The 72,089-nt window shown below is 38.6% G+C and overlaps 1 protein-coding gene across 3 annotated transcripts; it reads left to right on the plus strand.

Annotated features, from left to right (window-relative positions):
- The first annotated feature begins 27,801 nt into the window (after nucleotides 1-27,801).
- LOC124140816 lies at nucleotides 27,802-51,034 on the plus strand. Of its 3 annotated transcripts, none has more exons than XM_046508608.2 (2): nucleotides 27,802-28,225; nucleotides 44,384-51,034. In XM_046508608.2, exon 2 carries the CDS (start codon nucleotides 44,427-44,429, stop codon nucleotides 46,044-46,046), a length of 1,620 nt encoding a protein of 539 aa, XP_046364564.1. In that variant the 5' UTR covers nucleotides 27,802-28,225; nucleotides 44,384-44,426; the 3' UTR covers nucleotides 46,047-51,034. The 3 variants fall into 3 exon arrangements, with proteins under 3 accessions (XP_046364564.1, XP_046364557.1, XP_046364549.1); XM_046508601.2 differs by lacking the exon at nucleotides 27,802-28,225 and adding an exon at nucleotides 28,441-28,771; XM_046508593.2 differs by lacking the exon at nucleotides 27,802-28,225 and adding an exon at nucleotides 28,780-28,916.
- Nucleotides 51,035-72,089: the final 21,055 nt, after the last annotated feature.

Raw genomic sequence — 72,089 nt, forward strand, 5'->3', positions numbered from 1 at the left:
CTTAATCAGAAAAACTCTTCCTGAAAATATCTAAAAATAAAGCTTTTTTTCGCATTTTAGCCTTGTATATAGTGGGAAGAGTACAATGACTTCTTGACACGTTAACCTTGTGATATAGTACAATGAACAGGTAATTTTATTATTTTATTTGATTATTAAAATGGCTTTGTCGCATTTATTTGCCTGAACGTTTAGTGTTGTTAGGAGACTAAAACAAGTTTTAAAATGAACAAAATGTAATTATCATGTATCTGATCACTTCTCATTGCTTTCTACACAGTTTCTAAATGTGTACCTCGTTTCTTAAATTATGTAAATCCCTTGGGACAAAAACGGCCCGGATCATACCTTGACCTTTGCTTTTAGTGCAGAATTCTTATGATTATGTATATATTTTTACGTTTTACCACTTTCATTTACCTAAGTATATTACTGCACAGTGAATATAGGATTTGATATGAAAAATGATTTATTGAATCCAAATGTGTATCGTAAAAAATACCAAAAACCAAGAACCGATAGAAATGATTGCTACTCATAGTTTCATGGTATGTCAATAGTTTCACAAAGACAAAAAGACACTGTTTGCAATTCAATTCTTTGCAGTTTTTACGTGTAAATTTGTACAAATTGATATGTTGTCATCACGACATAATGCATAATGCATAAGAACATAACGCACTATTTCTTCAGTCTGTGTTGTAACTTGGCTAATTAGTATATTGTACGAGATATTGATGATGGCGCTGTTCTGAATGGGTTACTTTGCTGCAGACCAATGGACATGAAACAGGGAATTTGAATGTTGCCAATTAAGGGACGAAATAATTAAGGCGCATAAGAAACCTTGGGGCTACTATTCCCTCTCCGCGTTTCTTAGCACGTAACACTTGAGATGTTAACTAAGTTCCATCTTCTAATGAATGAAGTCGAAAGAAATTCCATGCTCGTCCTCATGTGTCATTAACAGACATGATTTCTGAACTTGCACGCCTCATCGTGACCTGTCTGTAGATAAAAGTTGTTCAAGTGTAAATAGATCGTATGGGTATAGGACATTAGATCAGCATTAGATCAGATGGGTTGTAACTAAAGAGATAATCTGTATCATAATCTGGTTTCCATTTCAAAGTTATGTCTAGACGTTGTTATTTCTGAATTGTTAGAACTTGCCAAGTGATCTCTATGTTATCAGGGTGCTTACTGCTTGTTTGGTGTTGATAGAAGGTGAGCAGTAACCCTTACAATTATTTTCAGAATAAAATAACTTTCCATCAACTCTACTATGCAAACGTTTATTGGCGCGTCTTGCAATTATGATGCATAATGTTACGGTAAAAGAATGACAATTTTGATTTTTCCGGCATAATTCAAAATGTGATCTATTCTTGTGGTCGTTGCCTTTCATATAAATTAGAGCAATGACCATAATCATAAGACATCTAAGGTAGGACAATTACTGCCACGTGTTGCTTACCTTGGAATGAATAGCATGCTATGGCGTAGACTTTTTGGGAGGTCAGAACAATATCAAATAAATGAAATAAAATAAAAACGATAAAACCATTTCCATAATCATACGAAAATAAATTCCTTTGTACGATTCCGACTATTTCATGAGCATATGTTTATGAATCACTATCCAATAGTTATGGTACTAGGTGTTTGCGAAAAGGTGAGCGTATCCTGTCCCACTGGTGGCACCAGTCATCGTAATGCATCGTATAAGGCGACAGTTTTGTGTTCTTAAAGTTATATAAGGTATATGAAATCATAATTTATGTCTAATGCTGTAACCAGGTAGTGATATATTACTGTACAAATCACTTTCGTACTAAATACGAAATATCTTGCTTTAAAAGATCCCGATTTCAACTCACCAAATATACTGAACCGCAAAAGAAACGTTAACCCAATTGACATTGCATGAAAAGTTGTCATTTAAATATCTGGGTAATTTTTGGTCAAAGTTTCTTAAATTTAACATTACCTTCTCCGGAACAAACGAAATTTAATGATTAAAAAAACAAAGCAGGTAACAATAAAACCGATCGCCCAAACGCAGCACAGCAACGGCCATGGTAACCCGATGGACGTGAGTTCCGTGCAAATTTAAATGCACATGCGTTCCCCCATTTCTTGCCCTACAAACATCCAGATCGGATAACATCCATTCGTTATTGAATTGCTACCACATGCCAAGACTGACAAGAAATCAGCGACACCAAGCCCTTGGACGGCTGCAAGCTGGACAAACCGCCTGGCAAGTAGCCAATGCATTTCAAGTCCACATTGGGACCATATACAGGCTCCAGCTACGGTACCAGGCCACCAACACTACAGATGACCGACAACGTAGTGGAAGACCAAGGGTCACTACCCGACGTCAGGATCGTCAGATTGTGTGACAGCATCTTCAAGATCGCTTGTTACTGCTGCGGAAACTGCTCTACAGACCATGGGGACACACCAGCCACACATTAGTGCGGACACCGTGCGTCGACGATTGACGAGCAGACACCTCCACTGTCACAGGCCACACCGAGGATCCATTCTGACACCACGTCATCGCCGGGATCGTCTTCAGTGGGCAACACAACACCAACATTGACACCACCAGCAGTGGAGAAGAGTCTTCTTCTCAGACGAGAGCCGTTACTGTATCTCCACAGCAGATGGCTGTGAGAGAGTCTGGCGACACCGTGGAGAACGTTATTCGGATGCTTGTGTTGTTGAGAGAGACTCGTGGGGTGGTCCGAGCATAATGGTGTGGGATGGAATTGGTCTCGCACAGAGGGTCGGCCCTGTGGTCTTCCAGAACATCGGTCCAGGGAGAGGCAATGGTGTCACAGCAGCTCGGTACATTGATCAAGTCTTGAGACCACACGCCATACCTTATTTGGCACGTCGCAGCAACCACGAATTTCAGCATGATAACGCCCGTGCCCACACTGTGATTGCAACAATAGACTTACTCAAGCAGAATGGCATCAGAACCATACAGTGACCTGCCCTCAGTCCCGATTTAAATCCCATTGAGCACCTGTGGGACGAGATTCAAAGACGGCTGAATTACGTCCCATCAAGGCCGACAACTGCTGCTGAACTGCGTCAGGGGTTCCTCAGAGTGTGGGCCCAAGTGCCTATGGCCTTCATCCATTCCATGTATCGACGTTGCACGGCAGTCATCAATGCACATGGCGGACACACGAGATACTGACTTGAGATGTCATGTTCTCTGAGATTAGTGTTGTGTTTCACTTTAAGAACATTTGACACTTTAATTTCAACCTTGATGATCAGTTTTGCCAAGTTTCGTCTTTTAATATGCCTCAAAGTATGTTTACAGTGTTTGGACAAATAAGGTTGCTCATATAGCTATCCATGGTGACGTTTCTTTTGAGGTTCAGTATATATGTAACATAAGACTGTGGTTTTCATTGCGTGTTGAAGGCAATTATATTTCTGTCTGATACAATAACATACTCTTCCACAACAGCTGGAAATTGATCCATCGCTGAAAATATATTAGGCAACACGTGCAAGACTACATTATCAACACGCGTTAATCGATTTGAAAGTGAGACAAGCGTATGCTAATGATTTATGATCTCAGATTATAAGTAGTTGATCCTTGCTAATCTACCGATTACAGCTGGACTACCAATATCATCTGCACCTAATATTATCAGTAAATGCTTCCCATTATGAAAATATGCAAAATGACAATTATGTTAAATCTAACGAAATATGTTAAACCTAACGAAAAACCAGTTTCAGAGAATCCACCAGTAACACGTGCTAATGATTCTGTCAATGTTGATTAATAGTTAAATATGATTTGTGTTAATCCTCAGCTGACACGTGCTGTAGGTTGTAATGCCAAAATGTCAACTTCAGTATACAAATGTCATAAATGCATCACATTTTGGACATAAAAAAATCGAAAACAATTGAACCTTGAGAAAACAGTTTCAAACAAAACATTAGCAACACTCGTTACTCGATTTGAAAATAATGACGGATGCAGGTGTTGTGGATTATGTCGACCTCAAAAGGATAATATTTGACTTCTACTAATCTGCAGTGTCAAGTATACACCAACCAAGTGTCAGTCCTAAACTGCAGAGATCGATGTGCAATGCAGCAAAATGAAAAATAGTCGAACCTTGAGTAATATAGTCAGACATTTTCAAAACAATATCATAAACATATATGGAAATAATTTATGCGTAAATAATATATCCATAATATCATGTAGGTTAAGTTCCTAAACCATGTTTTATCTTCCAAGGCTTGTGAAGCAAATTCTAATACTTGGTTAGGTTATGTATATTGGGCAAGGAGATATGTGATTAAACTATTACAGACACTCGCTTTTAACTGCGTGACATTACCCGCTCCTATGAACCGACGTGTATAGGCAGGCAGGTTTGGGTGACCTTTGAACGAAGTGAGTTTCACTTTCAATTCAAATACGATTGATTTTCAACAAGTTCAAAATAGAATTAATTTGGGAGGTGGGAATTAATAAGGTGGGTGTATATTGTTTTCTTCAAATGTAACCATTGGGATCGTCTGTATGGGAATTTCACAAAATATTGTGATACACTTGTTACAGTGATGCAAAATTTCTAAATACAGTCAACTACGGTTAAACGATCACGCTTATAACAAACTGACCGATATAACGAATTTTCTTTTAGTCCCGGGGGCGGTCGGGTAGCCTAGTGGTTAAAAGCGTTCGCTCGTCACGCCGAAGAACCGGGTTCGATTCCCGACATGGGTACAATGTGTGAAGCCCATTTCTGGTGTCCCCCGCCGTGATATTGCTGGAATATTGCTAAAAGCGGCGTAAAATCAAACTCACTCACTCACTCACTCACTCTTTTAGTCCCGGCCATTTGTTGTATGTATGTTGTATATATGCTTATACCCAACTACGGTTATATCGAACTAAAATTAGTAGTCCCTTTGAGTTCGTTGTAACCGTAGTTTACTGTACACCTATAGGAGTAAATGTGTATGTCAACACTCATTAGGGTCTGACTGGGTATTATGATCTCTATACAACCACAATGAATCAATAATCATTAGAATTTACTACACGGTTTAGATGGCATACTGGTGACTATCGGACAACAGAGTATAGAAAGTTATTGCCATAGAAATCAAGATAAGGTCAAAGAAAACACATACGACTCACAACTACCGGTTGTGTCACAGTGTAGAGATAATACATGAGGCGGACACAACACTTTGAACTGATTTCACAAAATACGAGAATCTATCTGCACATATGGCAATGATAAACTAAGAACAGGTCCAGAATGTGAGAGTGATGAATTTTCACAGTAATCATTATCGACAGATGGACACAGAAATAATTATTGAATGAATACTGGACAGAATGGTATAATACATATACTTTATTAGCACTAACATTTTGTTAAAAAATATGATATTCATATTCTATTATTGGACACGCTAGAAACGATACATAATTTCATCTGAGGCCCAGGACACTCTGTAATGCAATAACATTTTATAAATAGTGTTTCGTATAATTTGCTGAATACAATGTATATTTCGTGTCGTAATGCTTGAGTAATATTTCAAAGATTTTGAAAATCAAGAAATGAAATATATAAACATTGCGTATCGCATCACCATTAGTCATGAAACGCAAATTCCGGGCGACTAGTGTAAGGTACGGCCAGACATTTACATAGGACATTAATCCTGTAACAATTCGGGGCAAGGGTGGACCATTCGTCAAAGCCGCCGCATTTCACTGTGCAGAGTTGCGTCTCAAACCAATGCTCGTGGGTTTGAATCCCGGTTCGCCCCGATTGTGTTTCGAGGTTTGTCATAAACGTGTTCGTGGGTTTCACCAAAGTGGTAAACGTCTAAGACTTGCATCACTTCGGGCCACATTTAGCTGACACGCCTTGATATAACTGGAATACTGTTCAAATCGGCGTTAAACCCAACTCACTCACTCTCTATCTACCTCACCGGAACAATTAATCCGAACCATTCCACTGGGAACGGTCCCGTCCGGTTTAACGAGGTTTCTCTGTATGTAATATAATTTCACACGAACGCATACATAATAGTCGGCATCTTATTGTGCACTAGTGTAACATGTTTTAATATTCTACACGCGTGCACAAATAGATGTCGATGCATGTACATATTTTTTATCTTTAATGTAAACTCTCTTGAATGAAATTTAGCATTATCAGATGAAAAGGGAACCACCAGAGGTAAATCAATTCTTATCTTGGAATGGATAGGATGATATGGCGTAGATTTGTTTGGAGATCAGATCAATAGGAAATCTATAAATTAAAAGAAAAGCGTCAAAACCATTTCCATAATCATACGAAATTTCCTTTGTACGATTCCGACTAAATCATAAGCATGTGTTTTGGAATCACGATACCGAAGTGATGAGAAAAGGTGACGTAAACTGTCACACCGGTGGCACCAGTCACAAACTTTTCGATACTGTTACCGATTAATGTAAATTGAAATTAGCAACAATATTATCTTTGATATTAATTCAACAGATGTAACAATGAACTCAACATGTTGCAAGTAAAGTCGTTTAATAGTACGAAACGAACAACGTGTCTGTGACAAGTATCTAAATTTCAAATTACTTTGAGGTTACAATTTCAACGATATAAGGATTTGGCAATGATATTCTGTAATTCATACGGGTACCTGAGAGAGAGAGAGAGAGAGAGAGAGAGAGAGAGAGAGAGAGAGAGAGAGAGAGAGAGAGAGAGAGAGAGAGAGAGAGAGAGAGAGGAGGGTTGTAATAATCACTTCAAAATATTCGATAGTCGTGTTTCAACTCGCAAACAGATGTTACCGATCGCAATTTAAGAGTGTTTGATATGTACGGATCTACAGCTTACAGGACTCGTGGCTGTAATACCTATATTTCATATCCATCAGAAATCGACATTCGAATGTATTAAAACAAATTTCTCTCTCGCCGTCATTTATATATATTTGGGAAATGGAGGCTTCCTTTTTATTTTTGTTTTTAATGAGTTCAGGTGCTGTGTTAACCCCAATTTTAAATTTCCAAACTTACATCTGGTTGTTTTACATTAAACTTAACCCAACTCACTCACACAAGGGGTGTTAACTTAGTACATGCAATGAAAGGTTAACGTTCGCGCATCTCCTCCACACTGATGGACGCACCGGCATGACCGATGTTATTGACCAGTCTTCAGTTCAAACCAGTAACCAGATTCCTGTCAAGTTTTATATAGCATTGATATATAATGCAGAGTCACATTGCACTGGATCCGATATATCCTAAACACGCAAAAAACAGTTTTTCATAATATAATACAATTTGTATAAACTATTTTTCTATCTGTTTACAAAAGCTTTAAATTTTTAAAACTCCAAATTCAATACTTTGTGTCTGTGGATGAAGATTTGGATTACAAACATCACACGTCACTGATGAAACTTGCTTATTCATCATGATACTGCTAATTCTTTACAAGGAGATGCACATTTCATTTCCCAGGCTGAGAGGGTACCTCAGAAACGTTATTGCTCGTTTATGACAATGAAAAAAACCATGTGTATTCGTGACTTTGGTTCTTATTAGTGTCGTAAATTTCCTGAAAAGAGGTCATTCGGACGTGCAAACTGATGTTCAGTGGTCCATTGATAAAGTTTTCACAGCTCCTTTGACCTTATTGCCAAATGGATCTGTTTTAGTGGGTAATCTAGACTGGTTATTCGCTTGCATTGACAGTATATATTTCCTGAAATTGGGACAAAATACTACAGGATATTGATGCCATTTTCAAAATTTAAATTGTGCTTCATTCCGTCACCCTATAACATATTTTATACCTTGAAATGTGCAATTTGTTTATCATATAAGGTAATACCTGCAGTTTGTGTAAACCTTTTTTGAAAATAATTCTACAGTTTCTATAGAAACCAATAAAAGATCGTTTTGTAGGGTTACTTTAACTTTTTATCAATGGGTCGTTTCTGTGATGTTTGGGCTATTCATGTGACCGATAATATATACCTAAAGTACTAATGTCACATGCCTAGATGTATAAAACGATAACGATATCCATGTTTGTGGGATTAAATAAATGTTTCATTTCCATGAAACGCATCATGTACAATATCAAGCTGTCACGCCTTTATCTAACTGACATAAAGCCTCCTAAAACATGGAGCACGGGTGGCCCAGTCATCTAAGGCGCCGCAAATCTCTGTACAGAGTTGCATTCCTTGTGCACGCCAGAAACCTATGGATGTGCGTTCGAATCCCGGTTCGCTTCGATTATGTTTCTGGGACTGTCAGGACCATAATCATGGTAAATGTTGTAAATAGTGGTAAATGTTGGAGGCCTGGTCATAACTTATATGACACGCCATGATAAAGCTGGAATATTATACAGAAATGACTCACTCACTCACTCACTCACTCACTCACTCACTCACTCACTCACTCACTCACTCACTCACTCACATAACTTGCTGACCTCGTCATCAGATCTTTAGCGTTTAGACTTTTACCGTCTGTGATGTGCTCGTAATTTACATTTCGTGTTTCAAGGGTTAGAGCTATCAAGTGTACATCCATGTGAAATTCCATGTGTGTAGACAAGCACTGTGTCAGTGAGTGATTATGATTTTACGCCGCTTTTAGCAATTTTCCAGCAATGTCAAGGCGGGGGACACCAGGAATGGGCTTCACACAATTTACCCATATGGAGAATTGAACGCGGGTCTTCGGCGTGACGAGCGAACGCTTTAACCACTATGCTATCCCACAGCTCCCTTGATCCTTCTGTACATTAAAGCCACTCTACCATTATTCGTATGTGTCTTACAATTACTTGTCATTGACATGCAAGTATACATCTTACATCTATCCGTTATATTTAACATTGGACAGGCAGTGTGTGCCTTACACACTCTTACAAGCAGTATGTGAGTCATCAGACTGTGTCTGATACGTAATTGACACTGACATGCGGGTTCAGTATGTCTATTACACACATTTGACAGACACTCAGTATTTACACATATTTGACATCCACTCATGATCTTATGAACTTATACTTGACTGAAATTCATTATGTTTTACACATATTTGACAGACACCCATGATTGTCTTACACATATTTGACAGATACTCAGTATAGGTCCCACATATATTTGACAGACACCCATGATTGTCTTACACATATTTGACAGATTCTCAGTATAGTTCCTACATATATTTGACAGACACCCATGAATGTCTTACACATATTTGACAGATACTCAGTATAGGTCCCACATATATTTGACAGACACCCATGATTGTCTTACACATATTTGACAGATTCTCAGTATAGTTCCCACATATATTTGACAGACACCCATGATTGTCTTACACATATTTGACAGATACTCAGTATAGTTCCTACATATATTTGACAGACACCCATGAATGTCTTACACATATTTGACAGTCACCCAGTGTGTGTCCTAGACATATTTGACAGACGCCCAGTGTGTGTCCTAGACATATTTGACAGACGCCCAGTGTGTGTCCTAGACATATTTGACAGCCACCCAGTGTGTGTCCTAGACATATTTGACAGACGCCCAGTGTGTATCCTAGACATATTTGACAGCCACCCAGTGTGTGTCCTAGACATATTTGACAGCCGCCCAGTGTGTGTCCTAGACATATTTGACAGCCACCCAGTGTGTGTCCTAGACATATTTGACAGACGCCCAGTGTGTGTCCTAGACATATTTGACAGCCACCCAGTGTGTGTCCTAGACATATTTGACAGACGCCCAGTGTGTGTCCTAGACATATTTGACAGACAATCAGTAAACGTGCAGCACATTTTCGGCAGGCAAGCAGTATGTGTCCCACGCGTATTCGTCACGGGCAGGCAAGGTTACAAATATTTCAAAAATATAACATGTTGTGCATTCAGTAAGCGATGTATATTATTTTGTTGTCTGAGCGTGACGGTCAGAGGTCCAGGGTGTTCATTACTTCAATACACATTCACCCACTTTGTTGTATTCATCGATACAATTGAAGTTGTGTTTACGTAGGTACTTCAACTTTAAATTCACACGTATCTTATATATACGTACCGATATATCTTAATAGTGTTTCTATACATATGCAGCTATGAATGATTAATAGAATTTATAATGAAATGATCCTTTTTCCAATCACACTCCCTCAATATCAATTGTATTAGCTTAAATGTTACGTTTCTGATATCATTATATTCGCGATATATTTTCCCACTTCGTGGAATTGTCCTGCGCATTTGTTGCACCAGCAGTTAGCGTAATGTGAATGCAGAACGCTACGAAGATAAGCTGTCAGTGCTTCACAGATAATTAGTGTACATTATCATGAAATTGTGACCTAAGTAATTTTTAATTAATTTACTTTTTTAATGCTTCGTATTAAATCTTGGCATATTTGTACTAAGAGCATAGTCCCCCTTTTTTAAACGAAATAAGAACATTGTTTTGTTTCGCATGTCTAGCGACTCTATTCCTGCATTAAGGAGACTAGTCCATGTCAGTATCGATAGATCACATTAACTCTATTTTCACTGAGCGCTGATTCGTGCAGATAGCTGGTTTAAAACGAAATGTAACACGTAATGATAGGCCGCTCTAGATTACGAAGCTTGTGTATAATATGGGATCGTTCGTCCCAATGAGGTCAGTCTTAGTTCTGTTAGGGTATCTGTAGCTGGATATCTTTAGCTTTCTTAAAGGATATGACTGATTAATATTAATCCTGAAGTGTGATTTGGTGCATAGTGGTTCAACTCCGCTTTGTATTTCACTTCTAGTTCCTATTGATAAAACTGAAAAAAAGGATTCATACATGTAGGTCACAGCCTTTCATCCCTTTTTAGGAATCCACGAGCTTGTATGGAGGTTACAAAATAAACGGCATAACCGGGACGACTCTTGGCTTAAGACCCATGTTCACCAGACCATCTAAACTAAGAGATGTAACTCTCACAGTGAATTGCGGTGACTCAAAACGCGTGACCGCCTCCGTGGTCTAGTGGTAGAGCGTCCTCCCTTCGATCCCCGGCCGCGTCATACCAAAAGAAATTAAAAGAGCGTACTTGTTGTTACCTTGTCTGGCGCCAATTGTTAACTCATGCTTTGTTGTCAGTTTGTTTGAAGGGTCATTCCGCTTTGGACCTGTGGGAGGTCAGGTGAGGTGAAATTGGGTTTAATGTCGCGTCCAAGATTATTGCACTTATATAGCGACGTTGGACCTGTGTGAAAGTAGGAAGCCATTTTTAGGTCTGTAAACCTTTCATTATGTATATAGGGAATATTCTTCAAACTGTATCTATAAAACCATGTATCTATAGTGGTATGTATCCAGATATATTTGTGTTTCTATGGTGATTAATTGTATGATTTACTAAAACATCGATCCTAATGCAGTTTTATTCATCATCGGTCCAAAATGAACCCAGCAAAGCGCATTTGACTGTTTGTAGTTTTACGTTTCAGTGTAGGATCTAACAACGTTATCGAGCAAGTGAAGCCTGACCCTATTTCACGCACTTTGTGTACATACAGGCTTCTCCACTCCACTGTCGCCACACCCAATCTATTCAGCTGTATAAACTCTACCTCATACTTGTGTATATGCTTCTCATCCACACTCTGTACTTCACTTGCTTGATAATGGCGTTAGAACCTACACGGAAACGTCGCTTCTAATTGTAATAAAGCTGGTCGTCCACGTATCCACTTAGACATTGTCAGCATAACGAACCGCCGTTCAGGTAAGATGTGTAGGTGTGTTGATATGAAAGTCTTGTCAAAACGATTTTTGTTAGATTGGATTCATACCTGAGAATTACTGGACTCATGGGGGCTAATATAAAAAATACAATATAGAGCAAAACCCCGTGATTCTGGACGATACCGTTCACAGTGCAGTGGCCCGTAGTAATGTCTTCATGGATTTGGGGCTGTGAGGTAGCCTTGTGGTTAAAGCGCTCGCTCGTCACGCCGAAGGCCCGGGTTCGATACACCACATGGGTGTAATGTGTGAAGCCGTTTTCTGCTGATATTTTCGTGATATTGATGGAATATTGCTAAAAGCGGCGTAAAACCTTACTCGCTCACGCTTCGTGGATGATTCGTTTGTACGTAGTATCTATTAAGCCTTATCACATTTATAGATGTTAACCACCGTAATTGCCCGGAATGCAGATTCGTCCAGACTAACGGGGTTGCTGTAGCTCAAGAGTCCGGTTGTGATACATTAGATTTTTTAATACATTACATAATCAGTGTATTGATGGCATATACCTTTTGGCCTTGCATACTGTAAGACACATAAACGGGCTTCACCTGCTCCGAGAATTGTATACGGGATTTGTCGAATGTTTAACAACCATCGAAATAGTGGCTAAAAGCGTTGAAATAAAACTGAACCTCGCTCAAGCAACGTCATATTGTTTGGACTAACCGGACGACAAGTATAAATGAATGAAAAACTTTTACCAGGATTGTAATACTAGTATTATATATTATTAAAAATAGGAGTATTATCAAAACGTAAATACTTGCTTGTCTTTGCTTGTTTTACAAAGACGAAACCCTAGACGAAAAAATGCACAAGCAAACGTAATATTTATCGACATTTGAAACAGACGCTATCGGTAACATTTTTTCTTCGCCTACAAAAAACAAGTTCTGAAACACAATATATGACGTCAATCATTGCCATGACAACCAAAACACCTGTTAAAACAGGGATGGAAATATATTAGAACTGCACCAAAGACGTTTTTGGTCAAAATATTAATTAAACCGAATATATAGTGAATACTATATTCAAATGACCATTTCTGATGCAACTTTTTCAAATGTTTGACTGAGATAAAATTATATTTATTAACTGATATTCATACGCTGAGAAAAGTTAGCTTTGTTTTGGGTTGCTAGTCCCCTTAGAAACTATTGGAAACAAATAGACTACGGTCCATATTCATACCTCTTTGTGAATTTCTGAATATATGATAGCATTAAAACGAATATACCTGCACGTACGTGTCTAATATATCAAGATAATGCACGTTAATATTTCATCATTTTGAAAATTGTTTTACACAAATCCTTCACTATCCTTGACTAAAAGCCTTTGTCGGAGTATACGGTCATAAACGATCGGATCCTGTTGAATAGGAAATGGGGCGGTGTGGTAAACTAGGTTAAAGAGTTCGCCCTTCACGCCGAAGACCCGGGTTCGATTCTCTACATTGGTACAATGTGTGAACCCCATTTCTGGTGTCCCTGTCGTGATTTTGCTGGAATATTGCTAAAAGCGGCGTAAAAATATACTCACTCACTCACGTGATAAAAAGTAAAGCTAAACCAAATTGTACATGTGATAAAACATGACAGAACCCGTTTTATTGTCTGTAATGTCCCAGCCATTTTGTCCAAAACATGTATCAAAATTGTACCTGGTTATTTTTGCCACTTGTCATGACCAGGTATCTATGGCAATACTGTTAATTATTCGTCAATAATGTTCCCATGCTAGTATTGTTAATAATGTTGGTCGACTATCATTGGAAATTACGATTCACGGTTATCATTGACAATCATGTAAATTCCGAACAGTGCTGTGTTGCACAAAGACAAAATATTCAATCAAAGGTGGATATTCCTTAATCTAAAAATGTTTTTTCCGGGATTGTTGCACGCAAACCGGGAATGCACTAGGAGGTATGATGTAGGCGTCGATGACGCGTGCAACGTGTGATATACTTCTGACAACTGTCAGCGTGACAAAGAAGCGTGACGTGCTTTGACAATGACGTTTAAACTTAAGAGGAGGTCGATGGTCGAAAAAAAAACCACTTCAATTTTTCAAACTTTTTGTCTAAACATATGTTCACTTGGTTTAAAAAAAATAAAAAATTCATGATGTACCAGATCCTGAATAATTATTTTTCAACATGTTATCGTGGTGTATTTAATATCATGTGTTGAGGCATGCATGAAAACAAATTTGTGATATATTATTGCTAAATGTTTTTTTTCTGTCTCGACAGGTAACACACAACTCTCAATTTTCTGAGTTTTACGGTCCGCGGATCAATAAACAAATGAATGAAAACACGCCTCGTGATTATTTGTTTAATAACATTTATTGTCACCTGACCACCCTTCAGTGAAGAGAAATGAAACTTGTTTATGTTCGGAACACATCTATTTTGTATGTGATGTGAAAATCAACATAACCTGAAGATTCATCAGCTTTGAACATATAATATTACCAACTGATTGTAGAGGTGTACATCGGTAATGTAGCAGGACTGGGTCCGATGCCCACAGACCACAGATACTACGGTGTTCGTCAATGGCCAATATTTATTAGCAGAAATTGTGAATGTGATTTTAAAAGAAAAACCACCCTTGGAATTTGATCTAAGGTTCCCCCAAAACGATCCTTGTGAATAAAACACGTGAATATTTATATATGTCTTTATCCGTGGAGAGGTATATGTGGAGTGACCACAGTCCTTAGGTGTCCAGCATACAGCATGGCTGAGTACCCAAGCTGGCCATATAGACAAAAGGGATGAGTAGAGAGAAGGCTGGGGCTATTGTATTAGTTCACAGGGTGTGACAGTCACAAACAAACCATGCAGTAAGCATGCTTAGTAAGAGTGATGTGACTGATGGTTTAGTGTTTAAAGTAGGCTGAGCAATAAAATAAAATGACTACAACTGCATTTTACTATGTACATGAAATATACTTAAAAGTTAAAATACAAGAAATATGTAAAAATATGTAACTGCCACAGTAATATATACCTTCACATTTATGTTGATATGAACATGTACCCTTCTACGTTGACATCTGTATACATTCTAACCATTTTCTATAATCTGTGTCATATTTCTGTGTTTTTCCCCAAGCAATTTCCCGGAAGTGCATTGTTACAAATGCGCTACACGTCAATTTCTATGTCAATAACTTGCCATTGGCAGTAAATACTGACAAGAGGAAAGTACATCTAAAGAAATGCTACCTTTGTCATTTGCACAAATACCTCAAAGATGGTCAGTAGCCGTGATCAATAATTCAACATTAATTGGTCGTTTCTCAGACTGCCTACCGCCGACTTTCACAATCCCGCGTTCGTCAAGCGGAGATGAACTAGAAATAACACGGGAGGACCTTTATTCGTGGCTCACCGTTTGACCACGGTGTTGAAATAGACACGCTGCTTGCAGCTGACCGTCGGTCAGTTAAGGTCATGGGAGAGTGGGCCCGTGTATTAAACACGAAAGCTGTTACCTCCCTTGTCGTGATGATTTCTGGTCATGCGCAATCGGTTACCGCCTGTAGGCGCAATCGCCAAGGTTAGCGCGGGTCATTTCGGGATACCCTTTGCTTGTATTAGCCGGCAGCTGGTATCACGTGACTGGTCATTATTGACAGGAAAACGTTTTTGCCTCAGGTGGTCGGCTGTTTGTCTGCCTCGGTAGCGCATGTTGCATTTTTGCGAGCACATTCTTTCCCCAGTTGCAGCATTCGAACAACTCTTCGGAGGCTTAAACGTTACTCTTTCAAAAACAACAACCCCGTCTAATTAGCACGAACTGGAGGAGACGTACGTCTACGTATATCTAGCAAAACAGGATTGCAATTAAGAATGGAACAACTAAATTGCAACAGGTTCGAGATCGACAGAAATTGTTCCCCATCGCACCATGAACATGCCGCTAAGACAGATCATGTTCTGTCTGCAGGCGACTTATTGGAACAATTCCCGGTGTTATATTTCCTTAATAAAGGTGGTTTTTATTAGCCTGGGACTGGCGGTTTCCAGACATGATTGTCTGTACATCTGTCATAGACAAAATTGACATTTGCAATGTAAAAGGAGTGTATAATAATATGTTTTCTGGATCCCCAAATGATGAGTGTTTTGTTCATTGAGTAGACTTCATGATCAAAAATGCAATATATAGTTCGATATAGCTTGTGGTCTGTTATTTCCATGTTCACTTTTCCATTTCTTGGTGTTTGGTCTCAACCACTCGGTTGTCATGACAAAGCCAATTTGTATTAACTATCATAGAACCTCTGTAAAAGTATCAAGACTGTCATCGGACTCAGGAACGTCTCTGCTTCTTGATATATGTAGGAATGTCTCTATTACTCCATATAAAGGTTTTCAAGCCGCCCCAAATCACACATATTTGATAGACAGTCATTATGTGTCTTACACATATTTGACAGACACACATTATGTTTCTTAGACACATGTAACAGACACTCAGTATATGCCCTAAACATACGCAGTATGTGAATCATATATAATTCACGAGACTGAAAGTGTGTCTTACACATATTTGACAGACAATCAGTATGTGTCTTACACATATTTGACAGACAATCAGTATATGTCTTACACATATTTGACAGACAATCAGTACATGTCTTACACATATTTGACAGACAATCAGTATAGGTCTTACACATATTTGACAGACAATCAGTACATGTCTTACACATATTTGACAGACAATCAGTACATGTCTTACACATATTTGACAGACAATCAGTATATGTCTTACACATATTTGACAGACAATCAGTATGTGTCTTACACATATTTGACAGACAATCAGTATAGGTCTTACACATATTTGACAGACAATCAGTACATGTCTTACACATATTTGACAGACAATCAGTATGTGTCTTACACATATTTGACAGACAATCAGTATAGGTCTTACACATATTTGACAGACAATCAGTACATGTCTTACACATATTTGACAGACAATCAGTACATGTCTTACACATATTTGACAGACAATCAGTATAGGTCTTACACATATTTGACAGACAATCAGTATGTGTCTTACACATATTTGACAGACAATCAGTATGTGTCTTACACATATTTGACAGACAATCAGTATGTGTCTTACACATATTTGACAGACAATCAGTATGTGTCTTACACATATTTGACAAACACTCAGTATGTGGGAAGACCATGATGTAATATATCCGAAATGCAATGAAAGAAGCGGGAACAAAACCATTACAGAAAATTGCTACAACAAGTAACTTATCTCAATGAGGAACATTGGCGTTAGTTTATAAGATAGCAGGTTTATTTAGGGTATCATTTATTTATTTAGGGTCTCTTAATAGCTCCGTTGTAATTATAAGTTTAAAATATTACCTGCGTTTACAAAACAGGCAAATATACTCATCCTGGGATTGATACTTATATGTTTATGAGTTTAAAACATATCGCATTCAAGAATGAAATGAAAATAAATAAATAATAAGTATTGGTTAATGTAATAGTTAATTTCAAGCTTATCTCATCCACTCCCAGGAAAAAATATCGGCTGCAGGAGCAAAAATGCATTGACTTATAATAGAAAAAATATCTTGTGTATATTTTGTGTAAACATTAAAAAGGTATCACACCTCTACTTCACACGTCATTCAGAGTACGTTCCAGTTTGTGAGGCAACTGAAAGCACCAATGTCCTATGTCTAGGATTTACATTGTTCGGACTGGTCATGGCAATCTTGTAGCTGCCCAGACATACTAAGGTATGGTCGGTAGAAAATGTGTAGTTATCTGCTATCAACAGACTGCTACTGTAAAATTTTATTAAATCGCCAAAAAAAAATGTTCTCGATCCCGATCTATTCTAAAGACCCTAATGATCCGATAGTTAGACATTAATATTGAAATCGTAGAACTTAACAATATGCCATGCACTGAAATGTAGACAAGGACAAACTCAGACATACGATATTGTGACATTTTGAAAATATGTTTTAGCTACATCTAGATAAGGAAGTTTATAAAAGTTTCACAGCGAGAGCTGAAGATCAATTTGTCTCCTTACACTTCCAGATAATGGGAATAATAATTCTCTATGAGAGTTATTGTTTCAACGATTATTTCAGTGACCTATTATTTTTCTGCCTATTTGTGCTAAGTTTACAAAGATCGACAACTGAGCCTGTCTACTGTGTTTGAAAGCGTGTGTCCTATTACTATAATAGCCAGCGAAATAACAGCAATATGTCCACCACTATCTATTCACATCAATGTATAACGAGTCAATTGCCCGTCGTTATAGTGCTGTGTATTTGTAAATGAAAGAACGTACACACGAAGAGTATGGACTCATTACAGTAAACTACGGTTATAACGAACACGCTTATAACGAACTTACGGATATAACGAACTTACTTTTTTGGTCCCGACTATTTGCTGTAGTAATGCTGTATATGTGCTTATAACGAACTACGGTTATAACGAACTAAAATTAGTAGTCCCTTTGAGTTCGTTATAACCGTACTTTACTGTATTTCATTCTTATATAACTCATTGCCAGGGATTGTTTAGACACACAGAGTTTGATAAAGATTTATTGGTACTGCAGTTCGTAAAGAATAAAAATATTATGTTCTGAAAAGTGTTTGCAAAAATACCTTGATGTCATCAGATACCTTCCCCAGTATGAATTCGTAATATTAACTTCATTTCGACTTCTATTTAAACGTTTTGAAGTATAAAATAAGCATTGGGTCAGTGATGTTAATGTTATTACGAATATTTTCTAAATTGATAGATCATTCATAAATTAATAAACAATTGCAATCGATCAAATGCAGTATAGGGAACAATATATACCATATTGAAAACAATGTTAAAATATTGTTTCGAGATGATGCAGTTTTATGTTAAATGGACGTAATAGAGTAGAGATATGCGTTTATAAATCATGTATCATTTAGAGATTAACATCTTTTAATGGGCTATTGTCTTGAGAATTACAATCTGAATAAGCAATGGTATTTCATAACATGTACATAGTTGTGATTTTAGAGAGTGAGTAAGTGAGTGAGTGAGTATGGTTTTACGCCGTTTTTAGCAATATTCCAGCAATATTACGGCGGGGGACACCAGAAATGGGCTTCACACATTGTACCCATGTCGGGAATCGAACCCGGGTCTTCGGCGTGACGAGCGAACGCTTTGACCACTGGGCTACCCGACCGCCCTAGATATATATGTAATTGCGTATGATATCTTTCATCATGGGTCATAACCAAGATGTGTTATTGTTAGCAATTGTCGTTTGAGTGTCTAGACTGAATAAAACAATCATTCATATGATATTTGAAAGTATGACTTGAAAAGAATCATCAACAAATGTCTACTGCAAAGGCAATACAAGGCACATTGTTTGCAAAGAGCTTTCATGTATGATTAATGCGAGTGTATCATGACAAACGCGTGTCATATGTGGACAAAACGACATAGCATAAATATGAAATATGATATCGAGTTTTCTTAGGTTGGACGGCCCCTGGGCATCATGATTAGTTTAAAGCTGACGTATTTGAAGTGGATAAAAACTATTAAAGGAAAGACAAACCTATCAATTTTGGAAAAGGTTATATTGATTTCTGTTTGTGGTGTCTGGGTGGACAATGTTTGACATTTTATCACAGGAGACCATTAGGAATGACAATTAATTGTTAATAGGAGCTCTATAATATTTGCCACATGCATTTGGTTTTACACGTTTGTGAGTTGGTGGTGTTTCTTCGGCGAATTCACTTTTCAATAGCATAGTAAATGTTTTGGTATGTTCAAGTGACAAAGCTGACACAATTGCTTGACAACGGAAAAGGAGCGGCACCGAAACGTCGCGTTGTCAGTAAATAAAGTTGTTATTCATAAATTGTGTCTACTTTGTCATCCGTCAACTTCCAAGTAATGCCTCTCAAACAATTTATGTTCAAGTGGTTGATGTCGTTTTATTTCCGGAAAGCAATTGTTCAATTTAAATGCATTTATAATATGAATACTTCTTGGTAAACTAAAAATATTAAATATACAATCATGCGGATTCTATAGAAATTGTTGTTTGTCTTGTCCACATAACAATACTTTGAAGAATCGGTGACAATAGTTAATGTTAAAATCATGACATCTCGAACCGACAGAATGGGTAAGCAAAGAATAGATTCATAGTATGCATGTCCAATGCCATTTCAACAAAATTATGGTGACTTTCAGTTTATAATTCTTCTCAACACGACAGAGACATCATGCATATTTGATATAATTTCTTATATTTCAGTTTTATTCAGTGATTCGAAGCAACGGTGGCTCGCCTGCTACCCTGGAACTCAAAGCATTTAGGTTCGCATAAGTATCGGCGATTATCTCAGTGTTGAATGTGTTTTTGAATGGCTATTGACATACATCATTCAACTCACATGGGGCTTTCCAGTTTACATTACCTTTTAAACACAGTAACAGACAACATTATTCAAGATTACCATATTATACAGCCTAATACACTTGCATGTTCGTGATGACATCCTTTATATCAGTACTGAATACTTTTTGCATCAACATTCTTGGAACAACAGAGCAGGAACGACTCCGTCGTTTTTGTAATACAATGAAATAGATCTGAAATCAGATAAGATTCCTTTTGCATCAACATTCTAGATCTGACAAATGAAAAACATCAGTTTATTTTAAACAGTCATTTTATACAATGATATGAGACAGCAATATTAAACTGGTCTCATTTCAAGGTCATAAATCTTGTGTTGCTCAGGAAAGACTCCGTCGCTTGTAAATATAATGAAATAAAACTGAAATCAGATAAGGTTTCCATGGTTACAGGGTGTTTTTGTCAGTTTCTTTGAGTTTGCCACGTGACTAATTTCGTTGAAATAACCAGGCTGCTTGGACGATTTAGGGTGGCAGCCAGTAAACTATTGGGAATACAAACGAAATATCCTAAAACCTGTCATCGAGGTCAGAGCTGCAGACCCGCCAGTGTGTAATAAAACACTTCTTCTCTGAGGCGGCTGACCGCAGTGATGAATGCTTGACCCAAGCATGACCTTGTGCTGGGGTTTATTTTTTATGGCGGATGAGCATGATCATGTTTCAGGGCGGATGAGATGCGCAGGTGGGGGCCGGACAAACAACATACATCTGCATCTCGGATGCTTCGCGCTACAATCACCGACAATGAACTACGTAGAAATGGTGACAAGAGTCGAGAGAAAATACAGACCATGCATCTGCCCTTCTTAATGGTCATGACCTTACAGCTATTACGGGTTGTCGAGCTGTTTGCTGTGACACAGTGTATAGACAGGATGCTACGTCTCGGGAACATTGTCTCTCGATCAAAAGTCAACGCTTGATGTATCCTATTTGTATTGATCGTGTCAAAAAAAAATTGCATCACATTCTAAAACACAAGCAGTTTCACATCTTGCACATTAACGTTCTCAGGACATGTTAGCTACGATGTATTAATTTCTAATTCATCTTGCCGCATATATTCATGTCTATGACGATTTGGCAACTGTAATCAGATGCTTAGTTGAGAGGAAAGGGTCGTTGTGAGGACGGGTACCAGAGGGAACGGTCTTGTATGCAGCGGTTACCCAGCTGATAGAAGCAAGTGAGTGAATTTGGTGTTTCAATTATATCATTGCAAGCCAGCTTGATGTGGGAAGAAAGTGATGTAAGTCTAATCAGTTTACCATTTTGTTCAGTTCCACGAACAATGGTTAATGTTGACATAGAACCATAAACAGGGCGAATATTAGATTCGAACCCATGACTATAGTTATTTTGGCACACGTAAGTTACTTAAATGTTAAATGTAAATTACGCACTCATAGACCGCTGGGCCACCCGTGCCTAAATTAAAATATTTCAAAGTAATTGATAATGACGATTGGATTCATGAACGAGTTATGGAGACACGGCCACACAGACGGACAGAAGCCGTTTCAAAATCTCCCCTTTGTCGGGCATAATGAAAGGATACCCTCATTTCCAGGACAGTATCAACTCTATGTATCATACCCGAGCAAAGATGTATAATACTTGATAGAAACCAACGTCGAGGGGTCATGATCAGCACTGTTTCTGCCTATTGTCTTAAACCAAAGGTGCAACGGGAGATTCTGCAGCGTACGTTTCATTACATGCGGGTGGTCTGCTGGAAACGCTGGTACAACAATGTATTAGTTGGGTATCCCCTGTAGTTAACGTCCTCACATACAACTTTGTGCAGCAATATGTTGTTATATTCCTTATGAATGTCCATTACACGAAGCAGGAAGAGATTATTAATTTTGCATATGCAGAATAAATGAACACGTAATGGCAGTTGAAAAGATCCAAACATAAGAGTCCGAGGTTAATCTATACTTAAAGGTTTAGGACATTTGAATTTCGCCCTCTTTTTCAATACTTATTTATGGTCAAGGTATCCTTTGAAGGAGCATATCTGCGGACTCTGGTACACTTTAAAATTTCTAAATGCGGATCAGGGAATATAGACATCGGCTGTCGTGGATAAGAAGGCGACGAGTCCTCTCTGGAAATTAACCGGGTTAATAAATAGGTATTTTAGGTAAAAAATGGTTGTTTTGTGCTTAGTGTCATTAGCGTTGATCTAAGAGAAAGGACACATAAATAATTCATGCTTTGCCAGACACGAATCTACACGTTTCCGTCCACTCTTTATTTTCCAATGAGGCTATGAGCTGATCATATATTCACTTCATCATCTACAGGTGGAAGGGCACTGACGTCCGTCCAACAAAGTACAGCACGCTGAAACTCCCTTTCACTCTATAAGTAAATTATTTTAATAAAAGACTTAATGTATTCAAACTCCCATTCGACCTGATCCTGTCTATCACAACATTGGTCCATCCGTTTTACAACCATAATAAAGACAATTGTGAGGGAGTGAGACTGGTTATACGCTAGGCAGTATTTCAGTTATATGATGGCGTGTTGTAGTTACATTGGCGTGAAAGAATGGGTAAGTTGGGTTTAACGCCGATTTGAACAGTATTAAGTTATATCGCGGCGTGTCAGTTACATATGGGAGAAGGGCCCTAAGTGGTGCAGGTCTCAGACGTTTACCACTTTGGTGAAACCCACGAGTACGGGTATGCTGCTGACAAACCTAGAAACATAATCGGGATGAAACGGGATTCGAACTCACTACCATAGGTTTCTGGGCGTGCACAAGGAGCGCAACTCTATACAGCGAATTGCGGCGCCTTAGATGACTGGGTCACACGTGACCCATGTTTAACTAGGCTTTATGTCTGTTAGATGACGGCGTGACAGCTTGATATTGTACGTGATGCGTTTCATAGAAATTAAACACTTATCTAATCCCACAAACATGGATATCGTTATCGTCTGTATGTGTTCATGTGAACTTAATACCGCAGGTTTAGTCGACTGGGCCACCCGTGCCTCCACTTGATATTGGTGGGATTCTATGGTGATGTTGGTTGCGGATGTTGACGTGCGAAGTCGGGGTTGGTGCTGATCATATTAAGTGATAACTGTGAAATATATGTGATTCGATCAAACGATCACGCTGAAACGATTACGCAGGGAAATGTCGTCACGAGGACCAGTCGACCGGCGTTGAACATGTGAACAACATATTACTTCGCTTAATCACAGAACACTTGTTTGTTACACTTTGGCAATTGATTGTACGTTGCCACTGCAAACACGCCCTTGCGTCAGAGTCAGTGTCTCTGTGAATATAAATTGAAAATAGTGATGAAGAAAATTCAGTTTATATCTGAGGTTGCAAGTACAGAGAACACTATGGCAAAGCGGACGTAAGTTACTCTAACTATTTTATGTTATCTTCGGGGCTTCATATCAATGTTACCATGCATTTATTAAATTAAATATATTTTACTCTTTAGATAAGCTGTACATTGTGTCAATTTTGAATCCATTCTTATGTTGTCTGCCGAGTCATTCTTATGTGGTGGGTACATTTTCATGTTGAGTGCCAATTTCAAGTCATTCTTATGTGGTGGATACATTCTTAAGTAGTGTGCCAATTTCGAGTCATTCTTATGTAGTGGGTACGTTCTTATGTAGTGTGCCAATTTCGAGTCATTCTTATGCAGTGGGTATATTCTTAAGTAGTGTGCCGATTTCGAATCATTCTTAATTAGAATGTGGTGGGTACATTCTTAAGTAGTGTGCCAATTTCCAGTCATTCTTATCTAGTGGGTACATTCTTATGTAGTGTGCCAGTTTCGAATCATTCTTATGTGGTGGGTACATTCTTATATAGTGTGCCAATTTCGAATCATTCTTATGTGGTGAGTACAAATTTACAAAAGGTGAGGTATTACGCATTTATGTCTTGTTAGATTAAAGATACGTATTGTTAGATAAAAGAGGTAAAATGATTACCTGTGGGGATATCAATGTTGTGGGTCTTTCTTTAAACTCAGTAGATGTATGGACATTTCAAATAGAAATAACATTATTTCGACCAGAGTTGATACAGATTACCTTCCGTGAAGATAAATACCGTTTATCATTTATTATCTTTGTCATCTTATCTAGTTCAAAGTTTAATTCAATGTTGACTATTCATTTCTTGTGTTCACATACAGCAAGGCAGTTCTTTAGCCGCTAATAGCATACAGTTTGTAGTCAGGGTCTTCGTTTTATCAGATAGCATAAATTATTTGCCGAACATTATCTAGATATATTGATAAGAAATAAACATTCACTTAATCAGACCAAAACACTGAGGCAAAATGTCACGTAACTCAAATATTATCAAAGAGGAAAGGGGCAGCGGGGTAGCCTAGTGGTTAAAACTTTCGCTCTTCACGTTGATTCGATTCCCCACATGGGTGCACTGTGTGAAGCCCATTTCACCGCCGTGATATTGCTGGAATATTGCAAAAAGCGGCTTAAAACCGTACTCACTCACTTAAACGATGAACGTATGGCGATCATACAAGGAATCCCGTTTAAGTATTTTATTAAACATATGAATTAGATTGCAAAAGAACAAAAGTTATCTAAGCTCCGGGAGGCTGGTTTGTGTTAACACATTCTCCCCGGTATATATCATCCATTTAGATCCCATTACATATCCTGCTCATTTTATCATAAACCAGCATAAGTGAATTATATGGACAACAGACATGGACTAAATTATGAATAAAAACACACAATTAATGTTTTCAATTAAACTCTTCTTCCCATTATTTGAGGATATTTACACAGGACAATTTCTGCAGAGGACGGCAATTCTGTTTATTATAACGGGCATATATATGAAATAACGTACACATCTGCATTACAACTCTATACGTGTACTCCATAACTTTGCAGTGTAACGTGATGCAATTCCGTGTATTAGCATAAGCTGTTGAATGAGTTGCTTTTGTTATTTAACAATAATTATGATTTGCACGTTAGGTACAATGTCAGATATATTTGGGCATCCACAGACAGTGTATTAGCACAAGCTGTTGAATGAGTTGCTTTTGTTATTTAACAATAATTATGATTTGCACGTTAGGTACAATGTCAGATATATTTTGGCATCCACAGACAGTGTATTAGAATAAGCTGTTGAATGAGTTGCTTTTGTTATTTAACAATAATTATGATTTGCACGTTAGGTACAATGTCAGATATATTTGGGCATCCACAGACAGTGTATTAGCATAAGCTGTTGAATGAGTTGCTTTTGTTATTTAACAATAATTATGATTTGCACGTTAGGTACAATGTCAGATATATTTGGGCATCCACAGACAGTGTATTAGCATAAGCTGTTGAATGAGTTGCTTTTGTTATTTAACAATAATTATGATTTGCACGTTAGGTACAATGTCAGATATATTTGGGCATCCACAGACAACGTATTAGCATAAGCTGTTGAATGAGTTGCTTTTGTTATTTAACAATAATTATGATTTGCACGTTAGGTACAATGTCAGATATATTTGGGCATCCACAGACAGTGTATTAGCATAAGCTGTTGAATGAGTTGCTTTTGTTATTTAACAATAATTATGATTTGCACGTTAGGTACAATGTCAGATATATTTGGGCATCCACAGACAGTGTATTAGCATAAGCTGTTGAATGAGTTGCTTTTGTTATTTAACAATAATTATGATTTGCACGTTAGGTACAATGTCAGATATATTTGGGCATCCACAGACAGTTACGTCATCTCGTATGGAGATTATCAAGTCAATATACAACTAACATGCCGACACATGTATTATCATTGCCGCATAATATGCGATACGACTCGTCAATACAAGGCGCGCACTAACCATCACATAAGCAAATAATTCCATACAATTATTCTGGTTAGATATCCGATATATTCCGTTGCACAAACATTCATATGCCTGTGGCAGTGTATTCACGGTATGTCGCTTCTTGGTACGAAGTAATTTTTGTTGTTGCTGATAGTATGCTATTCGGACTATGAACATATCATAGTAGGAGTATTTATTCTGACCAACAGTTAGGAATGTTAGACATACAGATTTGTGACTGTAACCAATTCAACGAAGGAAACGGTGACTGTCATATCTCATATGACCAAGGGCACATAGTGATACCCCGCGTGCCCACGACCTTGATGTAAACAAGCTCACGTCAGGATATGAAAATTCAAACAGGCGGCCAAAACAAATATTCCGAATAAACAAACCTCAAAACAGCCGTGAATTACACTACGCTCAATGTGTAAAATCGTTACCCCATTTGGCCTCTTTCCCTACGACAAACACACATACTGTTTCCATTCAACCGCTGTATGTTCATTGGTGTATTAACTGTGATATTTCTTAAGGTAGATATCCTTCTTTACCCATCCATATTCGCCGTGCGTTACCCATAGTAACAGGTCAATTGCCTCTTAACGAATAAACTCAATGGGTTTTAGAGCGTAAACAAAATTTTCCTGGCCAAGAGAAGTACAGCGTTCTCATGAAGTGCATTGAAGAGGAAATACGACTGAAGCAATCTCGGAGTCTTCTAGAAGCAGTCGAGCTTTACACAGCTTGAGAAGCTCTCGTGACTCAACCTCGATCAATGTAGTTGGACACAACATGGCAGTTCAACGCGGCAGTTTCACGCATGCTCACACGAGTGATGACGTCACGAGGTCAATGGTAAAATCCACCTCGACCTCTGTTGACCGAATTGTTGCAGTGCTATCGCAACGTGCACCATGTATCTATGCCGAGAAGCAAAACAAAGAGTCTTGGGATTTATGTGGGCGTGTTTCGTTAACGATTGTTATTTTATTGGGATCGTTACATATTATCTACGCATCATATATCGAGAAGTGGAAAAAAGTATATCATTGCGTCACCAAGGCAATATTTTTTCAAACAAATAAATGCATTGTGACGAGCTCCATGTATTGTACTTGATGTGAAAAAAGCACAACCATTGATTCTTTTGTTTGAAGTCACAGCTGGCATGAATGTTAATTTATTTGTAAAAACATTTAGACATCAAAGATAATTTTTAATACATATTTTTTTCATTTTTGAAATTATTGCAAAAATAAAATTGCTTTCCAGAGTTGCATCTTTATTAATAAAGTACATGTTATTATGAATTATCAGTGCGCGTCATCACAATTCACAAACTACGTAATTTTGTAACCATCTGTTTAAGTTACATATTCCGTGTTACCGTTAGTCACATAACAAACTATATTAAGAGAAATGATTGATCAGTTACTTGCAAGAGCTGACCCTATTTAGTCCCGGTAACCTTGTTATCGTGGCTTCATGTGCAGTATTACTATGTGTTATATAACATATAACAGCCGAGCGAATAATAGCCACCGGTGGCCGAAAGCACCTGGTATTCTGAGGACACGCTCAGGTCAAGGGCTATTTTTACCACAAAGCCCTCACGGATGACCATCTAAGCGTGAGAATCACTGACCACAGCTGCCTTGGACATTACCTAGGGTAATTTGAATACAGTTGCTCTCTGAACAGTCCCGGAGTTGCCACCATACAGCACTTTCAGGTCATGTGAGTTCATGGTACCACGTGACCAGGCTTGTAGTATACCGAGGCCTATATGTGCGGACATGTTACATAACTCACTATTTCCAGCATGACCTCGAGTGGCCGACACAAAACGAAGTCAAAATGATGTAACTGAAGTCCATCTCAAGGCTCGGTATGCACAAGACAATGTCCATCAACCGGCATAAGCTTGTGGCTCAGATAAACGTGAGTAGAGTTTTTTTCCACTGAGATATCCTTTGTGTCCATTGGACATGATCGACCTCCGCGATAGGCTGTGATCTCGGCTAGGGTCTGTTTCTGACCAAATACAACCCCAGTTTTATTCGGTATGTTATCCATATACTCAGATGAGCCTTTTTAAACATTTATTGGTTTCCGCAAGTGTCAGTGAGCTGCGATTGCATGAATTTACCGTAACCCGCTCATGGCCTATTTTTAGTATGGCCGCATATTGGGGTCACACAAGCTTGAGAGCTAGTGATAGACATTAGCGTGCGGGGCGCACACCAACCAGTAGTGCTTGGACATTCACCATGAATTGACTGTTGCTGAAGCCGAAGCTTCTTCGACATCTCTGCTTCATTGTGTGATTATATACATAAGTCAGCACACTGGCACTTTTAATTGCATAAAGTGCAGGACCACATATTTAGTTTGTTTATCATCACCTTACATAAGGCTTGGCTTCGAATTACGCAACCACTCAACTATGCTGGACTGGGGGTGTCTCCGACTTACGCAACACCATCGGTAAGTCAGTTAGCAGTACGGTCACCTTCTGAATGGTTGTTTTTTGAGGACGTTGTCCAGTTTCCGTACATTTAATCTCGATTGAAATGCCCGTTTTAAAGCGGAAAAACGCCAAACCACGTAAATTGGTTCCGGTTGACGTGGGGTATGTATAAATTATCCTCTGTTTATTTGATGTTGTAGGGTTGATGATTTCACAGGCCGTTCCTTTATTTGTTGTTTTGTTGATTTTCAGTTGTATTTATATTTTATTTTCATTATTTTTTCGGGTTTGATTTTTTTCGACATTTTCGTATTTAATGAACCTATACTCATATATGTATGTGAATCTGAACAATAATGTTTTTGATAGTGTTAATACGTAAAGAAATATTTTTGGTTGTGTTCATACAAACCGTTTGTAATTATGCCGATTACATTATCTTGTGATGATACCATCAGAACGTTTTTATCAACATAACAAAAAACCGCATGTTACGCAAGAGGCCTAGCGGGGTATAGAAAAGGGTGGGTACGAGAATGTTTCCGCTTGGCTGTTGACAACCATTGGTTGCTCGAACAGTGCGTGTATGTAACAGCTAAGGACCACATGTCGCATACTTTGCTAACAGGTACATGCCTTTCTCAGGGACACATGCGTGAGACGGATCACTACCTTCAACCGCTTTATTATTGACACATGTATATTCGAGAAACATATTCAACCATTGTTATTTAACACTTTTAAAGTTTTGTCTTTTTTAATGATTCTCGGTCACAGTCAAAGTTACCAACCGAAACGAAAACACATTTCTCTCTGGTAAAGTTGTATGTAAAACTGTCAACCTTTACAGTATTTGTATATGATAATATGTAAGAACATGTTGATATACTAGTTTTCTGTTAATAATGTAATGGAAATTAGTAATTGTTTGAATAATTGTGGTTTCGGGCGAACTTTAAGATGGTCCTGCGCACAAAGACACGACACATGCTTGTCAAGTGTAACTGATCCTTGTAAAAAACGTGTTGTGACCTACCGATGACCCCGAGCAACATCAGTCAAGAAGACACTGACGAAACTTCTTCATCGTGGTCACCACTCCCGCGCTTGCTTAAAGGTGGTTCCGGACTTAACAAAGTAAATGTTTTTCCGTACCTCACAACTCTGATATTCTGAATTCAATTTAAAGGCATATTCTTCATCAATGTTCAGATAGAAGGCGTGCGATGTATTCCACCACACCAAATGCCTCACCTGGGTCTTCAGTTGTAATGTGCAAGTTCTATTAATCCTTTGTTATAAAAACATAAAGATTGACATGATACACGATCGAGAAAATACTTTATTAAGACTAAAACTTGACAGATTGTTATGAAATACATCTGACCAAATAATATTGTGAGTCTAAAACTAGAGTACTGAATTGCTAGTAATGAAAAATATGAAAAAGAAATATACCAATAAATGACATGTCTATACAACAAAACACCTTTAGATTTGACGTTTTAAAGGAAATGATTAACTATCTGTAATGATTATGCTCTATGATAGTGGGCTGTTGCCTTGTCCTCATGTGGCTTATGGTTCATTGACAGAATTCTATCGACTAGCTGACACCCATCAATATGTGCACACGTTTTTCAAGTTCATGATTATGTGGAACTTCATTCACCTAAATAAAGGTGACCTGAAATGTATACCACCCATCCAATGTAGTCATCAAGCTTGTACGTGTTATTTTATCTTTCACTGTAAATTTCGAGTAAAACATTACCAAACATGTCATGACATGCGTGGTAAAACGCTCTAATACGCAATAGCCTTGGTTAACGTGGTGTGCTGGTCACAGCATGAAAGCTGATATTTGCTTGTTACGACAAGTGACACGCAAAAGATATTGGTTAACCTAACGATCAAACGCGTTCACACACTTACCTGTATATGTTACTTGAACAATGTGTATACAATTCATTCATCTTTGTGATGTATAAGGCACTTGAAGTTTAGGGAATTTGTCAACGGTCAGCTCTCAACACTATTTCGTTTGTAATTTCACATGTTGCTTGAATAACATGGTCACATGCCACGTGAATAGATTTGAATAGATGTAAATAGATTGGTTTTAGAACTTAATGTGGCGTACGAAAGTATGAATTCAGTTCGGACGCATTATGATTACATGACATGTTGATATTGATATTCACGATTGTAATAATTTAGTGCTGAAGCAGGGGGCACGGGTGGCCCAGTCGTCTAAGGCGCCGCGATTCGCTGTGCAGAGTTGCGTCCCCTGGACACGCCAGAAACCTATGATTGTGGGTTCGAATCCCGGTTCGCCCCGATTATGTTTCTAGGTTTGTCAGCACCATACCCGTGCTCGTGGGTTTCACCGAAGTGGTAAACGTCTGAGACCTGCATCACTTCGGGCTTTCCTCCCACATTAAGCTGACACGCCGTGATATAACTGGAATATTGTTAAAAGCGGCGTTAAACCCAACTCACTCACTCACTCACTAGTGCTGAAGCACCAGTATGATTCATTGCTGATGGTGTGCGTAAGACATAAGGGATGCCTTATCATCCTTACGCTGTGGTGTATGATGCTGATATGAAAGCAGTTACCCTCACAGGTAATCTATCTATTATCAATAAAGCGCAGAGAGGTAGCAAGGAGACAATTATACGAGCAATATCCATATCATGATCGAATGATGCTGTTCATGCTTTTGTAACCAGAGAAACACAGTGTGGGCACCACTCTATCTGGAGAAGCATTCAGTTTCTGGTTCTGACTATGAAGACCTTGAGGAAATGTAACCACGACAATCATGATACTATATTGTGAGTTCGTGAATAGCAATATGATTATTTATTTCATTTGGTTTTACGTTCATGTAACCTAGACATTCCAGCACGAATACGATACCTGTTCCATGACGAGATGAGTTAAAAGTTCCATACATTATTAAGCATGCCGTTTGGACATCTTTGTTTGCATTATCATTGTGCATGGTATATATGAATTATTTCTAGGTGTAATTTACATTATCAAACATATACTTCATAGATGACTTTAGTTCTGCAAAAAATGAGCGTGTTGGGAAACAAGTGAACATAGGATTAATATAGATGAGACGTCACTGCTACTCTCGTCTATGTTGATATATGCGTATCCTACTTTCTGTACAAAATAATCAACATTTCGATCTGTGGACGCTTATTACATAAAACGTTATACCTCATGAATTAACCATTCGTGTTAGTTATATGTGCAATGCTTTTTGATTTATTTGAATGATAAATGAAATACGCCCATCACTTTGAACACGTACCGCAGCGTTGCATTTCTCAGTTCCAGGAAGAAAATGAAACAATCACGATTTAATTCCTATCACATATGAAGGAAAATTGAATTACGATAGCCATTGTTTGTTGGGAATTATTTCTGAAGTTTCAATTTAAAATGGTCCAATCGCGTCGCAAGGTTGTACTTGTACCAGACGGTGCACACATATTCGCGTCCCAGCTTGGCTATTTTATCTCGTGTCGTGGCGTTATTAACAAAATATACTATGTCTATTGTGGTAATGACAAATGGAAACGCCACTTGATGAAGTTCTTGATTGCGTCAGTATTATTTAAAATATTCCTGATAACAACGTGACATATGTTTCAAATTGTTAAATAATCCATTTCAAACTTGTTTAACAATTTCACCCAACGTCTTCATGAATATAATTAGTATAAAAGAAAGGTATATACCCACGACATAACAATAGGAGAAATGACGAACTATTATGGTAAAAGGTACTGTTTTCGAATGAATGCATATCTTAACGTGCAAGGAAGACTGTTGGTTATTATATTCCGAATAACTTGCAGATTTTGTAGATTATCTTAGCCACGTGTAATACGTTATGTACATGTTAACACAGGCTGTGGTGGATGTATTCTTTACAAGAATATTCCTTGTTTGTTTGGAACACTTAGAAGTAGTAGTTGTTATCAGTTGGAACAATAGAAAGTATCCTACCGTGTATTGTGTAGTTTTAAGGAGGAGCTTCTGCATAGTGAAGACGTTTAAGACGAAGTTTGATGTTAACAAAGCCTAAATAAAGTAATGCTAACTTGTTGGCTCGAGGTGTATTTTCAGTTATCCACAATTTCCTTATATTTATTTTGCATACAATGTCTTGATATCTTATCTGTAACTCCGGTGCTTTTCAGTCACGATACAACAACAAACCAAGCAGGCATGAAATGAAAAACAGATGAAACATTTAGAAATGTACGTAGGTATAATCTGTATGTGGCGCCATTGCAGGTTCATTCAGTGTAATGTTCGTATGATTTGGTAGTGTGATGCAATATTAGGATGGGCCAGGATGGGATATTATGTGTTACAAAAGAATAAAACAGTTCAACTAGTACATATGCACAGAGCTGTTTGGATATATATACAATTTTCGTATGATTCAGTCAATATCTACCGCACAACTGGCAACATGTGGCCAGCTCATTACGACCACTTGGTGATAGATAAACGAAACCTCATACATAATTAATTGAGGGATAAATCATGTCACACGTTTTGGCACCATCTAATTCATCACTTGAAAATAAGATCAAGTAAGAAAAGCGTCAAACACATATGTCACAGAGCTAAGGGGTTAACTAAATTAATCAATAACTACCATTTGATTCGCGGTATTCCAGCTACGGGATTATCGATTTCTCCTACAAATCTCCTTTTAAGAGCAAAGTCCGATGATCAACGTTATACTTCCATTACTAGAATGAGTATTTATGGAACCGTTTTTTGTGTGTTATTTTTACAACTATTATACAACTTAAATCTCTTATACTGGTGGATTAGGATGTCTTTGTTTGCTTGTTTGTTGTTTAACGCCGCACTCGGCAATATTCCAGCTCTATGACGGCGGTATGTAAATAATCGAGTTTAGACCAGACAATCCAGTGATTGACATCATGAGCATCGAGCCATGCAATTGGGATACAGTGACATGCGTCAACCAAGTCAGCGAGCCTGACCACCCGATCCCGTTAGTCGATTCAAACGACAAGCATAGTCGCCTTATACGGCACGGCACGCATGGGTTGCTGAAGACCTGTTCTACCCCGGATCGTCACGGGTGATTAAGATATGTTTACAAGTCTTCACGGTCAGTAAACTGAAGGGCATTATTAAGAGTTGTGGTGGCAAGGGTTCCATAGTACTAAAACGTGCTTACTCTATTAAAAGGAACATTATCATCATTATGTACTGTCACAAATCATTTGTTATTTCTATCTAAAAACAACAACTGTACCACCAAAAATAGAAATAACTGTGACCAAATAAATAAAATTTCAATAGATTATGTTGCTCTTACATACGTATGCGTGCACCAGTGACGATGTTGTGTCACCGCGTATTCGAACCTCTCCCACGGTTACGCACGCCGACTTTTTATTGTATAGTCCTTTTTATCAGTGTTCAACTTAACATTACTGAAGCAACAGGGCCTCTCACGCGGAAAGATCTGTAGTTTCCCAGGTGTATCACCCAGTAAATGAAATCGCAGCAGTTTCATGTTGCATAAATCGGTGGAGTGAAACCGACGCAACAGGGAATCGCCATCGACTAATCTTTCAGGTTGTCTCCGGTTGTAATTACACGAAACATCGCGTAGGTTCTGCTCTTAACACGATGAAGACAATCATATGCATAGCAGACAGACAGACAGATATTTTATTTTCGTCTCACCGCTGTACATTTAAAAAAAAAACTTACATAAAATAAGCGTTTGTACATAAATATACTAAATCAGCGCCACTCATATAAAGTTATGAGAGACGATACACAGACTGAATGATATGTACAGATAAACACGTTTTATCCATATAGCTTTCTGCGTTGTAATATTAAAAAAGCAGATTTTGGACACACGATATCTCATTGTTTGACAGGTTTATAAAGTTGGACATTTTTTGCTGTTATATCCGTAAATAATGTAGACCGTAGATCATCGTATAGTGGACATTTTAGCTGTTATATCCGTAAATAATGTAGACCGTAGATCATCGTATAGTGGACATTTTAGCTGTTATATCCGTAAATAATGTAGACCATAGATCATCGTATAGTGGACATTTTAGCTGTTATATCCGTAAATAATGTAGACCGTAGATCATCGTATAGTGGACATTTTAGCTGTTATATCCGTAAATAATGTAGACCGTAGATCATCGTATAGTGGACATTGGAATAAAACATGTTTTTCATCTTCAAGATGATCATTACAATTAAAGCACACTCTGTCTTCAACCTTTAAATTAATATATCTGCCTGTTTCGATTCTGAAAGGTGCAATACCACATCTAAAATTTGTAAAGGCAGATCTGTAACCCCGGGGCATATAGCTCTTGACATAGTTTTCCCTATAGCATATATCTGATAAAGTTAACACCACTTTACGGGTTAACCGAGCTGCTGATCGAAGGGCTTACATTCAGGGCAAATGCGCATAACTATGCACTATCACAACTTGAATTTATTTAAATGTGAAGAATATTCTCATCAAAGTTAAATCAAATTCGTCTCCACTTATTCAAGTTTAAACACGCAATATCCGAAATGTGGTGATTTCATTGCATGTATTATTTCCTTCCTGGACGAAAATATTCATCTCGGTTCAATAACCGATTGCGTACACAGTGCAGTGAACGCTGTTGAAATTGGTAATTGTACATTGATGGATGCTCGTAAAGTATTATTGCGAGCGAACAGCTGTGACATAACACTCTGTTCATAGCAGGAGTCGTAAAATATTATGGTAATACATAAAAACGTAACTTGGCTTAGGACAATAGCGATCGTCACATGTTGTCTGGATATGATATCTTTTCATGTATTATTATTATCACGTATTAATCTCCTGTGGCAGGTGAGGTGCTTAAGACCCGTGAAGGTCCGGGGTAGAGTAGGTCTTCAGCAACCCATGCTTGCCGTAAAAAGCGACTATGCTTGTCGTAAGAGGCGACTAACGGGATCGGGTAGTCAGGCTCGCTGACTTGGTTGATGCATGTCTTCGTATCCCAACTGTGTGGATCGATGCTCATGATGTCAATCACTGGATTGTCTGGTCCATAATCGATTATTTACATACCGCCGTCATATAGCTGGAATATTGCTGAGTGCGGCGTTAAATAACAAACAAACAGACAGGTGCTAAAGAATATTCCCCTGTAGGCGTATCAGGATCCTGGGTTCGAATTCAATATATTCTCTGATTAGGATCCCTGGTTGTCAGCATCATAGCCGTGCTTCTTGATTTCATCAAAGTGGTAATAACGTCGAAGACTTGATCAGGTGCATCACCACATGATATGACTGAACTACTGATCAGAGCGGTTCTCAGGCAACGCACACGATCAATATTACAAAGAAATGTAGAAATAAATGCTTTTCCGGAAGGGTATGTCATGGGAAGATGTACAAATGTCCCTAATGCGTTATGATACATATAATGCAGTATTTTACTTTTTACTTAGTTTATTATATTGAATATGCTTATTATGTTTTGTCATATACAATGCACAGATGCTGTTATTTTACTTGTCAAGCTGTTGCAGTCCATTAGCATTGTGGAATAATACCATCCTCTGCATCGACTGCCTGAGCGTGGGTGTTAAATGATATTCCTTGTGTTGCTTGAATTTGTACAATACTTCAGTGAGAACCCGGGCGATAACCTCAAAAGAATACTTTTTTCGAATTATATTCTATACATGACACATCGTTCCGTGATGATGGCTTCGTTGCTTTTAGTACTACTACTAAGAATTCAATTAACCTTGTTATGCAAGAACCTATATTGCGACGATAAGGATAAGGTTATGGTTATCATACAGACTATCCCACCACAACTGAATGACTGGAGTTTGAACGGGTTTTGTCCTTATAACAATGGACCCTAAACATAGGGAATCGAACTCAGCTCTCGGCGTGACTTGGGAACGCTTTATCGATTTCACACGATGAAGATTTCACACCGCCAACTAATGAGCATTTGGCCCAGTGTTCGTTATGTTAACATAGACGTTCACACGTTGTGACTTCATCTCATTTCAAAGTTTGAATATTTGTTTCTTTGCTTGCTTGTTTTTTATCGCAGCAATATTACAGCCTAATTACGGCGGTATATAATTAATGGAGTCTGGACAAGACAGTCCAGTGATTGGCATCATGAGCATCGATCTACGCAATTTGGAGACGATGACATGCATCAACCAAGTCAGCAGGCCTGACGCCCCAATCCCGTTAGTGGCCTCATTTCATTGTATCTCAAGGTGTATTATGCACATGCTTCTGTTGGCGTCTCTATACAAAATTTGAAAATATTGCTCAAGTGGTAAAGTAGAGCTATGTACGCTGATACACGAGTGCTGAAAGTTCAGTTACAAGATGTTGACAGTTGATTAATGCATTTTGACTTTATAACGGGCTGTAAACATTATATGCAGAAGCCAATACTCAGACCTCATTCAAACCATGCTTCTGTCACTTTCAAGTCATATCATGGACGACAAGTCTGTATTTACCCTTTGAATTAACCTTCTATGTCCCCATGTTTGGATCGCACCTTTGACTAATTACCGTCATCTTAGTTCACTCTCTGCGCACATCGACCAGTATGTCTACCGGTAGACTGTTTTACTGCGTGAAATATACAGTGTACATTAATATATATCTATATACTATGCATATATTTTAAGAACTGTCCATTTTATTACGGTCATAGATACGGTTATGGATAAATATGCACATCATATTAATAACAAGAAAACAGTGTAGTTGGAAAACAGATATTCAAAATTATCACTCAATTTTGAAGGCACCTATATATGTGTGGGCACTATGTTGGATTTTCTATATATATTTAATTTATATATTTAGTAACTAATGATTAGGTCAACTTAAATTTTGAAGAATTCGCTGTCTAATAATGTTTCATGCACACTTCTTATTTTCTATTTCCTAATTCTGAGAAATTTACGTTCAACACTTTAACAAAGACTGAGTAAGTATAGTTTTCGCTGCTTTTTGCAATATTGCAACAATATCACGTAGGGGGACAGATCAAGGTTGACTGGGGTCAAACAACGTGTATATAACGTCAAAGAAGCATGAGGGGTGGCTATCGTGTACTTAAATATAACCCGTGATGTTATTGTTAATTGCCACATAAACATAGGCTCACGCTAAGCATGGTCAGGTCGGCTTTACCGCAGCACTGTGGAACCCTGGTGTGATAATCTTCTAAGTGCATATTATGATCACCTGCGATACGTGTACCTAAAATGCTGACTGTATATGACAGTGCGAATGTCAGTTAACGTCAGCCACAGGTGGCAATGATTTCCTTGTTGGATAATTAGTATTCTGCCAACTCGTACGCTTACCGATCCAACACTAACGTATTCGCATTTACAAAATGTATATGATCAACTACGGCATTTGAATATTGATGACTGGTTTCTATCGTGTGTACTATCATGCTTCGGTAAAGTGGGTATATAGCATTTTCATTCATATATTAATTAAACTACTGCTATCTATTATAAATGATATGTATTGACCTCGCTTCATGAACATTGTAGACTCTATATCTGCTGAATTATTCATGTTATAAAACGTGCAGTGTTTTTGTTGTGAACCTATTTAACCACGAACAAACGCATTGGTTGTAATTGTGCTGCTCCTTCTGCTGTGTTTAATCCTCTGTAACATGTCGTGATATATAACCCATCCTGTTTCTGTGGCAAATTTGAAATTCCTTTCACGAAAACATGGGAGATCTGCGCAGTTGAATTATTCCCACCAACAAAGCAATACTTATTTTCACACATGGAAAAGGATTATTCACCTGTAAACCTTTTCAACCAGTTTTGTGATTTCTCACGATCAATGTTGGCTAACATGTCCGCGTGTAACACTGTGAGTTTTGTCGATTGCTCATCTATTGCAATGGTACTCAGGAATGCCACAGACGAGCTTTGAAGTCACGCGTTTGCTATGAAGTCATATTATTCGCGGTTGCTCAATTATTATCTTTTTAATCTTATCTTGTGCCCCTAAAAACGCACTTTACTTATTGTGAGTTTCGTTTCAATTTCCTATGTGTCTTAATTCTTGTGTTCGATGAGTCATATAATCGTATACCAAAGACGTCTTGAACAAAATAGCTAGGCCATTTACATAGCTGAACCAAACCCCAGGGAGCAAAGAGTGTTAATATTTTAAGCAAATTTAAAGTGTTTTTGGAATCAAGGCTTGTTATCGGGAAAAGGAAGCGCGCGTTTTATTAAATTCTCTAACACTAGGAAGAAGTTGCAGTGTGTTTTGTTGTCTCCTCCTAATTAGACATGAGGGATATCGTCCTCCCTCTCTGTGTCGGATTCAGAAGCCATCTATTATTGTGAGATAACAGATCGATCCTTTTGTGTAGATTTGTGTCTAACCACCCCAAGAACATACCGTGGGGTTGGGTGTGGTGTATCTCTTTGTTTGTTAATCCAGATACATGATGTCAGATTATCTTTGGACAACTTTGTTATTGCCGGTGACCGTTCACCCGTGATCTTTGGACTTCGGGTATATCCTGACACGGCAAATGTATGGGTGGAAACAGTATATTTATATCCCATGAAGTGTTTCGCTTATAATGAATAACGATACCCTTAACATTATTTGCAGCAATCTTTGGTCATTTTGACACAAAATAGAATTTCTGACAGTCTGCTAGTCCATCTTTCATAAACCTTTCCATTCCATAATGATATGTATGTTCATCCCATGTTAATAAAAGCGACCTAACCTTTTCCATATTCATACGAAATCTCTGCTAAAAGCAGAGTCGATTGTACGATTCCCACAATAACATGAGCATGTGTTTACGAATCACAAAGCTAAGATTTGCTTATGCTATTTGTGATTATTATGTCGATCTAGTTATCACTGTTTACTTTTTCCTTCCATTGATAACTAGTTTGTGATGTTATGTTTTAAATCTCAAAATGTTACAAAACAAGTTTCTTTTCTAATACGTAAAGGATAAATCCACAGTGTAACAGTGTAACAGTGCATATTTGCTGTCAAAATGAAGGTTAAAAAGAAGATGATGATTGTTATTGAAGTTTCGCGCATTGAACAGCATAAAGGTTACTAGTTACATCGGGTATGTACACAGCCTTTCCAATATGACCCATGAAACACTAACTTCTTTAAAACAAATAAAACATGTATAGATAACAAGGACACACTAAAAAAAATTAAAAACAATGAATTAAATCATGAATACAAGCACACCCATTCATACAACTCCAACTCCACGTGTCTTTAGTATTAAGTATGAACATAAAGTTCAGATAGAGGCAGATTATAGGAACACCTAATCAGCTCGACTGCGATAACAATCACCATTCATATCCGTCGGATTAACAGGCGGTTTCACACAACGGTGAACTAAGCTGTCTGTGTTTACGTTAACGCTAATATCCTAAGTGTTATTGCAGATTGGCATTGGTAGTTACGATTCTACAACAACTGTTAGAAGGTGTTGGAATAAGATCAACTAAATTAGCACCTTGTTTGTACAGACAAATCAAGTATATCACATTGCAATAAGAGAGTGTATGTGTATATTGTGACATATTTCATAGACGTTTCTGATGAATACATAGGCCGTGTGTACGTGATCTAGACTACCAGTTGTCAGACTTCCATGGTTGTGGAAGCCTCGGTGGCTGAGTGGGTTAGATCGCTGACATTGTGTGTTGGCGGTAAGGGGCCTTACTCTGGCAGTGCGGGTCCGAATCCTACCCCCCCCCCCCCCAAAAGAGTAAATAGTAAAAATTTTTTTTACAAAAAATACGAGAATCTGTACTTTACCAAGGAAGCGTTACTCCAAATATAACATTTGTTACATTTGACCACTTTCTAAATGGCATTGTGTGGGTGTGTGTCGGTAGGTTGGTTGGTTGGTGTGTGTGTGTGTGTGTGTGTGTGTGTGTGTGTGTGTGTGTGTGTGTGTGTGTGTGTGTGTGTGTGTGTGTGTGTGTGTGTTGGCTATGATGAAGCAATTGTTTTTAACATACAGTGAACACGTAAACGTTGTGATACATTGACTACAATATTGGCGAGTACACACATCTAGATGGACTTCAATATAGAATAGTGTGAACATCGAAGAAAACAGCCTTTTGGATATCTGTCGAAAAGACGTGCCCTAATGCCCCTACAGATATACAGTAAAATACGGTTATCACGAACTCAAAGGGACAACTAATTTTACTTCCTTATAACCGACGTACGTTATAAGCATATGCACATCAAATATACAGCAAATGAACGGGACCAAGAAATAGTTCGTTACATCCGTCAGTTCGTTGTAAGCGTGTTCGTTATAAACGTAGTTATACCATTTAAACATAATCGAGTATAAACAGACCTTTATGTAAGACGAAACGAATGAAATGTTTATGTTGTTGAAGCGTTTAAATGTTCACGACTTAGATTGGTATGGTTCCTCTTTTGGCACAGTTCAATATAACTCAATCCGTGCGCACTTTAAAGGCGCAATGCGTCACGCACTAAGAACCATACACGCATACTGGACATCTCCACGTCAAATGGAGGTCAGGTACGTCGTAAACAAAAGTTCTAGATATGCGCATATCTGTGTTTCCTGTGAGGTGTTGTAAACAACTTTGCGCAAGTGAATACGTGTTATTGAATAAATGTCACCATGTTACAGCTGTCGCAAGGTAAGCACATATGCCGGTTTATGACGTGGCAAACCCACACGCTAACGTATGCGCAACACTATTACAGGGGGTCAGCGGACCAGCGTGCACTCGATTTTCATTCTCAACTAGAAGGGTAACAGTAACATCTCACCCTACAGGGTACCCATTCACTACTGGGTGAATAAAGTTCTATTTCGAACAAAGTCACTTGACTGGTGTAGGACTGTGCCGAAAGCCTAGTAACGTTCAGGAGCCACGCCCCCGAACATGGCCACCTAACCAAGGAGTCTCCGCGACCAAGGTTGCTTAATTTCACCTGATTTGTGACCTGTGCGCTCTACACAGACCACATTGACCCACGTTGACCCACGTGTATACTCGAATCCGGTCCACGGAAGCTAGTGGTCAAAAGCACGACGACGTTGTAGATGACACACAATCATACGCTGTGGCCATCTCCATATCAGTCAGCACTTCTCGATAGGATAAGATACTGGGGTCTGTGGTACTAGATGTAACATCTGTATCTGTCAATAGTGTACTTGATGCACCACGACTTATACGTGTACACTATATGTTTGATTTGAAAAAAAAACCCGTTTACTTTTTGTTTCATGATAATTATGTGTGTGCTCTCACCCATAAGCTACGAGGGCTATGTAAAACAGATGATTTTTGTCTTGGTAGAGGATACAAACCGAACAGAAACTTTATTCATCAGGTATTGTAAAATACGAATAATTTATTCAGTATTGCTATGATTTGTATGTGTACATCTTTGTATTCATATGGATACATCCAAAAACAAATACTATGGAATCCAATTCTACATATGCTTACAATGTAATATACATGTCATGACAGTTGCATATGTTATGCAAAACAATATTATAGGCAAGGATTTTGTACGTTCGAGAAATTGGAAATGTACATTACCTTATAACTTTGATAAAGACTTTAGATTTCTCCATGAATTCATGTACACGATGAAACATTTACAAATTGAATTTTCCCGAGTTATTTCTGTCTTCATTTAGAATAGTTTGTTGTCTCTTTTCCCTGAAGCTTTTTAAAAAATAACCGGTCAACGAAATAAATCCAAAAACATTGTATTGGAACAGGCCAAATTGATTATTTATTTATTGACTTTATTATGTAAAGAAATGGCCAATACTATCCACAGCGTAATGGGTTTATGTAACGCTGAACCATACAGTATTGCCTCATAAGGGGGCTTGATACGTTGCCAAGTACTCCGCAACGCTTACACTGTGACATAAAAACCCAGAACAGGTCGTCGTGACCTCATTTGACGTAAACACTTTGAGTCACAGTGCATAAGAGAGGGGTCAAAGTGAGGGGGTGAATGCCCAAACTGGCATTAATACTATTTAAGTAATGTGCCGCATCTCATGTAGCCTCTTGTTTAATTCTTACGTTTTCACTTTTTTATATCACTACAAAGCGTCAGTTTTTAGTGCCTGACGTTTTAATGGGCTTCTAAGGGACTTCTTGAGGCATATTTTTTTACCGGTGTAGGCCCTCAGTGTAGCATTATGGAACAGCACGATGTCCTTCACCTTGGTAGCTGTGCTAGGTCGATCGATGGGAGTGTGTAATAGCCGCTCTGCCCAGCAAGCAAGGAAGCGGAGAATAACGTTTTACGAACAATAACAAACATCAGTTAACGATCGGTGCTTCAGTGACACGGAGTTTGAACGATGTACATACTTTTAATAGTTAATGCAATGGACTCTATAGCTTTTGGACATATATTTACATTATTTACACGCCTACCGATGAATCAATGGATGTTGAATGCAAATAGTATGAAAGACGTCATCTGACAGAGGTATCTGTATTGTGAGCAAATAGCTGTTGTGCTGCTAAGAATTGTCGGCCCAGTTCTGATTCCGGATCAGTTGATGCAAATGTCGTGAAACAACATTTTTACATACTCATCTTGTCATATGTACCTCACAATATTATCACTGGATGCTGAATAAGCGCCATCAAATCAGTATCACCATTGTGTTGTATTGGGTGGCATCTCATTTGTTGTTTATCCTCCGGGTTGTCTTTTGTTTGGTATTAGCGATTTTCAAACAATAGGAATCATTCTTAATGACTACACAACTGACATATATGAATATCACAATGGAAAATCTGGTGTACAGCTTTTTTTGTAACAGATGTTGAGGGTAGTTTTCTGTTTTCTTCATGACAATATGTTGCAGTGACACGTTGACGATAGCAGCGCGGCCTTCACATATGTACATTCATCACTGTGTGACAACATTAGAAAAACAAATGGCTCCAGGGAAAAGTAATAATGTGATTGTGTTCAATGTGTCCCTCACCGTTGACATCACTCATTGTTTTAGTGCCTCACACTCAGTGGCTATGAAATAGACGCGAATACAGCGAATACAAATCATCCACACAGTGTAGACCCTGAACACCAATATGAGCGAGGTTCCCACAAGGGGTCTATTTCTATATCGAATTACGACCGGAAACCCATTGAGAATACAGTGGGATATCAATGTTGTCTGTATTTGTGCTGATTTTCAACCGACACCACAATTGCTCATACCGATACTACGAATTACCCAAAGTAACATCTTATTCGACAATACAACATGTGTCATATCTTCAGCATAAATTGAGAGTGTCCGTAATTTCGATGCAGTATTTGTTGAATAATAAATCGCTACCCAGAATCTTTTTGCAACATCCAATCACTTTTTCTGTTATGTACATTGATATAAGCATAAGTTGTGTTTTTACGTCTTACAGGTTTGCTTTCGTATTTTCAGGTTTGGGCCTTTTCGTGAAAGAAAGCTGGTTGAACTGGGGTTGATGATGTACACGGAGGGTGAAGACCGTGACAAGCAACCAAGAATGTCTACCTCACCTTCAGAACAAGACTTCAGTGTTAATAACATGAATACGGATGACACGGCTACCTCACAATACAATGGTCGATGTTTACCTCATATGTCAAGCATGCACCATAATGATCAGAATAGGTCAGAAGATTACTTGTCGAGTTCACCTGGGAGTCCTGGTACGGACAAATCGTATATACCTTCAAGGAAACAGAGAGAGTTCATTCCGGAAAATAGGAAAGACAACTGCTATTGGGAGAAACGTCGGAAAAACAACGAGGCTGCTCGCCGATCTCGAGAGAAACGCCGTCTGCACGATTTTGCACTCGAAAACAAGATATGTGACCTTAATGATGAGAACCGTATACTCAGGAAGGAACTCATTGCAGTTAAAAAGAAGTTCGGAGTTCCCCTGGACAAATGTTTCACCTTCTCGGATGACGAACAATCCGATACCTCGGTAACGTCTGCTTCTCAACCAGGAATGGCTCCTCTCGCACGACCCGGAGAAACTGTAACAACAAAAACTCATGTTCCCCATCCTGACGTTCTGAGTCAAGCAACCATATATACCTCGCCCCCACCTTTGCTTGCAGTTGCAGGGGCAGTTCCTATGTCTGTTCCTGTACAGGGTATACCATACACCAATGGTGCAGCGTTCCCTTACTACCTCATGCCATCGTCTGAAGCTCACAGTAGAATGAATCACGAAATGAACCCCTATAGAGCTAGGTCAGATGAACGAATGAATTCCGAGCCTCAAGATCCAGTCCCAGCATCATCACTAGCATCAAGACCAGCCTCCCTATATCACCAGGTTGCTGTGAAGAAGGAGCCTGGGGAGGAAAGAGACAGGCCTATTAATGCTTGTATCAGCGGTCCATCTTCTACTGCTCCCCAACAATCTCCAGAGATGCCGATCAGAGGGGAATATCATCATCATCTGCATGATCAAGATTCCCAACCTGACGCATGGATGGATTCCAACAGCAACAGCTACACAAGTGATGAAGCCATTGACGAACCTCTACAACTCACAGTCAACACGACTGGCAAAGATATGATGTTACCTAGCCGCATGCATTACTCTGCTGATTCCAGAAGCCCCCCAACAACATTACCTTTGAAGCTTAGACACAAAGAGTTCTACACTCCATCTAGCAATTCTTCACCATATTCCACGCATCCGTACATGGATGGCCTCGCTCAACTTTCGGAAATAGCACTGGCTCAAGCAAACCCGCTACCTCTTGTTAAGAAATCTCGCGACTACGGTTCCAGAATGTCACGACGAGCTTCGGTTTCCGGAGATATGGACCCTAAAATGCTTGATCCAAAATATCTCGAGAGACGGCGCCGCAACAACGAAGCTGCACGAAAATGTCGGGAAAACCGAAAGGCTTTAACAAGACTACGGGAAGCCAAGTCAGATTACCTCGAAGGAGAAAACAACAAGCTCAGGGATGAAATGGAGGGGTTGACAGAAGAAGTGAAACAGCTCAGGGATCTAATTGATAAGAAACAGGTGGAACATGAAATTAAACAACATCACCACACCACGGATCCGCCGGATACTTCATCAAGCTCCTAAACTACTCATATTCCACCAACACATTTCTTCCGCTTCAAGGTGGTTGTTACAATCCTGCCCGAGCACCATGAGCCGTTGTAACCAGCAACTCCTGTATGCACGCCCTTTCTGGTATGTGATCGTGTCTGTGTATTTTGAACTTGGACATGACTAACATGGTATACCCTCGAAAGCAAAAGGCCCGAGGTGCGTGTATCGACTTCTATCAGGAAGTACCTGGGAAGACATCAGTGCTAGGAAGGTGGTAATTTTCCATGTCGTCACACCCAGGGCCGTTATGCTCAACTTCACTGGCATTGTTATGAACTGTGAAGCTATGTAGAAGCTTGTGAACTTATGGAGTCCTCTGTTCCTGAAAACAGGGCTCCACAAATCAGGTCCCCGATTTCTCAGGAAAAAAGTGTTGCATCTACATTGTGCTTTGTAGTGTATGCACCTGTATGTTGCACTTCGATAATAACGGTATTTGATGAAGGGGTAATCTTAATATTCACTGACATTAACCTTCATTTTAAAGCACTGAGAAATATATTTATCGATAGATTTACACGTCTGTATTAATGATGGGTTGGGTCACTAGATTCATTGAGATCTTTTCTGTATTTTTGAAGAGTAGTTAGTGTAAACAGTTTATTATGCATTGCCCCTTCATCGTTGAGTGTGTCTTGCGCAATGTATCTGTATGATACAGCAGATGTTAGTTCACGTGATGTAAATGCACAAATATATTATGTATATGTTCATATGCCATAATTAATCATATTCGGGTAGATATTTCATCGCCAAAGTAAGCATTTGGAATCATTGTTTTAAAGTTGACGATTTATGAATGATATGGTATAATCAGGTACTACACCTGTTGTGTTGGTTATTTATTAATCAGGAACTAAACCCCCTCAAGAGGTAGCATACAATATGGATTCTAAATCTTTCAAATTGTAATGAAAATGGCCAAACTTGATATGTTTTTCTGACCGAAAATGTTTTTTCAAAACACGCCAATTATAAAACAAACACGCGGATGAAATCTCAGATCGAGCCATTTAAAGACTTATTTTGCTTCCTATTTCATACCAGGCATTGTTTGACCAAACACGGGTTACGTCTGTGCAACTATTACATAGACCTTTGTACAATATTTCTCGCGTATGGATAACTCAGGTTTCATATCTATATCTTGTGTCATGTTATGCGTAGATTTTGACTAATCCACAACTATGGGTTAATTTTGTTTCCTGTTTTATGTAATGTGTGTGTGTCGGATAATCTGATTATGATTGGGCAATTATATTGTGTTTCGTGTGCGTCACGTCCCATGTCGAAGTTTCAATAGTTGGGCATGAATATAAGAAACCTACTTAATATTCAAGGTGTCAGTACAAGCACAGGGAATATATTTCAGCATCTCTAATTATGAACAAGTGTCAATTGTTTCATCTTACAAATAGACGGTACAAAGGAGTGACGTTCCAATTTCAGTGAAACTTTGAATAATATTCATTCCTCTTTCCCCGATTCAATCGAATGAATCGCAGGCCGAGATGAATATTTTGTTTTGTTTTGATTCTTGTTGTTATGGTTTTCATATTAAAAACTACCTCATTTCACATACGAAATTGTTTACGGTCATGATGGGCATGACAGTCAGACAGTTTATTTTCAAAGACAAGCAATTGTTCTGAGTCAGCTTAGCGGTCTTCATAAGCAGATTCTATATGAAACGACGTCTCAAGTTGTCTGTAGTTTAAGGCATGGTTCATAATTAGGGAAAATGTTAGTAACAGCTTTTTGTTTTAGTCTGTTTTGAAGATTTTACCATATATAGATAAGTATTCTTATCGTAGCATTGCGAGCACGATGAATGTCCCAGAGATACATAAGTCATAATTTCAGTCAACGGGTATTTGTTCACAATTACCTAATTGATACATTGTAAGGTAGTATTAAGTTCTGTTTTGCAACCATAATGATTAGTAGAGAAGAGTAGTTCATGAAATAATAATTCTAGATGACATTATGTGGAGTTATATATTCCTATTTCAGTTTCTTCATTAAATTAAACTTAGTTTATGGTATTTATGAGAGAGAAACACTGTGTCTACTCGACCAATCCGATTGCATGTACAAAGTTAGTCTGGCACTAATATCGTAGGATTATTCATTAAAAATGTTACAAATATACCTTCTTAGATATAAACTGCTAACAAGCTGAAATATTGATTACCCCACAACTTCCCTGCACATTTCATAGCCCAAACGTGTTTGTGTTTCTTCGATGTATGTTTTCACTCTTCAGGCCAGACACTTTGTCATTCGTGGTTCTCAACCGCTGTCATTTACATTGACTGTATATCATGTTTATGTCGATTTGGTATTGTCATTCATAGTTTCAAACTATCTTGATTCTTAAAACAAATATTTAGATATTAAGCCACGGTAACATGTCATGTTAAATATAGGATGGGTGAGAAAGCAATTACTTAAATATTAAGCCACGGTAATATGTCATGTTAAAGATGGGATGGATGAGAAAGCAAATACTTAAATATTTAGCCACGGTAACATGTCATGTTAAAGATGGGATGGATGAGAAAGCAAATATTTAAATATTAAGCCACGGTAACATGTCATGTTAAAGATGGGATGGATGAGAAAGCAAATATTTAAATTTTAAGCCACGGTAACATGTCATGTTAAAGATAGGATGGTTGAGAATCAAAGATGGCCAACTTGTACATAGCAAGCACATTACTTCACTTTATTATTTTTACCTCTCTACAACTGACTCCATTTGGGGTACTCCTGGCAAACGTGGTGCAGATTTATACATAGTTATGCCTCCTTAAAACATATGTTTTGTTATTTGTGATGTCTCCCTTTCCAGATATTGTTGAATTTGATATTTAAGAAAGAAACATTTAGCTTGTTTTATATGGAGTAACTATCCATGCTTAAATTTCAATCTGATTTTATCCCATTCGATCATAATCATTACGAGACATTTATGTCTATTTATTCACGATTAAGCAGGAAACTGGACCAACTGAAAAAAACTGGAATTTTTATTATCCATTACCTTTATTCAGCTGCCCTAACACTGTATTTCATAAATCCCTTACCAGGAAAATGCTATCACGTTTTTGTTCAAGATATTTATTCCTGGTTGTTTCAGTTTACGGTTTCGTTTGAATATAGACGTGTTTCTCTGTTTTCTGGTAAACATTTTCCCGTTTTGTGCATGTCCACGTGCATGCCTTTATGAACGACTCAACACAGGCTGCCTTGCGGGTTTCCAAGTGCTGTTGTTGAATAAGTGGACGACCTACAAACGGGTTTTGTGCTTTTAGCGTATGCATACGTACCATCTGTATTATTAAGGTTTTGGGTTATCGTTGCCTTAATTTGCATTTTAAGTGCTGTTTCATTTTTACTCTGGTGCCATAGATCGCGTCATCTCTTAGTGCCTGGATGGAAGCGTGCATCTTCTTCCAAGTTAAAATTCCAAGTGTCATATTATTTTGTTTCATATGACATCTCACTTAGTGAGATTTATCATTTTTCTAACATAATCGGAAAAGTAAGGTAGTGCCATATTGTGGATCTAAACATCATGTTGCGTGTGGCATGTGACGATTGCGGTAACTGTTTTACAAATGTATGTTTCTTTTTTAAAACAAGTGCTATAATTATATTAATATTCGTTGAAATTATCATCCGGAATTGTCGTCATACATTCTTCTGGAGTATTATGAGTCGAAATGTAGTGTCTTAGAGCATTTTGTTCTGCGGACCTGGAGAATGGTAAGGCGAAGTATTTCTTAATGTTACTGTTTTTTCATCCAAGGTTATAGTACTATGCTTGTGACACATTCTGATTGTTTATGTTTTTAGCTTAACTATAGAGTTATTCAGTGTTCCTTTTACAAAGAAATCCAAACTTATTATATTATTTTTAAAAGAATAATATACCCCAAATAATATAATGTTTTAATAATCACATTTTAAGCACAAATTACAATAGAAACTACCGATGCTTGACAATTACTAAGACAACGTATGATAGCAAATTTAATGTCAAGGTCGTAATATAACAGTCAGCTTTGAAACACATGCTTGCATAGTTGTAGTCAGATGTTTTAAGTCTTTTGTCATAGAATTGATCTAATGCGTTTGCCTGATCTACATTCATATTTGATATGCATGTATGTCGTGATTTGTGTAATTAGGTTAAGCTAGACGTGTGTGATTTATTACATCTCTAGTAGAATGTAGTTTCTGTAGTCATGGTTTATTTCTTTAAAGTCAAAGTAGACTAAATGTGTATAATCATCTACAAAACGGGTTCATATGTGAATAAGACGTGCTCTCTGTTCAGAATTTGCCATATTTTGATAGGTATGTTACATGGATTTACAGAAAAGGTGGATTTCCTCTTAGGAAATTGAGTGGAAAATTTCTGGAATCATATAACTTTTCAGGTTGCCGCCTTTTCCCCACTGTTTTCATTTCATTGGAAATTCATATGTTCATGCTGTGTTATCAATATTATGTATTTGTGAGACGGGTAATCTTGCTATTAACTAAACTATTTGTTAAATATTGATATTATTGACATTGTGTAACACAAATCACCTCATAGGTTTGTTTCAGCAAATCGGTCTAATTTATTAAAAAAACTATTTCATTCCAATGTTAGCGAACACCGTTATCTTGGACATTTAAAGTAGTGTTGGCGACCAGCTGATGTCAGGGACGACCTTTCGCGGCAGTGTACCAATTATCGTAGATAATTCATACATTTATGTTTGTATATAACTTGTAAAACATGTAAGTTTAGCCTGGTGTGTATTGAGCACATGGGGTTTGCCTGTCTAAGCCCATCCCTTTCAGGGAGCTATGTCTTCTATCTACCTCGAGTACTAATACACTTCACATGCGTTTACCCATCTCATCATTTGGTCGCGCAAATAAAATATTTTTGTCGTCCACGTGTCTCTCCTGTGGTTATTTATTACTGGGTTCGCAGGGTAGAAATGTGATCAAAGAGTTCGTTGCACGCCGAAGACTCGGATTCTATTCCCCATTTGGGTGCAATGTGTGAATCTCATTTTGGTCCCCCGTGAGTGAGTGAATGAGTGAGTGAGTGAGCGAGCGAGCGAGAGCGTGTGAGCGAGTGAGCGAGCGAGAGAGCGTGTGAGTGAGTGAGTGAGTGAGTGAGTGAGCGAGTAAACCAGAGGTGTTTGTTTGACTGCAGTATCTTGCACAATGCCCCACGCTGAGCAACAGATGTTCATCTGGTTATGAAACCTTTCACGGATTGTTCACTGCTGTGGCCAGTCTTAATTCAAAGGGCACCAACACCCGCCTTGGAAATGTTTGTGTCTGCTGTAGCACGGACACCGAGGTTTGTATATATTTGGGATAACCTAGCGGCATGGTCGATGGTTGACACCATCTTGTACAATGTCATATTGCGTCCCTGGGAAGGATATTTAATTATCCGACAAGTTTCTCGGCTAAGAAACTAATTCACCGATCGATAATTAAGATAAATACGCGATCTTGACTGATATATAACAAGGTTACCAAGGATACGTTAGATAACTGAAAACGAGTATTTTATCGCAGGATAAAGTACTGTCGGTGCCTTTGATCTTTTAGCGAAGCATCTTAGAATGGAGGTCACAGCGACTCCCACACCGTGTACGCCATGATGTAACTGAAATATTGTTCAAAGCGGCGTAAAATACAACTCGCTCACCCATGCATTATGTACCAATAACATAATTGTATAGCTCACCTGAAGTAAAAGGTTACTTAGACTGCATTAATTTACATTTGTAGTAAATGAACTAGGTTTGAAATTAATCTTTATGTATATTATTTTTACTGAATGGCATCTACGCGGCAGCGACTACTATCTTCAATTACAGTACAACAGCTGTTGCTGAACATTTCCAGTCATTTATCCACCAATAAATTGTCAGAGAAGCAAGAACACATATGTGAACACCACACACATTTATTTGTCTCTGAACGTGTCAGAAAACCTGGAAGCATTAATGCGAACACCCGGTATTACCAGTTATTTACTTCCGAAAGTGTCGGAGAAGCCTGGACACATATGTGAACACCGCACTCATTTATCTATCTCTGAACGCGTCAGAAAACCTGGAATCATTATTGCGAACACCCGGTATTACCAGTTATGTACTGCCGAAAGTTTCGAAGAAGACTGGACACATCTGTGTATACCCAGTGTAATCAGACGTTCATCCATTGCTGAATATACCCGAGAAGAATTGACACGTGTGAACACCCGATGTAACCAGACGTTCATCCATTGCTGAATATACCCGAGAAGAATTGACACGTATGAACACCCGATGTAATCAGTCGTTCATCCATTGCTGAATATACCCGAGAAGAATTGACACGTGTGAACACCCAATGTAATCAGTCGTTCATCCATTGCTGAATATACCCGAGAAGAATTGACACGTGTGAACACCCGATGTAACCAGACGTTAATCCATTGCTGAATATACCCGAGAAGAATTGACACGTGTGAACACCCGATGTAGCCAGACGTTCATCCATTGCTGAATATACCCGAGAAGAATTGACACGTGTGAACACCCGATGTAACCAGACGTTCATCCATTGCTGAATATACCCGAGAAGAATTGACACGTGTGAACACCCGATGTAATCAGACGTTCAACCATTGCTGAATATACCCGAGAAGAATTGACACGTGTGAACACCCGATGTTACCAGACGTTCATCCATTGCTGAATATACCCGAGAAGAATTGACACGTGTGAACACCCGATGTAATCAGTCGTTCATCCATTGCTGAATATACCCGAGAAGAATTGACACGTGTGAACAACCGATGTAATCAGTCGTGCAACCACTTACAGTGATAGTCACATATCGCTCCAATGTCATGAGTGTACAAGCCTTGGCATGAGTGTACAAACCTATGCAGCCACCTAACAGTCTTTGCTTCAACAATAAACTGTGATAGGACTGATAATGCTGATTGTGCATTGTGGCCTTGTCTGTTCTATATATGTTACTAGGTGATCATGTATGTATACAAATAATTATAAACATATAGGCTGTCATATTCGTTTCATGAATACAAAACACCAATAACATTGAGACAGAACGGGGGATAAAATACACTATTTCAACCAAAACGTTGCAATAAACTGTGCAGAGTGAGGCCCCTTTTTCGTGTCAGGATCCGTTGGCCTCGCTCCGTCTGGAACATAAAATACACCAATCTGTGAGTTCTATACGCGTGCTCGCAAACATCTGCTTTCTCATCGGGCCATCATCAAATTACCCAGGTGCGCTGACATATAACTGAAATAATGTAAAACACGGCGTCAAACTCAATCACATAACTATGTGTCTAGTTCAACCGAAACATTAACTTCAGATGAAAAACAAACGCAAAACGCCAATCAGAGAAGTCAAGAATTAAAATATGATCTAGACACAAATGCCATTTATATATCTATGACATGTCAACCATCAGATAAAATTGTTATTAGATTTAATGAGTAGCTGGTCATTGATTTCAGACGAACCGTAATCTTTGAGAGCGATACTAGCGCGATAAATTGGCCAGAAAAGGTTAAATTCTTTCGTCTCGTTAGTGCCAATCCTTATGTAGTTGGTTAGACGTCTGTTCTCCGCGGTCACCGATAGCTTCAGGGCTGGTGCTGTCCTCTCCTTTAATTAAGTCTATTTTCGTTTCTGGATTCCTATAAAAGTTTGACGGGCAGGCACATCCGAGTAATACGGATGAGAAGTGACGCAAAACCGACCCTAATATGTCTGAGAAGCAGATTGGTCCCTCCGGACATATTGTTAACGTTGCCAGAATCCGTGGTCGTAACTCTATGGTAGCCGATTTAGATAATATTGCTTTATCTTATGTCTTTGATTATGAGTCAGTCACTTTTGATTTTCGTTTACTTCTGTAAAACATATCCCCCCCCCCCCCCCCCCCCCCCCAACTCATTCACCGCTTCAGGCGTGGTTTTCCTGTTGGGTGTCTTTGACATAAACCGTTTTAAATATCAACGGTTACGGCGTTCCCTTGTTGCTTACAACCTTGGCGTGTCAGAGTGTTTCAGTTCAGAGGAACAGTACTTTTTGTCTTGTTGAAGGAATACAACGGGCTCCTGTTGTATAATTTACATTGTATTAAATGGTTTCTACTGAACTCAGTATCTCTGTCAGTCGTGGATGTTTTAAGGATTTATAAATATCAAAACCGCCATATTACATTTTAAATCCAGTCAAGCTATTAGAATAAGTGTTGTGTTCTCAGATAAACAGCGTGGAAAATGAAGATATCCAAAAAGTGAATTGATAGGATGCAAATTATTTGTTCAATGTCTGAAATCTCCGTTTTTCCAAACAGACATTTATGGAGGTATATGAGATAACTCCTGCAGGTACATGCAAGTATATGATATATGTCATACAGGTACATGTAGGTATATGAGATAAGTGATGCAGGTACAAGTAGGTATATGAGATAAAACATGCAGGTACATGTAGGTATATGAGATGTGTCATGCAAGTACAACTAGGTATATGAGAGAGGTCATGCAGTTACATGTAGGTATTTGAGATAAGTCATGCAGGTACATGTTGGTATATAAAAGAACTCGTGCATGTACATGTAGGTATATGAGATAAGTGATGCAGGTACAAGTAGGTATATGAGATAAAACATGCAGGTACATGTAGGTATATGAGATGTGTCATGCAAGTACAACTAGGTATATGAGAGAGGTCATGCAGTTACATGTAGGTATTTGAGATAAGTCATGCAGGTACATGTTGGTATATAAAAGAACTCGTGCCTGACATGTAGGTATATGAGAATAGTGATGCAGGCACAAGTAGGCATATGAAATAACTCATGCAGGTAAATGTACCAATGTACGTATATGAAATACCTCATTCAAGTACAAGTAGATGTATGAGATAAGTCATGAAGTTACATGTAGGCATATGGGATAAGTAGGTATATGACATCACTCATGCAAGTACAAGTAGGTATATGAAAGAAATCATACAAGTACAAGTAGGTATATGAGATAACTCATGCAAGTACAAGTAGGTATATGAGATAAGTGATGCATGTACAAGTAGGTATAAGAGATAACTCATCCAAGTACAAGTAGATGTATGAGATAAGCCATGAAGTTACATGTAGGCATATGGGATAACTCAGGAAAGTACAAGTAGGTATATGACATCACTCATGCAAGTACAAGTAGGTATATGAAAGAAATCATACAAGTACAAGTAGGTATATGAGATAACTCATGCAAGTACAAGTAGGTATATGAGATAAGTGATGCATGTACAAGTAGGTATAAGAGATAACTCATCCAAGTACAAGTAGATGTATGAGATAAGCCATGAAGTTACATGTAGGCATATGGGATAACTCAGGAAAGTACAAGTAGGTATATGACATCACTCATGCAAGTACAAGTAGGTATATGAAAGAAGTCATACAAGTACAAGTAGGTATATGAGATAACTCATGCAAGTACAAGTAGGTATATGAGATAAGTCATACAAGTACAAGTAGGTATATGAGATAACTCATGCAGGTACATGTACGTAGATGAGATAAGTGATGCCGGTACAAGTAGGTGTATGCGATGAGTCATGCAGGTATATGCATGTACATGTAGGTATACGAGATAAATCATGCAGGCACAAGTAGGTATACGAAATAACTCATACAAGTAGGTATATGAGATCAGCCATGCAGGTACATGTTGGTATATAAAAGAACTCATGCAGGTACATGTTGGTATATAAAAGAACTCATGCAGGTACATGTTGGTACATGCGATAAGTGATGCAGGTACAGGTAGGTGAATAGGGTAAGTGATGCAGGTACAAGTAGGTATTTGAAATAAGTCAGGCATGTACATGTAGGTATATGAGATAAGTGATGCAGGTACTTGTAGGTATATAGTAGTTACATATAGGTGTATGAGATAAGTCACGCAGGTACAAGTAGGTGTATGAGATAAGTGATGCAGGTACCAGTAGGTATATGAAATAAATCATGCAGTAACAAGTAGGTATATGAAAGAACCTATGCAAGTACATGTTAGTATATGAGCTACGTAATGGATATACAAGTAGGTGTATGAGATAGGTGATGCAGGTACAAGTAGGCATATGAAATAAGTCAGGCATGTACATGTAGGTAAATGAGATACCTGATGCAGGTACAAGTAGGTATATGAGATGAGCAATACAAGTACAAGTAGGTATATGAGATTAGTCATGTAGGTTCAAATAGGCGTATGAGATAAGTCACGCAGGTATAAGTAGGTGTATGAGATAAGTGATGCAGGTACAAATAGGTACATGAGATAAGTGATGCAGGAACAAGTAGGTATATGAAATAGCTCATGCAAGTACAAGTAGGTGTATGAGGTAAGTCATGCAGGTACAAGTAAGTGTATGAAATAAGTCATGCAGGTACAAATAGGTACATGAGATAAGTGATGCAGGAACAAGTAGGTATATGAAATAACTCATGCAAGTACAAGTAGGTGTATGAGATAAGTCATGCAGGTACAAGTAAGTGTATGAAATAAGTCATGCAAGTACAAGTAAGTCATGCAGTTACATGTAGGTATGTGAGATAAGTCATGTAGTTACAAGGATGTATTTGAGATAGGTCATGCAGGCGCAAGTAGGCATATGACATAACTCTTGCAGTTACATGTACGTAGATGAGATAAGTGATGCAGGTACAAGTAGGTATATGAGATGAATCATGCAGGTATATGTATGTACATGTAGGTATATGAGATAGATCACGCAAGCACAAGTAGGTATATGAGAGAAGTCATGCAGGCACAAGTAGGTATATGAGATAAATTATGGAGGCACACGTAGGTATATGAAATAATTTATGCAAGTACAAGTAGGTATATGAGATAAGTCATGCAGGCACAAATAGGTACATGAAATAACTCATGCAAGTACAAGTAGGTATATGAGATGTCATGCAGTTACATGCATGTACAAGTGGGTTTATGAGATAAGTGATGCAGGCAAAAGTAGATATATGAAATAACTCATCCAAGTACATACAGCTGTATGAGATAGGTCATGCATGTACAAGTAGGCATATGAAATAATTCATGCAGGTACATGTACGTATATGAGATACGTGATGCAGGTACAAGTAGGTTTATGAGATGAGTCATGCAGGCACAAGTAGGTATATGAAATAACTCATACGAGTAGGTATATGAGTTAAGTCATGCAGTTACATGTTGGTATATAAAAGAATCATGCAGGTATATGTATGTACATGTAGGTATATGAGATAGATCACGCAAGCACAAGTAGGTATACGAGAGAAGTCATGCAGGCACAAGTAGGTATATGAGATAAATTATGGAGGCACACGTAGGTATATGAAATAATTTATGCAGGTACAAGTAGGTGTATGAGATAACTCATGCAGGTACAAGTAGGTATGTGAGATAAGTTATGCAGGTACAAGTAGGTATATGAGATAAGTCATGCAGGTAGAAGTAGGTGTATGACATAACTGATGCAGGTACAAGCAGGTATATGAGATAAGTCATGCAGGTAGAAGTAGGTGTATGACATAACTGATGCAGGTACAAGTAGGTATATGAGATAAGTCATGCAGGTAGAAGTAGGTGTATGAGATAACTGATGCAGGTACAAGCAGGTATATGAGATAAGTCATGCATGTACAAGTAGGTATATGAGATGGTACAGGTGCAGGTGCAGGTGCAGGTACAAAACCCTTTTCATATCCAATAGAAATCCCTGCATAAAGCACAATCGATTGTACGATTACGACAAAACAAATAATTTGGCCAAGACGTTTAACTTAAGCTTCAGGTATATCGATGATCTGATATCGATATCGTTCAATATATGTAAGGACCCGATGCTGATCTTCGCCATCTTTGTACACACTAGATGTATTCACAAGCGATAAACGAGGTTACGCCAGAATAGAAGGTAGGTAATCAGGCCTTTTGCACCTACTTTCAAACAAGAGTTGAGATAGCCATATGTTTGCATCAGTATTGGTTTTCCGTATAAACGTTGTCGGCTTGCCGATATTGACAATACAGTAGCAAACGCAAGCAGATTCTATTTGATGTGTACCATATGCAAATGTGTACAAAACCAATTACAACCACAATAACATGTTTTTAAGTTTGCAGTTAGAGTGAGTAAATAATCCTCAGAGAATACTGTTTTCGCGATCCGCATATCTATACCTTCCACTTGTTTCTGACAGATGGTCGTTGTGCATTTTTACCAAATGATCTATCTATGTAAAACTTCTATGCCATAATGTTGAGTAAATCGATGCAGTCTTGATATTTTGTACGCATCCAAATTAAATGTACCTCCATACGTCATGTAATTAAACTGTCAAACTAAAAAAGTATGTTTGATTGGGACCACAAATGAAACAAGGAAATGGATATTCGATTGTGATGCACGTGATACGGACATCACAGGTGTGTTTGGGGCCTTGGTTTGCAGCGTTTCGGCGACTGTTTTAATCCTAGTAACGTTTTTATAACGTTTGTATTATATTTGGTGAAATCCATTTTTCAAGTGTTTAACATCGTTATTATTCCACTACCGGAACTATCCTCAGGATAAGGAATTAAGATTGATTGACTGACCGTAATTAAACATAATAATAGATTAAAAATGAGTAATTTGACAAAAGTTAATTTGACACATTTAGAAATGTACACACAACCAATCTTTGTGGTCCTGAAATAGGTTCCTGGAAATCTTATATTTAACATATGTGTTCAACACATAAAAGCAAATTCATGCTGATCGGTTAGGATATATTACATAAAGAATTGTCAGCCACGACAGCTGCTGTGCAATAATAATGAATGTTGTCATATCTTTCTTTTGAGTGCATTCTGATGATGATAATGAATAAAAGCGACAAACCCCTTTCCATATTCATAAGAAATCTCTGCCAAAACCAGAGTAGATTGTACGATTCCGACTATATCATGAACATGTGTTTATGAATCACTATCAAAAAGTAATGACACCAGATGTTCGCAAAAAGGTGAGCGTATCCTGACTCATCAGTGGCAACCGTCACAAACACATGCAAAGTCAAGTCAATTGTTGACCTGAAAAACAACAACAACAAAAAAACACCGGGACATATGTATTAGTCAAAATAGGAAATTGCATCGGACATAAGTTTTGTCACCTCAAAATTTATGAAATGTAGACACCAAGGGCTGGAGCCGCAGGAATATTGCTTGACATAAAGGGGAAGTTGACTTTTGGAAAGTTGAAGTCATCCCCCTTGTCATGCAGTCTTGTGAGTGAATGAGTGGTTTTACGCCGCTTTTAGCAATATTCCCGCAATATCACGGCGGGGGACACCAGAAATTGGCTTCAGACATTGTACCCATGTCGGGAATCAAACCCGGGTCTTCGGCGTGACGAGCGAACGCTTTAACCACTTGGCTACCCGACCGCCCCTGCAGTCTTGTGGAGAGTGATTTGTAGCTCTGAATCTTTATAGTACGGGGACAATGTCTCGTAGCAAGAAGAAATAAGCTTTTACCTCACAGTCTTAGATATAAATACATGCAAAACTTACCTGGATCATGATTTATGATACCACTACTTTTTGTAGTAATTTGATAGGGCTCAAAGCGTCTCTTGAGTGTTTTCTGTTGACATTCAACTACATACATGCCACAGATTGTTTACCTGGTGACAAGATACACTATTAGAAATATTGTGGTAACAATCTGTACCATTTCTAGGTTCGTTAAGTCAATTTTCCGTCATTTTCTCGAAAAATGTCATTTTAACAGTATTTTTGCATGTTTAATGGTGCATTAAACGTGGCACACATATACATTGAACCATTCCGAAAATGTATGAAGATCCAGCTCAGCAGCGTCCCCTGGTGGGAGAAAATTCTATATGGCCGCCAACATGGCTGAAATCTCTAATGATGTCCATTTGTATTCAATATGTCCTAATTATTTCGTCAATCTTAGAAATTTATTCAGGATTAATTTCAACAAAGTTGTATATATTATTAATCTAGCATGCAGCGACCCCTGATGTTGGCGAAAATCCATTATGGCCACCAGAATGACTTAATTTAAAAAAAATATCAAATAATTGTCCAATTTGTTCAATTAAATTAAAATTGGCTTTAAAATCATTCCAAGTGATGTTTTACAAATGTTTGAGTGTGGTACTAACATTTATTCTTTTGAAGCAAGGCCTCTAGTTCATATGGCAGATCTCCGGAATCTATGACTCGTGTAGACTACACGAACTTGGTTTAAGCTCTGTAACTGTACACACAGCAAGACAAAAGAATCGATCTTGTAAATGAAGCGACACAACCCGTTCCAAATCCAATAGAAATCTCTGCATCAAGCACAATCGATTGTACGACTACGACTATGTCTTAAGCATGTGTTTATGAATCACTATCAAATAGTAATGATACCAGGTGTTCGCGAAAAGGTGAGCGTATCCTGACCCATCGGTGGCACCCGTCACAAACACATGCAAAGGCAAGAAGAAATTCCAGATCTGAGAGAACACAGTCAAGGCAAAGAGGCGTGTATTGACATTTGATCAAGATATTGGACCAGCACTAAAATATGTCTTTCCCACATAACCGAATCCTTCAGACTTGGTCTGGGAGAGGGCGGTTATCATACGTGGATACTCAAGTGGAAAACATTTGGTCAAGCATAAGAAAATAATCTTTTTTGGCAGATTGATTATTCTCTGGCATTGACGTTTTATATTTCCTTGAACTGGGTCTATGTTTCCGCTGGTGTTCTGAAGTCATCCGAGTTTTATCTTCGGCTCAGTAGCATTTATCAATTATGTTTTACTTGTAAGAACAGGATCTCAGTATTCAAAATTAAGATATCGTTTTTAGCTTCAACAAGATAAGTAAATGCGCTGTCGTGTCACTTTCATGTCTGGTAAAGACACGATTGTTTGCAAGCAGTCACCATATAGCAGGAATACTGCCGTGCTGCATTAGGCAACAACCAAGCACTAAATTTTATATGCATGTGTGGTTGACCCGTGAAGGTTCGGGGTAGAATAGGTCCTCAGCAACCCATGCTTGCCGTAAGAGGCGACTAACAGGATCGGGTGGTCAGGCTCGCTGACTTGGTTGATGCATGTCATCGATCCCAATTGTGTGGATCGATTCTCATGATATCAGTCACTGGATTGTCTGGTTCAGACTCGATTATGTACACAAACCGCCTTTATACAGCTGGAATATTTCTGAGGAAACTGCTCTGTGCCACTGTAAAGGAATATGTTCCCGGTAACAGAGTTATGGAAATTATGTATTATAATTCCTGGTCATATGTGAGAAGTAAGTTGATATCATAGGTTCGTGTCCATGGCAACATTACTTATACATACATTCCAGGTTTTTAGATACGAATCCATTGTCACATGATTATAGTCATTTCAAAGCAAATTTATGTTCAACAAAAATGAGTACAAGAGATAGAACGGTTAAACCTAACGCCCTAAAGCACGCGAGGCATCTTAGGTGGACCATGTAATTCCTCCGTTCACGTAGGTATGGGGTCATTCCTGATTTTGACACTTAAGTGAAAGGTCGTCAAATCTCTCCGAGCCATTTGTATTGCTTGTTTTCATTATCCACAGTAACACGTAAGCTTCCGTCTCTTGCTTTAATACAGTGTTTATGATCAGATTGCTAATGCGTCGTCCTTAACGTGATGAACGGCCAAACTGGTGCAACTGAGCGAGCGGTAGCTAATATGTTTAGCGTGTCTCAGTCAGTGATTTTCAGACATTAGAACAGGTTTCTGCGGACATAAATGGTTAATGATCGGCCCCACACAGGTCGCCCTATGTCCAGGATCGATTGCTGGGAAACCAAGCCCTCAAACGTCCAGTCATGAATGTTGTCTGTGCCCTTACAACACAGCGCCAATATGTCCTGTGATTGTCATGTTACACCTACATGTACGAGCAGTCCTCGTCGTCCGTCGTTTCATCCCACTACCACCGCTTCTTTGTATTTCTGTAATTATCATTCCTTTTCGTGTATCCTGTACTTTTTCTGGCGAGTATATGATGTCATTTAAAACTGTGTTTTATTCATCATATTCTATTTATTTAATCTTATCAACTTATCTAAAGCCAAAAGATATCAAATAATATCTATATCTGCAGTATTAAAAAAAATTAAGTAATGTTTTATTTTCGTCGCCACCAGGAGACACCGCATACTAGATTTGAATTATATGCAGCACTGTGGCAATTAATCCTGAATAAATTACTGTGATACTTTGTAAAATTTGACCAGATAATTGATATATATGAGTACAAATTGTATCATAAGAGATTTCTGCCATGTTGGTGGCCATCTTGTATTGTCGTCACTATCATGGGACGTTACTGAGGTGGATCCGTATCCAGAAATGCATGGAAACGGTCAATGCATACGTGTGCCATTTTTGGTGCTTTTAACCCAAAGTGCACAATTTTCGCCTTCATCGCCCACCTAGTATCAATATCATGTGTTATGAACCAAGGCCACGTTCCACAAAGCGAACGTAGCGCTACGACTGTCGTAAGCTAATGTTAAAGTATGGGAGTTACAATCACCTTAGCGCTAAGATCGCTTTGTGGAACGGGGCCCAGATACGTATATTACAGTAAACTACGGTTATAACGAACTCAAAGGGACTACTAGTTTTAGTTCGTTATAACCGTAGTTCGTTATATGTACATATACAGCATGACTACAGCAAGTAGTCGGGACCAAAAAGTAAGTTCGTTATATCCGTCAGTTCGTTATAAGCGTGTTCGTTATAACCGTAGTTAATGTACATGTATTGTAAAACTAGAAACCCGATTATATCTGTTTTTTATGTTTCTTTCTAATTAAATGTGTTTTTGTTGGTGTGTCAATCCTATTAAACCTTTCCACATAATGACAGTTGACTTAATCAGCGTGATGATTGAAAATGACCGAAGAGATATATTGCTGACGTTATTTCTAAATCTTAATGATCGTAAATAGGAAGAGTCCTTGGAATGAATGAAAATTTTAGTGAAACACGGCGGCCATCTTGAAAAATCCTTATTTTGGTAAAGTTGGCTGGTTGGTTGGTTTGTTGTTTTACGCCGCACTCAGCAATAGTCCAGCTATATGACGGCGGTCTGTAAATAATCGGATCTGGACCAGACAATCCAGTGATTGATATCATGAACATCGATCCACGCAATTGGGATCGAATCATGACGCAATTGGGATCGAAGTCAGCGAGCCCGACCACCCGATCCCGTCAATCGCCTTTTACGACAAGCATAGTCGCCTTTTACGGCAAGCATGGGTTGCTGAAGACCTATTCTACCCCGGATCTTCACGGGTTTATATTGGGAAAGAATATATCTTTGTTAATAAATGTGTTTAATTATTTAATGATGTTTTCTAACAAAAAATATCCATATACAAGGCATTAGGAGCCAATTTATATTCAATTTGTCAGGTGTGAACACAAAATGACCCAAGCCATGAAAATCAATTTTTGACCCTTTTTCAAAATGTGATGACTTAAATGCTTTGCAAGAGTGATCAGTTCTCCAACATTGTTTTTTATATTGCCAAAGAGTTTCCTTCATGGGAAATAATCACTAAAATTTTACATCAGAGGGCGATTTTTCATTATGCCACAGGTCTTGGCTCCAGTACGTTTTATGGATGAATATTAACAAGAAACCGATTAAGCGGTCTCCTCTATTTCTAGTTCAGGTTGGTAAATCATTGGAAGATAATTGGCTATTTGATGATAATTAAACGAAATCAGATCATCGATATACCTGAAGCTGAAGGTAAACGTCTTGGCCACATTACCTAGTTTTGACTTTGTTAATTCGAGCAGAAATTCCGATTCATATGCATAAAGAAAAACGTCTCCAAGAATAGGAGCGCAATTGGTACCCATTGAAATGCCTGGAATGCTTCTCTACAAATATGCATTTCACATATTGTTTTCTCAGTAAACTTAAGATTGCACTTGCTTTCATTTTTGGCAAATTGACTTGAACCTCTGAAGAAAGAGAATTAACCCATATCTATGGCAACCACGTTTAGCATCAAGAGCCCCATGGATCAAGGAATGAAATTTTTCCTCTAGTTTGTTATGTGGGATAGTGGTGTACAGAGTTGAAAAATCAAATATCTTGACATAATTGAATTTGGTTCTTTTCTGAGATTGTAAAGCGCCAATCAATGGGTAGGAGACTGCTCGTGATATTTTGGTCCATATATGAATAACTGACGAAGGTGATAATTGTCAGTAATAGAGAAGTCACCTGTGATTATATGGCGAACAGGTTGGTAGCAGTTTGATGAATCTTGGCGGACTCAAGTAGTGGTATCTTTATTTTGGTAAATCAGAAAACGAATACTACTCATTTCTTGATTATGATGTAATGATAACGCAATGCTGTAATCCGACCGTGTAGGGCGGACAATGCTTAGGAATATGTACACATGTTGATGCTCAATGTGCAGCATAAAATGTGAAAAGGAAGACTTCCGATAATGTTGGAATGCAGGGTGTTGATGTGAAATGCGAGTGAGTGAGGTAAAATGAACACAGCATTTAACAGAATTTCGATGATAGCATAGCGTGTCAACTTGATGTGACTTTGTGTTATTGCCACTTTGAACAGTGTTCCAGCTTTAACATGGCGTGTCAGCTTTGTGATGTCAGGCAGGCTGTAGACGTCCACCAATGTGGCAAATCTGAAATTTATTTTCTGCAAAAAGCGACAGACCACTCTTCAGCCCGTGCCCCTAATTACTTGTTTGTTTGCTGCTTAACGTCAGTTTGTCAACCACTTATATCGAGTCCAGGCAGTCCAGTTATTGCCATCATGACCAACGATCCACGCAATTGAGATACGATGCCATACAATCAAACTTAGGTTCTATTCTTTCCCGTAGTCACCACGGAAAGCCAATCAAAGATTTGATGAGGGCCTATATCCTTACCCTGAGTCTCCTCGGGCAGACAGTCATAGGTTGCCTGGGACCAATTTCCTTACCCTGAGTCTCCCCGGGCAGACAGTCATAGGTTGCCTGGGACCAATTTCCTTACCCTGAGTCTCCCCGGGCAGACAGTCATAGGTTGCCTGGGACCAATTTCCTTACCCTGAGTCTCCCCGGGCAGACAGTCATAGGTTGCCTGGGACCAATTTCCTTACCCTGAGTCTCCCCGGGCAGACAGTCATAGGTTGCCTGGGACAAATTTCCTTACCCTGAGTCTCCCCGGGCAGACAGTCATAGGTTGCCTGGGACCAATTTCCTTACCCTGAGTCTCCCCGGGCAGACAGTCATAGGTTTCTGGGGACCAATTTCCTTACCCTGAGTCCCCACGGAGAGACCGTCATAGGCTGCTGGGGGCCTATATCCTCACCCAGTGTCCCTAAGGGGAGGCAATCATTGTGTTTCAGGGACCTGTACCCTCACCCGGAATGTTGCTGGTGACCTGTGTCCTTACCAGGAGTACCCATAGGTTCCCGGGGACCAATATCCTTAATCGGAATCTCCACGGGGAGACAATGACATGTTACGGTGTACCCTTATACCAATGAATACTTTTGGTAGTAAAAAAAATCAGATTATTATAAGAGTTAATAAGTTTAGCTTTAGGCATATTTAGCTACCACCTACAGCTACATAAGGCTAGTCCTCTGCAGTGAAACTTCATTATAAAACCGTTAATTATGCCAGACATTTTATTGCAACATTTACCATTACCTTGCCCTGCTAAAAAAACGCCACACACATTTTAACAAAAAAAAAAAAAATAATTTCTTTTCCCAATTTCTTATGTTTAAAAAAATATTTCTTCCCATTTATTACTATTAAATATAATGACGTAATGAGGTAACAAAACTTAATTCTAAATACTGTTGCCACACTTATAACAAACTTCCTATCCAAGTAGTGAATGGGTACCCGGTAGAATGAGATTGGAATGTGACTGTTAAACTATTAGCGCCTAACAGGCAGCTTTGCTGTATGCTACCCAGGGATGTATGCTTCCCATGTATGTTTCTTCAAACTATACATGGGGCGGTCGGGTAGCCTAGTGGTTAAAGCGTCGCTCGTCACGCCGAAGACCCGGGTTCGAATCCCGACATGGGTACAATGTGTGAAGCCCATTTCTGGTGTCCCCCGCCGTGATATTGCTTGAATATTGCTAAAAGCGGCGTAAAACCATACTCACTCACTCACTCAAACTATACATGTATTGATAGAAATTATGTTTTTAGCAAACTATTTCAATGAAAATAAATCCCTATCCTTTATCACAAGTAGGCTCAGCAAAAAGCCGAGTTCATTGTACAATTCAAACTAGATAATAGGCATGTGTTTATCAATAACCATTAAAAAGTGATAATACCGGATATTCGGGAAAAGGTGACCGATCCACAGGAGGTACCAGTCACACACGCATGCAAAGGCAAATCAACTGTTCAACTTAAAATACAAAATCCCGGTCAAAGGGAAAAAAGGGAATTGCATCTGACATCGTTTGCAAATGGCTTCCACGTGAATGTTACAACCCTAATCAATTGTTTAACAAGCATCGCATGACAGTGTCCTGAAAACCTTCGTAGAGAGTACATGCTCGATTGTACCCAACAAGGTGTGATGTAGACACCAAAAGCTGGATCTGTTGGAATATCATTGGACTTGGAAGGACCTTTGGCCATTGGAAAATTAGAGTTACCCCCTCTTGTAATAAGGATAGATTGTGGATAGATAGTATGTGTAGATATAAATGTGAAATAGATGAGGCTGTTATTCTGGTATTGTCTGTTTTCAGCTCAGGTGGGTAAATCAGTGGAAGAGAATTAACTGTTTGACCATCATTGAACCACATCAGATCATCGATATACCTGAAACTTGATTATGGATGTGGATTCGGAGCATTATAAATATGCCAATTCTTCTTATTATTCCCGGGCGTGGTTTAAGCCTCGTGGTTTAAGCGTAAGCTCGTCACACTGAAGGCCCTGGTTCGATTCCCCACATGGGTACAATGTGTGAAGCCCATTTCTGGTGCCCCCCTTCGTGATATTGCTGGAATATTGCTAAAAGTGGCCTCAAACCAAACTCACTCACTCTTATTATTCCCACATTTCCACCGCTATGTTCACCATAACAGATGTTTACTGATATGGTTTAGTCTTGCCTTTTGAGAGTCAATTGAGGATGATTACATTGATCTTGGTATTGATAATTCTATTCGATCATGATATCGTATTGTATTGCTTGTAAGAGGCACTTTCGATTACGATCTGGTAACTATAACGACCCCAACTACTACACTAACACTCATATTCTTGCACATGGAGGGACACTTGACTATTGGAAAGATAAAGTAATCCTTCTTGTCATTCAATGTTATAGTTTGTTATGCAAAGATCACTATGTGAACTAGATGAGGCTTGTGTTGCTCAGGTGGGTAAATCAGTAATAGAGAATTGACTGTTTGACCATTATTGAACGGTATCAGATCATCGATATACCTAAGGCTATTTGGCCAAATTCCCTTAAGCTTTTGCCAATCCGAGCAGAACTTCCGGCTCGTACACATCAAGCAACAGATCAGTTAGGAGGAGAACACACTTGGTACAATAAAGAGAGAGTTGAAAACATCCAATTCTGTGCATACATGATCATTATATTGTTGGTGAAGACAAAATCACCAAAACCATGGTGTATTGTGTATATCGATGTTTTTACTATGTATATACCAGGGGGAATATATATACACCGATTACTATCTAAAAATATACAACGCGGATATACATTCGCGGCTTTCGACGAGTAAAGAAATCGATTTTCGGAGTGTAGACTGTAAAACGTCCCATTCAGGTTCTCGAGCCGTTCTGGGACATGTTGGACATGAAAAAAACTGTAGCCATCCAAGCTGTTGTGGTAGGGAAATCACCGCCCAAACACAATTTGACTGAGCATGTTTGTTGATACATGAATATAAGAATTAGTAAGCATGCTCAATGGACCAGAAACGCTGTACTATTGCAGAGTATTAAGAACGTAAACAATAATCGAACGTCTTTGCCCCTGTATAATGTTTTAAATTCCAGACAACTAATGTTCATAGCGCGTAAAGTATTACCCATGTAAACGGATCAGTGCGCATTCATGTGCTTTCTCGTCTTCTTGGTGAGTACGCTCTCACTTTTTCCCAAATCTACGATTGTTCAATACCCTGTCAGTGTATAGATATACCTCCAAATGATTTCAAGAAAACAATCTCACATCCGCAAAATAATTGTGTCAAAAAGATGACTTGTATAATCGATCTTGACACCCACGTGTAGTTACCAATGAATATATCACTGACAATTAGTGATGACACAAGGTGTTGCAAAGGTGTATCAGCTACCATGGCGGTTTTGTAATGCCGATATTTAAGTGTATGAGGCGGTATACAAGGGCGGTAGTGTGACATCGCTGTTTAAGTGTTAGAGTTACCATGGCGTTAGTGTGACTGTACTGTTTAAGTGTATGAGTTACCATGGCGTTAGTGTGACAGTGTTGTTTAAGTGTGAGAGTTATCACGTCGGTAGTGTGACTGTGCTGTTTAAGTGTAGGAGTTACCACGTCGGTAGTGTGACTGTGCTGTTTAAGTGTAGTTACCATGGCGGTAGTGTGACTGTGTTGTTTAAGTGTAGGAGTTACCATGGTGGTAGTGTGCCAGTGCTGTTTAAGTGTAGAAGTTAAAATTACTGTAGTGTGACTGTGCTCTTGTTTAAGTGTAGAAGTTGCCATGGCGTTAGTGTGACAGTGTTGTTTAAGTGTAGAAGCTGCCATGGCGGTAGTGTGACAGTGTTGTTTAAGTGTAGAAGTTGCCTTTGCGGTAGTGTGACAGTGTTGTTTAAGTGTAGAAGTTGCCTTTGCGGTAGTGTGACAGTGTTGTTTAAGTGTAGAAGTTGCCTTTGCGGTAGTGTGACAGTGTTGTTAAAGTGTAGAAGTTGCCATGGCGGTAGTGTGACAGTGTTGTTTAAGTGTAGAAGTTAAAATTACTGTAGTGTTACTGTGCTCTTGTGTAAGTGTAGAAGTTGCCATGGCGGAAGTGTGACAGTGTTGTTTAAGTGTAGAAGTTGCCATGGCGGTAGTGTGACAGTGTTGTTTAAGTGTAGAAGTTGCCATTGCGGTAGTGTGACAGTGTTGTTTAAGTGTAGAAGTTGCCTTTGCGGTAGTGTGACAGTGTTGTTTAAGCGTAGAAGTTAAAATTACTGTAGTGTTACTGTGCTCTTGTGTAAGTGTAGAAGTTGCCATGGCGGTAGTGTGACAGTGTTGTTTAAGTGTAGAAGTTAAAATTACTGTAGTGTTACTGTGCTCTTGTATAAGTGTAGAAGTTGCCATGGCGGTAGTGTGACAGTTTTGTTTAAGTGTAGAAGTTGCCATGGCGGTAGTGTGACTATGCTGTTTAAGTGTAGAAGTTAAAATTACTGTAGTGTGACTGTGCTCTTGTTTAAGTGTAGGAGTTGCCATGGCGTTAGTGTGACTGTACTGTTTAAGTGTTAGAATTACCATGGCGGTAGTGTGACTGTGCTGTTTAAGTGTAGGAGTTACCACGTCGGTAGTGTGACTGTGCTGTTTAAGTGTAGGAGTTACCATGGCGGTAGTGTGACTGTGCTGTTTAAGTGTAGGAGTTACCATGGCGGTAATGTGACTGTGCTGTTTAAGTGTAGGAGTTACCATGGCCGTAATGTGACTGTGCTGTTTAAGTGTAGGAGTTACCATGGCGTTAGTGTGACTGTGCTGTTTGAGTGTGGGAGTTACCATAGCGGTAGTGTGACTGTGTTGTTTAAGTGTAGAAGTTGCCATGGCGGTAGTGTGACACTGTTGTTTAAGTGTTAGAGTTACAATGGCGGTAGTGTCACTGTTCTGTGTAAGTGTAGGAGTTGCCATGGCGTTAGTGTGACCGTGCTGTTTAAGTGTAGGAGTTACCACGTCGGTAGTGTGACTGTTCTGTGTAAGTATAGTTACCATGGGGCAGTGTGATCAGTACTAGTCTTCCGTCGAAACAGATTCCATTTAGCCGAAAGGGCAAAACAGTTTATATTATTTAAATTATATGAAGACATGTTTATATCTAAACATGTTTTGGAATATGCTTAAACCCTAAACGGAATACGTACTTGGTTTGTTCTATCTAAACACGTTCAGAGTTTAAACACAGGGAATGAAATATCGCCTTAAGCCTCAACACCACCTACACACCACTTGACCACAACATCCACATAATTGAGACATTTAGAATTTAGACATGTTGAAGAATGTTGAAAAACAACAACATGTGTAACGGTACGTGTCCCGCCGAGGTTGAAAAAGTGTTTTGTTCATAAATGTAATGTTGACCTGTGACTCACGATATTTCACTCACACATGAATGAGTGAGTGAGTTGGGTTTTAGCAATTTTCCAGCAATATCAGGGCGGGCACTCACGAAGCTCATGATGAAAAAATATGTCATTACTACTGGACCCTGAACGTTTTTAGTTAACCCCTGACCCACCATAATTCTGTTTCCCAATTAAGCGCTACCCCCCTCCCCCCCCCCCCCCCCAACACACACACACACACACACACACACACACACACACACACACACACACACACACACACACACACACACACACACACACACACACACACACACACACACACACACACACACACACACACACACTAGCACCACTTAAAGCATATTAAAGCAGGAAAATATTATAAAGGCAAAAACGTTAAAACCTACTCGTATTCCGGAAACTACAGAGAGTTAATGAGCAGAGTTGTCATCACGTGACATGACGTCGTAGTGGATCGTTAACTTGCAGACGATCACTGTTTCTGTATAGTGTTTGGTAGATTACTAGCGCTCGCCATGGCATCACCTGATAATGCCAGTGGCCAAAATGTTGACTTGTCGCAGAACAACCTTACACATATTCGTCCATATCGATTCGAGCCAGTGGTCAGTCAAAATAGTCTTGACAGCTGCAGCGAGAAAAGCGAGCAAGATCTACCGGGCGAGGACGGTCTGTCTGATGTCAACACGGAAAGACTAGGGAACATAATTGGTGTTAAACACTATCCTAACATTGATAAATAAAATAGATGTTTGTCAATAAAAAATAATTCGTGAGACACTTATTCTGGTGTAAGATGTGCCAGGTGTAGATTGACGTTTAGCATTGTCGAAACATCGTTAATTGTGTTGTCGTTATGCCAAATAATTAGCATAGGGCTATTTTTGTTTTCTGTAAAAATGGATGTTATGTGTTATAATTGCATTGATGGTTGGTTCAGTTGATACTGTCGTGTAAACAGTTATAATGATACGTACTTCATTGGTCAATAGAGGGATATCAGAGGCAGGCATTTAGTATGGTGACAGTGACTACTCGAATTGTCAAAAAGCACCTATCAATATAACATTGACTACCATATAATAGAGAGAGAGAGACACACACAAACGAAGAATGAAATATATTTATTTAACAACAAATAAATGAACTAAAACTGAAAATATCACACTAAAATATCTCTCACAGTGAAACATTCTCCCAAAATGTACACCAAATGCATACTTATTTAACCTTTTTGTCAAGAAATAAATTATCCCAGATTTAGACAGAGAATAACTGAAATAATCGTTGGTGGTTGATCCAGAGCCGGTATTCAGGGGGTTAAACCACCCCCACCCCTCAACACCCCTCTTTTTGAAATCCACAACCAGTAAAACTTCCCTCCCTACCGAGGGTAAAAGCAATTCGTTCGAGAAAAACTGGACCCAACTCTGATTATTAATAATCGAGAATAAACATATA

The sequence above is a fragment of the Haliotis rufescens genome, unplaced genomic scaffold (genome assembly GCF_023055435.1).
Source record: "Haliotis rufescens isolate VD_foot unplaced genomic scaffold, xgHalRufe1.0.p SCAF_2, whole genome shotgun sequence".
Lineage (NCBI taxonomy): Eukaryota > Metazoa > Mollusca > Gastropoda > Lepetellida > Haliotidae > Haliotis > Haliotis rufescens.

Bases quoted from the DNA above. Each gene is read 5' to 3' on its own strand.
- LOC124140816 (XM_046508593.2), top strand. From the start codon at position 28,858: ATGCCCGTTTTAAAGCGGAAAAACGCCAAACCACGTAAATTGGTTCCG. The intron at 28,917-44,383 runs GTATGTATAAAT...TCGTATTTTCAG, and splicing joins TTGGTTCCGGTTGACGTGGG to GTTTGGGCCTTTTCGTGAAA.